At 49.7% G+C, this 69,087-nt stretch overlaps 4 protein-coding genes across 6 annotated transcripts; 1 reads left to right on the forward strand and 3 right to left on the reverse strand.

The window, feature by feature from the left end:
- Positions 1–4,593: 4,593 nt before the first annotated feature.
- Tbcb (tubulin folding cofactor B) lies at positions 4,594–10,544 on the reverse strand. Its single transcript, XM_038340409.2, has 6 exons — positions 9,878–10,544; positions 9,434–9,577; positions 6,263–6,359; positions 5,434–5,625; positions 4,971–5,043; positions 4,594–4,858 (listed from the first exon to the last, which is right to left on the reverse strand). Exons 1-6 carry the CDS (start codon positions 9,989–9,991, stop codon positions 4,744–4,746), a joined length of 735 nt encoding a protein of 244 aa, XP_038196337.1. The 5' UTR covers positions 9,992–10,544; the 3' UTR covers positions 4,594–4,743.
- Positions 10,253–11,667, forward strand: Polr2i (RNA polymerase II subunit I). Its single transcript, XM_038340412.2, has 6 exons — positions 10,253–10,686; positions 10,765–10,819; positions 11,017–11,090; positions 11,179–11,253; positions 11,340–11,391; positions 11,570–11,667. Exons 1-6 carry the CDS (start codon positions 10,628–10,630, stop codon positions 11,630–11,632), a joined length of 378 nt encoding a protein of 125 aa, XP_038196340.1. The 5' UTR covers positions 10,253–10,627; the 3' UTR covers positions 11,633–11,667.
- Positions 11,668–11,676: 9 nt separating this feature from the next.
- Positions 11,677–14,181, reverse strand: Ovol3 (ovo like zinc finger 3). Its single transcript, XM_038340411.1, has 4 exons — positions 14,088–14,181; positions 13,949–14,013; positions 13,057–13,258; positions 11,677–11,924 (listed from the first exon to the last, which is right to left on the reverse strand). The coding sequence occupies exons 1-4, from the start codon at positions 14,179–14,181 to the stop codon at positions 11,716–11,718; spliced, it is 570 nt and encodes a 189-aa protein (XP_038196339.1). The 3' UTR covers positions 11,677–11,715.
- Positions 14,182–18,265: 4,084 nt separating this feature from the next.
- Wdr62 (WD repeat domain 62) lies at positions 18,266–58,069 on the reverse strand. 3 transcript variants are annotated; one of them, XM_038340419.1, is made up of 32 exons: positions 57,839–58,069; positions 53,142–53,233; positions 51,924–51,986; positions 50,039–50,096; positions 49,644–49,814; positions 49,428–49,565; positions 48,896–49,078; positions 45,248–45,408; positions 42,486–42,675; positions 39,808–39,945; positions 38,582–38,760; positions 35,958–36,049; positions 34,131–34,256; positions 32,445–32,512; positions 32,243–32,364; positions 30,708–30,783; positions 29,959–30,070; positions 29,797–29,860; positions 29,227–29,349; positions 28,148–28,281; positions 25,616–25,668; positions 23,045–23,269; positions 21,957–22,084; positions 21,558–21,661; positions 21,170–21,265; positions 20,824–20,955; positions 20,444–20,558; positions 20,216–20,345; positions 20,080–20,131; positions 19,530–19,967; positions 18,679–18,836; positions 18,266–18,586 (listed from the first exon to the last, which is right to left on the reverse strand). In XM_038340419.1, the coding sequence occupies exons 1-32, from the start codon at positions 58,016–58,018 to the stop codon at positions 18,323–18,325; spliced, it is 4,365 nt and encodes a 1,454-aa protein (XP_038196347.1). In that variant the 5' UTR covers positions 58,019–58,069; the 3' UTR covers positions 18,266–18,322. The 3 variants fall into 3 exon arrangements, 2 of the variants coding, with proteins under 2 accessions (XP_038196347.1, XP_038196346.1); XM_038340418.1 differs by having other exon boundaries at positions 19,329–19,967; XR_005286618.1 differs by having other exon boundaries at positions 18,446–18,586; positions 19,784–19,967.
- Between the last annotated feature and the right edge of the window lie 11,018 nt (positions 58,070–69,087).

Genomic DNA, 69,087 nt, shown 5'->3' on the forward strand with positions numbered 1-69,087 from the left:
TAAGTGTCCCCCAAAGACCCTTAGGCTGAAGACTGGTCACCAGCCAGTGTCACTATTGATAGTGGAACCTTTAAGTGGGGACTAGTTGAAGGAAGGGAAGACATGGTGGTGCACACTTGCAAGGGCTGGTGTGATCCTGGCCCCTCTGGCTCTCCTTCCCCTGCTACTGAGAGGTGAGCAGCGTTGCCATGGGTTCCTTGCTGTGCCACTGTCTTACCACAGGCTGAGATAATAACGAGGGTCAAGTAGTCAGTCACAGATGGAAATCTCTCCAACCACGAGCCTTTCCTCATTTTCCCTGTTTGGAAAGCTAGGGGTCGGATTCAGGACCTTGTGCATGCTTCGCCAGTTCTGGATCACTGAGCTATGACCAGGCTCCTTTCCTGTGTACATTATCTCAGGTAGGACCGGAGGTTACAGTGTTTGCAAGTCTGAGGACTGGAGTTTGCATGCCCATGTAAATGTTAGGTGGGCATGGTAGGCCTGCTTGTCATTCTAGCCTTGGGGTTCCCAACATTAACCTCGGACCTCCATATGCATACCCATATACACAGATGCACACATACCCACATGTATACTTACACACGTGAGCAGCACACACATGCGTGCACACATACACACGCACGTACACACAGAAAAAACTCTTGTCCATATTTGTCACAGTCACAGCAAGCTGCCCAACAAGCTGGCCGGGAAGTTGGGCATACCTCTTGCTTGCTGACTTGGGGTGCAGGGTGGGGGGAGACGCCAGCACATTCTATGGATCTATTTCTTGTGATGTCTGATGGCACTCGGTATGTGTAGTCGGTATGTGTGGTCAGTATGTGTGGTCGGTATGTGGCTTGTGCATATCTGAAGGCAGTTGTGCAAACCATGTCTTGTGTCTGTTTGGGGTTGACTCTCTGGGATGAGTCTATCAGAGTGAGCCCACATGCTCTGTGGTGGGGGTAGGTGACACCGGCTGTGTGCCCACATGCTCTGTGGTGTGGGTAGGTGACACCTGCTGTGTGCCCAAGAACACCACAGCCCATGGGTACATTTGTTTCCTTCTTACTGTATCCGCCCCCACCCACCCATTCCGGCTATCTCCTCCTCCAAGAGTTATAATTAAGCAATTAAACAATTAAACCATCTTCCAAAAAGTTGTTCTACCCAGAATCCCTTGAAAGAGCTAATGAAGGTTATTATTTTACATGCAGGCTCAAGCCTAGTGACTCACTCTCCAGAATACAGGGCTGCACACACACCATAAGCCAGAGGGCAGCGTTCTCTGCCAGGCTGCGCAAAGAATGGCCTTGTGCTACTTGCCTACTTCCAGTGCCTGCCTGCCTGCCTCCCTCCCTCCCTCCCTCCCTCCCTCCCTCCCTCCCTCCCTCCCTTCTTTCCTGCCTCTCTCTTTCTTTTCTCTGCTTGAGATGGGAATATATGCCAGGCAAATATTGTGCCCCTGAGCAATATTCCCAGCCCTCTTTTTAATTTTTAAAAAATTTTATGTGTATGAGTTTGGTGGGGGGGGGGGATGTATGTATATGTGCCACATGTCTGCAGTGCCGTCTGAGGCCAGAAGATGGCGTCGGATCCCCTGGAACTGAAGTTGTAGATGGTTGTGAATTGAAGCCGAAGCTTGCTAATGTTCCTTTTCTCTTGTAACCCTGGCTGTCCTGAAACTCACTCTGTAGACCAGGCTGGCCTTGAAATCACAGAGATCCACCTGCTTCTGCCTCCTGGGTTCTGGGATTAAAGGCAGGTGTGCACCACAACCACCCAGTTTTCTTTGTGGGTTTTGAGGCCAGGTCTCACCATTCCTTCAGGCAGGCCTTCAGCTCAGAGTAGCCCAGACCTGTCTGAGGAGGGAGGATGGCAGGCCTGTACCACAAACCTGGTCTGACTTACTTCCTTAAAATACCAAGCGGGGGCTGGAGAAATGGCTAGGCAGTTCAGGGCACCAGCTGCTCTTCCAGAGGACCTGGATTCAATTCCCAGCACCTGCCTGGTGGCCCCCAATAGTAACTCCACTTCTAGGGAACCTGATGCCCTTTTCTGCCTTCATTGGCAAAACATAAGAACAAGTCTTAGAACACAAAGGTCCCTTGGGTGCGGGTCTGCAGCGGATCTCACCAGCACCCTCCCTCCTCCACGGCTCTAGCACAGCTCCTTTGACAGCTGGCTGAGCTAACAGCTGTTAGAGGTAAGGACTGATTCCCAGGTTCTCCTAGTTTTACCATGGAGCCACATGACAACATCCTGGCCAATGAGTTAGGAGTAAGTTTTGTGCCTCTTTAGGTTTGTACTCCAGCCCAGGCAGGTTTGGAATTCCTTATAACTCGGGCTGTCCTCCAAATCACCAAGGCTAACCTCCTGCCTCTGCCTCCTGAATGCTAGGACTTCAGTGACCTACCATGCCCGGCTCTGGTGCTCTTCCTTAAAGGCTGCTCCTGGATGTGAGACGGGAGAGGATGGGCATACACCAAGGTGTACAGAGACGGCTGCTGACACAGAGATCATTATACTGGGGAATATGTGAGCCCCTAAACAAAATGAATCAAGCTGCAGGGAGGGCGTGGTTATGCATGCCTTTATTCCTAGCACCTAGGAGAAAGCGGTTAAGAAGGATCTCTGAGTTTGAGGCCAGCCTGGCTTACACAGTAAGTCCAGGCCAAACTACATCTCAAAAACAACAAAGCTGGACCTGAGCTTTCCTCTTCATAAGCCTCACTATGGTGGCTGTTACAACAGTGGAATATTTAAGAGGAAGCTGTATGTAGACCGTGTTTGCAGGACGTTGACGGGAGCCTTCATGAGCTGTGTGCTGGGATGGACGCTGACCCTCTGCTACAGCAGCAAGCCCTTTTTTTTTAATTGATATTTATTGAGCTCTGCATTTTGCTCTGCTCTCCTCCCTGCCTCTCCCCTCCCCTTTCAATCCTCCCCCAAGGTTCCCATGCTCCCAATTTACTCAGGAGATCTTGTCTTTTTCTACTTTCTACTTCCCATGTAGATTAGATCTATATCAGTCTCTCTTAGTGTCCTCATTGTTGTCTAAGTTCTCTGGGATTGTGGTTTGTAAGCTGGCTTTCTTTGCTTTATGTTTAAAAACACCTATGAGTAAGTACACCTATGAGTAAGTCTTTGTGTCTGGGTTACCTCACTCAAAATAATGTTTTCTAGCTCCATTCATTTTCCTGCATAATTCAAGATGTTTTTTTTCTGCTGTGTAGTACTCCATTGTGTAAATGTACCACATTTTCTTATCCATTCTTCGGTTGAGAGGCATTTAGGTTGTTTCTAGGTTCTGGCTATGACAAACGAAGCTGCTATGAACATAGTTGAGCACATCCTTGTGGCACAATTGGGCATCCTTTGGATATATACCCAAAAGTGGTATTACTGGGTCTTGAGGAAGGTTGTTTCCTAATTTTCTGAGAAATCACCACACTGACATCCAGAGGGGTTGTACCAGCTTTCATTCCCACCAGCAATGCAGAAGTGTTCCCTTTTCCCTACAACCTCTCCAGCATAAGTTGTCATCAGTGTTTTTGATCTTAGCCATTCTCACAGGTGTAAGATGGAATCTCAGAGTTGTTTTGATTTGCATTTCTCTGATGACTAAGGATGTTTAACATTTCCTTAAGTGTCTTTCAGCCATTTTAGATTCCTCTGTTGAGAGTTCTCTGTTTAGGTTTGTACTCCATTGTTTTTTTTTTTTTTTTTTTTTGGATTATGTGTTCCTTTGGTGTCCAATTTCCTGAGTTCTTTGTATATTTTGGAGATCAGACCTCTGTCTGATGTGGGGTTAGTGAAGATCTTTTCCCATTCTGTAGACTGTCGTTTTGTCTTGTTGACCGTGTCCTTTGCTTTACAGAAGCTTTTCAGTTTCAGGAGGTTCCATTTATTAGTTGTTTCTCTCAGTGTCTGTGCTGCTAGGGTTATATATTTAGGAAGTGGTTCCCTGTGCCAACGCGTTCAAGTGTACTTCCCACTTTCTCATCTATAAGTTTATTTGCATGCATTGGTGTTTTGCCTGCATGGATGTCTGTGTGAGGGGGGTCAGATTTTGGAATTATAGATAGTTGAGAGCTGCCATGTGGGTGCTGGGAATCGAACCCAGGTCCTCCAGAAGAGCAACCAGTGCTCTTAACCATTGAGCGCTGAGCCGTTTCCCCAGTCCCACAGGAAGCACTCTTAGCCAGGAGCCGCCTCTTCGGCGCTCAGAATATTATCGTTAGTAAAAAGGTGTAAATCCACTGGGTGGTGGTGATGCACACCTTTAATCCTAGCACTTGGGAGGCAGAGGCAGGCAGATCTCTGTGAGTTCGAGGCCAGCCTGGTCTACAAGAGCTAGTTCCAGGATAGGCTCTAAACCTACAGAGAGACCCTGTCTCGAAAAACAAGCAAAACAAAACAAAACAAAAGGTGTAAAGCCATCTCTTGGAGGAATCTAGGTGCCAACCCTTCATCTAGATTTTTTTTTTTTTTGGAAGGGTCTTTTTATGTACTTCTCACTATTCTTGGAACTCACTCTGTAAAGGTAAAGGTGTGCCCACCACCACCACCCACCATGTTCTTCCCGAATCAAGAGACTCCCACATCCTCCTGGGTTCTGATTAATTTAATGCACAAATCTCAAAAGTCAACGGCAGACAGAAGTGAATAATATTAAACAGGGGGAGGAAAGGGCCAGAGGCAGACAGACAGAGGGGCCCTGTCGGGGCCACAGCAGGGGACCACGTCCTTCCTTCAGTGTCACATCTCGTCCAACCCATAGTCCTCCTCGGGGAAGTCTCCCACGGTGACAAGAGATGGCTTGACAAAGGCACCGTACTTGGGCTGGCATTCAAAGTAGCGTTTCCCATTCACACTGTAGGGCAGGACAGGAAGGCAGCAGTGAGGGGCGGCTACCGGTCCACCAGCCAGCGTGCGCGGGCTCCCACATACACGGACAAGCACACACAGCAGCGGCCACATGTTACCTGCCATCGTTTTTCCCTAAGGGCTCGTCATACCGGACGCCAACCCAGTAGCCTGGCTTGAAATCTGTGAGTCCTGCCCAGGAGAGAAATCTCAGTGAAACCTCTAGATGGAGCTCACTCCTGGCTCAAGTTTCCTGGTGGAGTAGAAAGGCTGCCGTGGAGACAGACTCCTACCTCCACTGCTTAATTGGCAATGTAGCGTGGATAAGCCAAGCTTCAGGTTAGTGACTGACTGCATAGATCCCATAGGAACTGGGCGTGGTGGTGCACACCTTTAATACCAGCACTTGGGAGGCCAAGGCAGCTCAGCCTTGAGTTTGAGGCCAGCCTGGTCTTCCATGATGCTATGGCCAAGTGCATGGAGCCAAATGGCCATGAGCTGAACCCTCTGAAACTACGAGCCAAATACATCTTTCTGAAAGTTCTGTCAAGTCTCCAGTCACAGTGACAGAAAGACACCTACCTACATACATGACAGTGCCTCGGCGAAGGGACTGGCCAGGTGCCTGCACCTCACAACGGCTACCCACAGAGATGGCACTGGCTTGGGCCTTCTCCTCGCTGAGGCGCTGGGCAGCTTCAGCCTCTCGCTGTGCCCGAAGTTCTTCATTGTACGGGCCTACCTTGCTGCGCTTCATGAAGGACCGAACTGTGTCTGTGGGCAGGGTGGGAACGGGAATGGGGGACAGGGTCAAACCTGACCTTCAGAGCATGTTCCTCCCACAAGGGGGTGACATTCATGCAGAAATTCTATTCTGAGTGTTTAAGAGCTGCCACCACCAGATACCCTCAAGTCTCTCCCCACCTCTCATCTGCCTCCCATCCCTCACCTGACCCTATTTCTCCACACAGCCCTCTGGTTCATCTTCATCTGGCTCCTGAGATGCTCCCCTGTCTACCCACCCTGACCTTTTCTCAGACGCCTGCTCCACATGCCACACCACCCTGAACACACCCCATGCCATCTCTACCACTACTCCCTAACCTAATCCCCCACTCCACCTCGAGTCCCCGCCTTTCAAAGGCCCCTTTGCCTACCTAACCCCATCTCCCGGCCTGCCGGGCCACTCCACCCCAGCTGCCTTGACTCATCTCCCAGGATCTGTCCCTGAGTCCCACCTCCCCACCGCAAGGCCCACTCCCGCTGCCTACCCTGTGATGGCCCCACTGCCTCTCCCAGCCTTCTGAACGCCACACGCCCCTTCCAGCCTAGCCTGTGATGGCCCCACTGTCTCTCCCAGCTTTCTGAACCCCACATTCTGAACTTCCAGCCCGGCCCAAGCATTCTGTACTTTGCCTCCGGTCATAAGCTTCCGATGAGATCTCGAATTTCTCCACCTTGGACACGTCCTCATATTCTCCAAGCCGGACGCCACTGTGGTCAATGACCTTTGGTAAGAGGAGGGAGGTCAGTGGAGATCGGGGTCGGTACAGAAGACCTGGGATGCTGGCATCAAGTCACACACTGGTACAGTCTGGAGACTTTAGCAGAAGCCACACTCCTCCCTTGCCCGCCACCAGCACAGAGAACAGACACCGGCCACTCCCCTTCCTCACCCCCAGCTCAGCCTCTGGATACTGCATCTGCCCCCACACGGTGGCGTCAACATCCTTCCTCTCAGGGTCCTGGCAATGCTCTGAGGGTGGCCCCCACCTCCAGAACCAGGATCATCTGGGTCTCTGGTTTCCCTGTTCTGCCTGTCCTCCATCTGGCTTCCGCCTACAACCTGAGGAGCCCATGAACACCTGAGGCACAGCAGACCCCTCATGCTCAGCGCCCTCCTAACATCCACTGTCCTCACCAATAGTTCCCAGAAGCCGCACAGCACCTGCTCCCAGAAATCCTCAGATCTCACTGAAGGCCAGCCTCCCCAGCACCCGAGATGCCAAGCTCTCCTGCACAGCCCTCATTCCAACAGATTTTCCTGTCTGGTCCTGTGATCATTCAGCTGATGCCACCACACCCCATGGGCAGGGCTAACACAGGCCTTCTGGGTTACGTCTCACAACTATGCCCAACTCAACACAGATGTTTGAAGAACCAGTAACAGGATACATGAACAGAAAAAAATGACCAGTTCTCCAGGCTTAGTGGCTTCTGGAGTCAGGGCAGACCCAGGTCAAAATTCCAGCAGGAGTTCACCCTTAAGAAGGTAAATTCCAGGGCTGGAGAGATGGCTCAGCAATTGAGAGCACTGGCTGCTCTTCCAGAGGACCCAGGTTCAATTTCCAGCACCCACATGACAGCTCACAACTGGCTGTAACTCCACAATCTTTTTTAAAAAGTCAGAATCACTGAAAGTTATTTTATAAAAAAAAAAAAAAAAAAAAAAAAAAGAGTAAATTCCAGTGTTGGGAGGGCAGCCCAGGCCTAAAATCTCAGCACTCTGGAGGTAGAGGTGAGAGGATTATGAGTTCAAGGACAAGTGCAGTCTGGAGAACACACACACACACACACACACACAAACTTCATAAGAACAACCAACCAGCCAACAGAACAGAACAGCAACAATTCCTTCTTGCACAAATGGAGATAAGGGAACCACAGTCCTGGCGTTATTCTGGGGGTCGACGAATCAGCAGTGACTCGGTGATTCATGGAGGACCCTGTTTGTGCTGGGCCCTATTCCCATAGCTGGTGACACAGCACTGACCTACAGCGAGAGCGACTTCTGCCCTCCCAGAAGTCTAATCAGGGAGAAAGACAAAAAGCCAGACCAGTGAGAAAGCCCCATGATATGCTAGAGCGTGGGAACAGCTAAGCGCAAAGAGAAAACCCAAAATATGCTTTAAAAAAATAGAAAGAGAGGTCAAATTTTAATACTAAGTTATAATTCCACCTGGCATGTGGAGACAAGCTCAGGAATAGAGGGCTAGACATGGTTACACAGGGAGTTTGAGGCCAATCAGGGAAGCACAAAACTATCTCATAAAAACAAGAGGTGCTGGAGAGGCGGCTCAGCAGTTGAAAGCACTGGCTGCTCTTGCAGAGGACCCAGGTTTGGTTCTCAGCTCCCACACAGCAGCCCACAACACCTGCAACTCCAGTTCCAGGGGGACCAATGTCCTCTTCTGGCTCTACACATAGACACATATACAGGCAAAAGACTCACATAAAATAAAATGAGTAAATCTAAAAACAAACCAAAACAGCGACAAGGGGAAAGAACAGGACAGCTGCAGTGGGCAAAGGTGCCTGCTGCCAAACCTGGTCCTCGGAGGGCAACTCACAAGACACGCAGAGGAGAAAACCATACCCGTGTGCACCGTGGCACAAGATAAAAACAAAACACATGAAACTGCTGACTCGTAAAGGTGCTATCTGGAAGGCCATTTTCTTGGCTGTGCTGAGCTTAGGCCTTTTGGTTCCACCACACCTGGCCTGGCCCTTCCATTGTGTGTATGTGTGTGTATAGGCCAGAGGACAACTTTGTGGAACTGATTCTCTCCTTAATGAGGGTCCAGGAACTGCTCTCAGGCTGACTGGCTCCTGCGACCAGCTCCTATCTTTTTTTTTTTTTTTTTTTTTTTTGAGACAGGGTTTCACTGTGTAGTCCAGGTTATCCTGGAACTATGTAGATCAGGTTGGCCTTGAATTTACAGATATCAACCTGCCACTGTCTCCCAAGTGCTGGGATTAGAGGTGTGTGCCGTCACTGCCCGGCTTGTTTATTTTTTGGTTTTTCTAGACAGGGTTTCTCTGTAGCTTTGGAGCCTGTCCCGGAACTAGCTCTTGCAGACCAGGCTGGCCTCGAACTCACAGAGATCCGCCTGCCTCTGGCTCCCGAGTGCTAGGATTAAAGGCATGTGCCACCACCGCCTGGTGTTTATTTTGTTTTTTAGCCAAGTCCCACTGTTTATTTTAGGCTTGCCTCCTACTCCTCCTGAACGCTGAGATTACAGGTGTGCCCCACTGTCTCCAGCACTGGAGGAACATTAAGATCAGAAGGCTCAGCCATGTGGGTATATGTGGATAGAGAATACAACACAAGACAGGAAAGGGAATGGAGGCAGAGCTTAGAATCGGAGGTCTAGGCACTGAGTGGGGAGAGGTTGAGGGCAGACTGGTGAGAGCTGACGCACACAGAGGGCTTTTGTGTTCTTGCTTCTCCCAGTCTGGCTAGCCTGACTGCTCACGGTTGTTCACAATTCTTTAGCACTCTGTACTTTCTCTCCCTCCGCCACGTAAATAGCCTCAGAATATAGCTCAAAGATCCATTCCTCCAGGAAGCCTTTTCTAATGCCCCCAAGTGAAGTCAAGTGCCTCCGGTGTTTGACCACTCCCCCCGGGTCCAGACAACTCTGGTCTTTCACTGTCTACTGAACACTGCTTTTCACCAGTCTTGGGGGTTCCATGAGGGCAGGGCCTATACTAGTTATCACACCGGGCAAAGCACAGCAAGTATTTGCTCAATAAATAAACGAATGAATGTGGTGTGGGGTCCCAGGAAGGGGGGCCTCACATGGATGCGGCAGCCATCATCTACAGGATAGGAGCCCAGCAATGCATCCTCTTGATCCAACTTGCTGTAGAACTTGTCGTCGGCGCCATACAGCTCCAGTTCCATGCAGGAAGCAGGACTGCCCACCACCAGTTCTAGTTTACACTGCGGCAAGGCGGCAGGAGAGGAGAAAGGCTGTCAGAGGCCTCACTTTCGGGCTCGTGTCAACAACTACGATGGCAATCCTGCTGTTCCCAAAGGCCTGGACCCAGCACAGTCCCCTCTGGGTCCCGCCCCCTTGGCTCTCGGGAGCACCTCATTTTTCCGGCTCCCGCCTCTACCCGGTGGACTGTTTCTCTGGGGCTCCCATGCCCCGGAGGCTGGTTTCCAGTCTCAGCAGCCTCGCCTCAAGCCCCGCCCACTAGCCCTCAGGCCCCGCCCCGGACCTCGCCCCCAAGGCCACACCTTGAGCTCTGCGATGGTCAGGCTACGACTGTACCGCTTCTCCGAGCGGAAGGTGTTGAGAGAGCTGCTGATGAAAACCGTCACCGTGGGCGCCGAGATCCCCGTCACCTCCATCTCGCCGCGCTCTGTAGTGGCCCGCGATCCGGTTCAGCAGCCTCACACCGGCTCCGCAGAGGCCGCCGCTGCTTCTGGGATATCAGTCCCGCCCCTAGTCCCGAAGCTGACCAATACAAGCGCTCCAACAAACACGACCGGCCAATCGCTATCGTCCTTTCTCCCACCTCCGGCTGAGTCTCGGGCAGGTCCAGCCAATCCCGAGAGGGCGTCCGTGCCTCTCGGTTCTTCCAATAGCTGCACGGGAAGCCGCCCAGGAGGGCGGGAGGAGGCGGACGCCAAGAAGAAAGACTGGCTGGAGTTACCCTGGTTCGCCAAGAGTAAGCCCGGCGCCTGTGCCTGACGCCAAGAAGAGAGCGACGGCTTCTTCCGTTTACACTCAGCGCCTTGCTGGTGGCGTTGCGCATCGTAGTCTCACCCCTTGTCCTAGAACCGTGCTACTCTGTAAGTCGAGAAGCAAGGTTCCGAAATCGGGAGTGATTACCAGAGGGTACCAAAGGATTGCGGCAAGCCGTCAGCCAGACCCCCGCAAGAGCGAGAGCACGCGTGCGCACGCAGCCCCGGCCCGCGGTCTGACCCTTCCCGCGGTCCGTAGAGCGGCCGCGCAAGCGCGGAGGATTCGACAAGCTCGTCGCTATGGAACCGGACGGGACCTACGAGCCGGGCTTCGTGGGTATTCGATTCTGCCAGGAATGGTGAGTCCCGGGCAGTTGGTGTGGCAAAGCAGTGAGGATTGGCTTCGGGCTTGACCTGTGACCTCCCTCTCCCCACAGTAATAACATGCTGTACCCCAAGGAGGACAAGGAGAACCGCATTCTGCTGTACGCGGTGAGTGCCGGCCGCCCTCTCCAGCCGGTTCGCGCGCCCTCCTCTCCGCTCCCTGCTGGGTCCCACACTTTTGCCTCTTGACTTCCCCTCAATACACCCTCTCTCCCATCTTGTCCTTCCCCTCCTGGGATCATCCTGCCCTCCCATCCTCTGATATGTTTGTGACACCCCTCCCGCCACTCTTCCCCCTCTTGTAGTGCCGGAATTGCGATTACCAGCAGGAGGCTGACAACAGCTGTATCTACGTCAACAAAATCACTCACGAAGTGGAGTGAGTGGCGGGACCCCGGCTTGGGGCACGGGTATGCTCTTGGGACACCCAGTCTAACCGTAATTAACTCGCTTCCCCATCCCTGCAGCGAGCTGACCCAGATCATCGCAGACGTGTCTCAGGACCCCACGCTACCTCGGACGGAGGACCACCCTTGCCAGAAGTGAGTAGCCTAGGGGAAAGAGAGTGGCTGTCCCCCGGGGATGACGAGGGTCCTTTCACACTTTAGTAACTGAACCGTCCCCGTAGGTGTGGCCACAAGGAGGCAGTATTCTTCCAGTCACACAGTGCCCGAGCTGAGGTGAGTGGGCCACCTCTTCTGGGTGTCTGGGTGGTTCCCCAGGGGGTGGGAACGCTAGTTTGGGGTGATCTTATGCTTCCTCGAATCATGATTGGAAAGTTCCTTTGACTATTCTCTGGAGTATCCCACACTACTGTCACCTGGGTTCAGACCCTTTCTAATTGAACGTTCTTGCCAGGACGCCATGCGCCTGTACTACGTATGCACCGCCCCACACTGCGGCCACCGCTGGACTGAATGACCCTTCCCCACCTATAATAAATGCCAGTTTTTATACTAGCGTTTCCTGTTTATTCATCTCGTGGATAGAAAGCGGCCGGTATATCAGGTTGTGCGGTGGAGTGTGCGATGCTGTGCGTAAGCATCTGGCCGAGAGCTGGTGAAGCCACAGTCTTCACACACGTGCAGCTTCTCCCTGCGCTCCCGGTAAGCATAGCTGGCCGGCTGCCCGTGTACCTTGGCAAGATGAGCTTCAAGGGAGCAGCGCTGAGTGAAAGCTTTCCCACAAGCTCCACAGCGGAACGGCCTTATTCCTGTAAAGATGTGGGGGTGAGAGAGGGGGCCAATGGCTGCGGACTCTAGGCTTGGACTTCCCACCTTGCATTTCCTGTCCTTATTCCACGCTGGGCAGACACATTCATAGCCCACCAGCCATCTGCTATCCCTTCCCTAAGGCAACAGGAGCCAGACCCTGGGTGTCTTCCACTCCTCACTGGGAAGCTCTCCTGAGAAAGGTAGGGGCCCTTAGCAACTTGAGAAGTTCCCTTGACTGCTCTGAATCTGGATTCCGAAAGTTTACTGTTCTGTTGTGAGACAGGGTTTCTCTGTATGGCCCTGGTGGTTCTGGAACTCGCTCTGTAGACCAGGCTAGCCTCAAATTCACATAAATCTGCCTGCCTCTGCCTCCCAAGTGCTAGGATTAAAGGTGTGTGCCACCACCGCCCGTCTTTATTGATTGATTTATTTTTTAATGATTTACTTATTTTTATTTTATGTGCATTAGGTATTTGCTTACATGTTTGTCTGTGTAAAGACATAGTGTCCTCCAGAACTGAAATAAGAGACCCCTGGGAGCTGCCATTTGGTGCTGGGAGCGGAACCGAGCTACTCTGGAAGAGCAGCCAATGCTCTTAACCACTGAGCCACATCTGCAGCCCCTGTTGATTTATTTTGGAGACAAGGTCTCACTCACTGTGTAGCTCTAGTTGGTCTGGAACTCAGAGATCTTCTGGGATTAAAAGCAAGGACTCCCAAGCCTGGCATAGGTTTTTAACTATGTTTTGTTTAGTGTGCGTGTGTTTGTGCGTGCTTGTAAGTGAACCTGTGCACAAATGCCATGGCACAAGTCAGAAGGTAATTGAAGGAGTCTGTTCCTACATCACCTGCGTCTGGGGATTGAACTCAGGTTGTCAGGCTTGCCAGCAATTGCCTTTACTCACTGAGAAATCTTGCTGGCCCCAGAACCTGAATTCTGTAGCCAGCACCCATCTGCCCGACCCCTTTCTTGTTGCCATTTTATATCATGTCTCCGCCTCTCATGACGTGTCCGTGCTACTCATCCCTACCCCCTGGGGACCCCATACCCCATGCATCTCCCTCTGGTTCATTCTCTCGCCATCCCCATCTGGTGTCCGGAAGACCCTCGTTGTCCCTGCTGTCGCTCACCCGTGTGAGTCCTCATGTGGCGCTTGAGATCGAAGGCGTCGTGGAAGCCCTTGCCGCAGCAGTGGCACACGTGGCGCCGTGCTGGGCTATGGCACTTGAGGTGCCGAGTCAGCATGCGCTGCAGCGGGAAGGCCTTGGGGCAAAGCGGGCAGCCAAGTGTCCCCGGGGCCCTGGGAGCAGAGGTCAGGGTTCCCTGTGAGGACTGCCAGAGGGGTGCAGGCATTAGCTGGGCCAGCTGGATCCTGCCCGGGCCTCGATACTCTACAAACAAGAGTTTTCAGCGTGCCCACAGCTAAGGACCACGAGAAGAGGGTCTGTGGGTAGTGGGGCCCCTCTCCTTAAGATCTTCCTTAACCAATCCCATCACTGACCCTTCGTGTCTCTCCATTGCCAGGAACACACTTTGCTGATATAAGCTTTCCTAGTTTTATTGTCTGTGCTCCGTGAGGAAGTGGGCGTCCATCCCTTCTGCTGGATCCTCAGCACCTTACTCAGTGCCGGTGTCTCAGATACCGAGCTGACCCCAAGCTCTCTCAGTGTTGACTAGTACTTTCCTGCCTCTCAAAGTCGGCGCAGCTGGCCTTCCTGGGAGGTTAAGGCAGCAGAGCCCCCGCCCCCATCTCTTTTACCTTACCCAATGTTGATGTAAATCACGTTCCACCTAGTTTGTACCCACTGGACACAGATCCCTGGAGCAGGGCCCTACAGCTGCCCACCTTCCCTAGGAGTGTGGGTCTTAGCCGAGACTGGACTGAGCTGGCTGCTGGGAAAAAAGCGGCATGCCAAGTGAAGAAGGTCCTTGGCCCGAAAGTATGCAACGGGACCAGAATAAGGGTCAGCCAGCTTCCCGAATGCGGGTGGAAATTCGTCCCTGTGCCAGCTGCAGACTCACCGCTGCCCAAGTGTCTCTCAGACCAGGAGATCTGTGTGCTGGTGGCACTGCCAGGCTGCAGCAGTCTGGGGAGAGAAGCCAGAGGGTGACCCCTTGTGTCCCCCTGGCCTTTCACCGCCAGGCCCAGGGAGGTGCATACCTGGGATATAGGCATCTCCCCGGAGCTGGTCAGGCAGACGGCTCCAGTTAGGTGGTTGTGGACGCCGACTCCTCACAAGGAAGACCCGGGGCATTGCTTTCAGGATGGTGCAGTGGCTTCCCACAGGACTGCCTCCTCTGTCTGCTGCCGGTCAGACCTCAGCCCAGAACTATGCAGCTAGGTGAGGTCAGGAGACCCGTGGAGGAGCCTCATTCTCTTCATGCAAATTTTGGGACAAGCCTGGGGAGCAGCCTTAACTAGCTTTCATTACCTCTGCTCCAGGGCCTGCCATTATGGCTCCTTCCCTAGGCCAGGCTCCCAAGGAACATTGCAATCTCCAGGGGCTGAGACACTTGGAGGACCTCCAGAGAGGCTTGAGTGAGGGAAGAGCCTAGGCTGCGCCTGAGGCTGGAGAAAAGAAAGATACATGGCCCCAGTCCTGGCTCCTGGCACGGTGAAGGACTCCAGGGGCTGTTTACCAGGCAAATCAGGCCGTGTCCGTTCCCCGCCACACACATCATCAGTCTGCCTGGTTATTCAAATCGCACAGCTGTCCAAGGATGCGGGTGGGCACAGCTGTGATTGTTCTGTGCCCCGGGTGTAGGGTGACAGCTGAATGGGTTGTTAACAAATAAAGGTCCAGGCTGAACCTCCTCAGGCAGGAAGATACCTCTGATCTTCAGACTTCTGAAGATGACAAGGCATCCATCTTTCTAGCTTAGGGCATTACAATGCTAGCTTGTCAACAGTCCAGCTCCTAGTGAGTTCACAGGACTCCTCCAATCCCTGGAGCTGCCAGGAACTTACTACACTACGGTAGGCTGTTCTAGATTTATCCTCATCTGATGTCTGAACTAGGAGTCAAGAATACTGGACACTTTCCCCACAGTTATCTTCACTGCTTTATTTACTTGTTTCTTTGTTTGAGACAGGGTTTCTCTGTGTAGCCTTGGGTGTCCTGGAATTTGCTCTGTAGACCAGGCTGGCCTCAAACACAGAGATCTGCCTGCCTCTGCCTCCCAAGTGCTGGGATTAAAGGTGTGTGCCACCCAGTCCAGTTGGTCTTGGTGTTTGTTTTACTCACACCAATAGAAGCCCTAAAACCTGGGTTCAAGGGATTGAACTCAGGTCACCAGGCTTGCATGGCAAACGCCTTTACCTGCTGAGCCCTCTCACCGCCACCACCCCTTGTAAAACAAAATAGAACAAATACAGGGTCTTAACGCATCCCAAGCTGGCTTCCAACTTACTATGTAGCCAAAGATGATCTTTTTTTTTTTTTTTTTTTGAGACAAGGTTTCTCTGTAGCTTTGGAGCCTGTCCTGGAACTAGCTCTTGTAGATCAGGCTGGCCTCGAACTCACAGAGATCTGCCTGCCTCTGCCTCCTGAGTGCTGGGATTAAAGGCGTGCGCCACCACTGTCGGGCGCCAGGATGGTCTTGAATTTGTGATCCTCCTACCTCTACCTCTCAAGCACTGGGACTGTAGGCATATGCTACCATACTCGTTCTCTGTGGTGCTGGGGATGGAGCCCAGGGCTTGGTGGGTGCCAGGGCAGCTCTCTATTAAATTACATCCCACTCCAGGAAAGATTCCTTTGCATTCCTTGTGTTAAGATTTGAGTAAGAAGTTCTCCGAAGGCTCATGTGCCGGTGAATCCAATCGAGAACTGATCAGGTCATGAGCCTTCCAAGCTCACCCATGAATTAATCCACTGATGGACTCAGAGTTTGATGGCATTCTTGAATTGGGAAAACTAAGTGGTGCAGCCTGGTTGGAGGAAGTGGGGCACTGAATTATGTACCTGTGAAGAGCACATCCTGTCCCCAGACCTCTCTCTGGCTCTCTGCTGCTGGCCTTCTCTGCCACAGCCAGGAAGTTCTGCTCCGCCTGAGGCCCACAGCAACGTGGCAGCCAAGCACAGCTGGAAACCACAGCCTAAACAAACCTTTCCTGTTCCTTAGGTACTTTCATAAGGATGGGAAGGTGACTGGCACAGGAGTTGGTCTTGTGGATTCATCATGGGCTACAAGGGTAAAAGCTTGCTCCTTGCCTGCATGCTGAGCTTTGCCATGTTGTCTCTGCACGTCCTACAGTGTAGGACCTGAACAAGTCGCCTCCCAAGGAGCCTTTAGAAAACATGAGTTTTGTGTGCATGTGTCTGTGTGAAGGTGCATGAGAGTGCAGGTGCCTGCAGTGGCCAGAGGCATTGGGTCCCATGGAGCTGGAATTACAGGTAGACGTGAACAGGTGTGGGTGTCGAGAACGAGAGTTGTGCTCATTGGAAAAGCCATTTGTGCTCTTAACTATGGAGCCAACTCTTCAACTCGTTTTTATTGTTGCTGTTATTTTTTTTAAATGCTGAGATTGATGCAATCCAGGCTGGTCTCAAACTTATATAGCTGAGGCTAGCCTTGAACTCCTCATCCTCCAGTCTCTACCTCCCATGTGCTAGAATTACAGGTGTGTGCTGTCCACACTCAGCTTCTCCATTCGGCAGTTAGGTGTAAAGTGTCTTCCTGCTCCGGTGCGTGTTAGTCTCCACAGAGCGCATGCTCAGTGTGACGTCAGCCAAGGGTGGACATACCCAGTCCTGAAGTGTCTGGGCAGGCTCTGAGTTTCGCTGATCTGGCTGAGAAATGGGGCTGAAGCGGCTCCAAGTTTCACCTGCTGGCCTCCATACTGTGATCGGTGCCCTTGTGCAGGTTGGTGTCTCAAGCCAAGTGTGGGTACAGGGCACAGGTGGTGGTGGCAAAGGAGGGGCTGACACACCAGTGGAGAGAGCTATTTTCTTCTCAGGTGCCCTATGTCCACTACCATGTCTCTCCTCTTGAGGGAGCCTGCTTGTAAAGGTCCAGACCTCAGGTCTAACGAGCTGGGTTTTGCTTTTTTTTTTTGAGACAAGGTTTCTCTGTATATTCTTGACTGTCCTGGAACTGACTCTGGAGACCAGGCTGGCCTCAAACTCACAGAGAACAACTACCTGCGTCTGCCACAGTGCTGGGAGTAAATGTGCATGCCACCACCGCCTGGCTGTTATTCTTTTTTTAAATAATTAATATTTTTGGTTTTTCTTTTTTTTTTGTTAAAGATTTATTTATTATGTATACAATGTTCTGCCTGCATGTATGCCTACAGGCCAGGAGAGAGCACCAGTTCTCATTACGGATGGTTGTGAGCCACCATGTAATTGCTGGTAATTGAACTCAGGACCTCTGGAAGAGCAGCCAATGCTCTTAACCTGAGCCACCTCTCCAGTCCCTGTGGCTATTATCCCCTTAATCAGAGCTCCTGTGGCTACCCACAAAGGGACCTTCAACAAGATCAGGCCCATGGACCTTCCTTCCTAAGAGTGGATGGGATGAAGCTGGGTGATGGCCCTGTGCTTCAGGAGACCTCTCTGCTGGGTTCCTTTATATGGGAACTTGGAACAGTTATGTGTGTGGTCACGAGACAGGGTTTCTCTGTGTAGCTTTGGAGCCTATCCTGGAATTTGCTCTGTAGACCAGACTGGTCTTGAACTTACAGAGATCTGTCTGCCTCTGCCTCCCAAGTGCTGGGACTAAAGGCGTGTGTTATCACTGTCGGGCTGACATTCTTAGGGACATACTACGTGTCTGCATGCCTACTGCCTGAGGGAGCTGGCGGCTCATGGAATGAAGCTGGATCCAGTCCCATCCCTGAGCACTGGGTGGCTTGGGGTTACTGCTGATTGTTCAGTGGTGTTTGTCTCTTCCCCTGCTGCTGAAGTGACGGCAGCAACCTAGACCATGCAGGCTCTGGTGTGGATTTAGCCCAGGACTGTCAGCCAGGAGTGTATGTATGTACTGAGGAAAGGGTCAGACCCGTGATGACCAGTGGCTCCAGCAGGTTTGTAAGTACCTATAGGGTTAAGGCGGCTAGCTCCTCCTAGCCCCAGCTGGGCTCCAATGGGCAAAGAACACACATGACCCCTGCAGTAGCTCAGTATGCTGGAGAAAGCGACAAGGGAAAGCAGGCCAGGCATTCATTGTTACTGTTGGTCCCATTTCCCTGTCAGCGCCCACAGAACAGGCCTAGAGCTGAAGCCAAGCTGAGTGTCCAGGCTGCTTCGTTCATGCAGGGGACTCTGCATCCAACGAGGGCTTTGAGATAGGACAGGTTCCAGGAAACAACTTTATTTAGTGTAGTCAGTTTATTTGCATAAAAATCTATTTCTCCAGTGCAGCAGGGATTTGGTAGAGGGGCTGCGGTTCTCAGTCACCCCTTGCCTTCCTCCTCACAGCCTGCACCAGCAGCTCAGAGTAGTGCTCCAGCAGGGCCTGCAGGTTTGGGCTGGCCAGGGGACATAGTGTAGGTGGGGACGGCAGAGCTGGGCTAGGCAGTGTTTGGGGTGGAGCCGAGTTAGCTGCAGCCATCCAGTTGTTGGCTTCCAGCTGGCTGTGGATCCAGTGGAAGGTGGAGGCCAGCTCACTCTGTGCCTGCTGTTGCTCAGCACCCAGCTGGTTGCTGGAGACCAACTGTAAGGAATGGCAAGTTTGTCAGGAGACATCCAGGTACTGCCAGGGAGCCCTTGCCATCCTCCTACCCTGCCCTGGGTTCCTTAGCTTACCATTCGGTGAAGGTCAAGGGCTTCTTGAAAGGCAGTCTGCAGCCTGTGCAAGACGGATCCTACAGTGCCCAGCTCAGGGAGTGGTGGGGGCAGAACCTCAGCAGGTAGCCCAGGCTCCCCGCAGTGTCCAGGGCTGCCTGGGATCCCACTTGGTGTACCTGGGGTAGAGAAGAGTGAATGACCAAGACAGCCTGAGAGGCCAGGTGGCTGGGCTAACAACTTGGCCCTGGACCACTTTCTTCAGTCCCGAGGCTCCTCTTCCTCACAGGGTTCTGCGGGTTATAAACTTCTCCCTGAACCCCTTTGTTGACATCCTAAAGTTGAAGCTACACTGCTAACCCTTCTCATTTCTTTCAGTAGCTCCTATCACCTTGTCATATGTTTGACACTTAATTTTGGCCTGGGTATCTTCCCTAGCATAGGAGTTGACGCCCTGCCCTTTTGTTTGCCACCGTCCCATGGCCCAGGACCGCCCCTGACTGTGTAAATGAGTGCATGACCAGATGAACAGCAGTCCCCACGGCTAGGGAGAGGAGTCCAGCAGCGCAGGCTGGGCTAGGGATCTGCCATATCCCATGGCAGTGCTCACCGGGGGTAGGCTCCAGCACAGGCTGGGCTAGGGATCTGCCATATCCCACGGCAGTGCTCACCGGGGGTGGGCTCCAGAAGAGAAGCGTTGCTGCCAGGCAGCCTAGACCTGGTCTCTAGAAGTTGGAGGTTGTTGGGATGGCCAGGAGGGGTGAGGGGCCCGGAGGCAGAGGTCTTTGGGAGAAACACAGAGCTGTGGAGTCTCAGGGTGCTCACATCTACAGGGCTGGGTGCTTGCAAGCTGGCTACAGTGACTGTCATACCAGGCTGGACATCCACAGGTTCCTGAGACCTTACACATGTGGTGGGTGGCTCCAGTGGGGGTGAGGTGAGGAGCTGGCCACAGACGCTGGATAAGGACAGTTTCAGGCTGGCTCGGGCCTCATGGTTGCCCCAGGAAGGCACAGGAGGCTCTTGACCTCCGAGGCTAGAAGTGAGCGTCACTGTGGTGGGGACGGCCTGGGGTTCCTGGTCCAAGGAAGCCAGTTCTCCCAAGGATAAGGGTTTGTGAAGTGACCTGGATAGCTCAGCTGCCACAGGGTCCTCACTGTCCCCAAGAGAGATGCGACGTGGTATCTTGGCATGTGAGCTAGTTGTCGTCTCCAGGTAAGAACATGCAGAGGGGGCACAGACACTCTGATCCAGGACTGGGGTAGGTACAGATGTGGGTGTTGGAGGCTTAGGGACACAGGATGCCAGGCCTGTGAGGGAAGCAGATGGTTCATTTGCACACTAGTCTTCACAGTCTGAATGGACACTTCCCATGGCTCAGCTGGGCACCCAGGGCTGTTCATCTGGGAAGGGGACACTTACTTGGTAAACATGAGGCCTCTGGGGGCTCCTCAGCCTTCGACCCAGAGAGGACCTGCAAGCGCAGTTCTGTGGTAAGAACAAAGCCTCCTGGCCTGCAGCCCTGTGTCCCAAGAGAGTGAGTGACCCCAATACTCACACTGGTCCCATCTGCAGACATGTAGCCAGTACCTGCTCTCAGGGACCCTGCTCTGGGCTGGCTGCCCCCCTGGCCTGTAGGCTTGACTTCTGGAGACTTCATAAGGTGCAGGGGCAGCCGAGGAGGAAGCCTGGGGAAGAAGCCAGGTGGGAAAGAGAAGCTCATGGAGCCTTACCCTGGGGTCACCATGGGGTGAGAGAAAGGAGTATGGGGGTCGCTAGCTTCTACCTGGAGGTCTTCTGGAGGCGTGAGAGAAACTTGGTGGAGATACTCAGCCGGGGATTGAAGAAATGGTCATCACTCTCTGAGATCTTTATGTCTGCCACTGATCCATGAAAGAGCTCTAGAAGACACCCATGGAGCCTCAGGCCTGGCCACATCTCTCATGCCTCAAGTGTGAAGTGAGAGGTCAAACTGTCTGCCTTCCACCTCTCCTGGCCTTCCCCACCCTACCAAGGGCCATCACAACAAAGATACCTGCTTGCTCCCCACTCACCCTCAGGTGGGCTCTGTCCTCTGAACTGATGGAGGAGACCCTGAGAGGAGTCGCCACACCAAGCCCGGCACTGGATAGACACACACAACCTGGGTGCAGGGTCAGGTCCTACCTTCTGTAAGGCTGTCAGTAAGTGTCTCGAAGTGGTGGCGGAGGAACTTCTCCTGCTCAGGGGTCTGGGGTAAGGAGCCACTGGCCAGGCCCGGCACTTCAGGTTGGGAAAGCTCTTCTATACTTGGGTGCTCTGCATGGGAGGCAGGGTGCAGAGAGGCGCTGTCAGCACTATGAGTCATGGCAGACGCCACTGTTTAACAATGGAGAAATCCAGACTCACTTGCCACACACCTAGTTGCCACCAGGCTGAGAAGGAAATGCCAGTTTTCCATTGATGAAACTGAGGCTCAGGCTGCAGGGCGTTTACACCTGACTTACCTGGTTCATGGGGCACGAAGACTTACCTGTCATGGTGAGGCGAAGACCAGAGTCAGTCCGAAAAGCTGAAAAATGGGCATCGGCGAAGCTGCACTCCAATTCAGCCTCTGACTCCCCGGAGTCTAAAGGAAGAGTGGGGGTGGTGGTTAGGAGCGGAGCCTGTCCTGGGTGAGGAGGGCACATGACCCAGCTGCTCTGGGCTTTGTTTCTCCATCTGGAGGATGGCGGAGACATGTACTGCTCCACACTTGCACGGCCTGAGTAGCAGAGCTGGGTGCTCAGCATCCTCAGGGGACAGCAGGAGACATTTACCTTCTGTGGCATCATGAATGTTGGAGAACTGGGTCAAGGCTACTACCGGTGCCCAGAAGGCGCCATCGCAGACCACAAGGGTACCTGTGGCTCCCCACTCACCCTCAGGTGGGCTCTGATCCTTCGGGCTGACGGAGGAGACCCTGAGATAGGAGTCGCCTTGGGGCTCTGCAGGTCCTGCTTTGGCCTCCTTCTCGTAGTACTCACTGCACCATCAGGGGTGGGGTTAGACTGGCGTTAGCAGCTGGCCCGTGCCCAGGGCCCTGGCGCTCACGCCCTGCTCCTAGAGCACACCTCAGTTTCTCCTGCCCCCTACAAGAACCCCTCATCTATCCTGGGACCAAGGAAACTGAGGCTGCAGCTGAGTCCATCTGACTCATGTGCACCCATGCCCACTCCCACAGGCCACTGGAAGAGCAAAGGGTTTTTTTCCAGGCTGGGTCCATCACAAGGGGCTCCTTCTCTCCAGCTATGGCTTCCCTTGGTGCATAGGACATTCACCTGTGCATCCCTGTGACTGTCACTTCTGCCTCTGGGGAGCAGACGATGAGTTCTCTTGTCTCAGTGGATTCCCTCTGTAGAGGCAGGAAGGAGGGATGTCCTCGGCGGTCCTCCTGGGGACTCTCTGACTGGGAGTGAAGAGCAGAGCCATTCTGAGGGGGCCAGGACACCCATGCCCTCAAAGGCTGCCACTGTTATGTTACAACTAGCACAGGAATGATCCCACAGGCCCCACTGCCAGACACCAAGTCAGGAAGAGTGTAAAGTGTGCCACTCAAACAGATCTCCAGCCAGGCATCAACAGTCCCTTTACAGATAAGGAGTAGGTACAGCCTGGGACCAGAAGAGGCCTGCTCTGTTCACAGAGCAGCAGTCAAGAATAAGCAAAGCATTATTGGTGGATGCAGTGGCACACACATTCAGTCCCAGCACTTGGGATGCAGAAGTAGATGGTCTCTGAGTTCCAGGCCAGCCAGAGATACATGATGAGACCCTGCCTCAAAACAACAACGAACACTGGCAAACCAGTTCATGGGGAGAGGTCAGAACATGGGCTCCCTCAGACTTGGGGGTCATAAGAGATTTTCTAGGAGGTACAAACTGCTGTGTGTGGTGAGGGTGGCAAGCACCCTGGTGATGCAGGTAGCTGAGGACATGTATGTATTAGGACAGGGAAGGCCTGCCCTCTAGAAAAGAAGATAAGAGCTGAGCCCTGGATCTGTGAGTCTTCTGAGGGGGGAGCACAGTTTTCTTAGTTTTCTAAAAAAAGAGGCAAGCCTGTTACCTCAGGTCAGAGGCAGGGAGAGGCTAATCCAGGCTCTACCCACTTGGAACACTCCCCACTTAGAAGAAGGGCCTGTTCTGGGGACCCAAGCTCTTAACCTCTAAGTGATCCTCTACCAAAGACTGCTTGTTTGTCTTAAAAATCACACTGTATACTGGGCCTGGGCTCAGCCTCCTACCTTCACCATCTCCTGGAACCCTCTCCTCAGCCCTGGAGTGGGATAGTCTTCCCTGAGTGGGCAGCCACAGTGCAGGGAAGGCTGGTGGGCTTGGGGCAGGGGCCGGGGTGGGGGGGCAGGCTATACCTCACTCAGCAGGCCTGACAGGTTCTGTGGCTCCAATGAATCCAGAACCGAGTCCTCTGAATTCTCAGACTTCATGGGTGTAAAGTAGGGATCTAGGGCCCAAGTGTCCAGGATGGTCTTGAGGGGCTCCTGCTCAGCCCGCTCTGCCCAGCGGCCATGTGGCTGGTAGCTGCGCTTGGCACTGGCACGGAAGGCTGAGTTGTCGGCCACATCATCATCCCCTAGCTTGAGGGACAGAGACAGTAGTCAGGCAGCGAGCTGCGTGTTCAGAATGCTCAACAAGGGCTACACAGATCTCTCATCCAGCTTCCTGGCTTCACACCTCCAACAAACAGCTTCCAGAATCTGTGTACCTCCATCCTGAACCTATCTACCATATCCCCGACCCTTCTCTTTTTCTCTTCCTCTCTCCTCCCTCTTTTCTTCCAGATAAAGATTTCCCTGTATCTGAGGGTGGCTGGAACTTGCTCTGTAGTCAATCTTCCCGACTCTGCCCCTCAAGAGTTGGGGTTATATCTAAACCACCGGGCTGGGCTCTAACCCTCCTACTGAGGCTGCGCTACCTCTCCACATGAATGTCTCAAAGTTACCACGTTGAGGACTCTGCTCTGGATTCCCCTTAACTTGACCCCCTCCCCCCCCGCCCCAAAGCCTTGCCAACCGCAACGATTCTCTGCAGTTTCTTAGGCCTCACACGGTGGTGTCATTCTCCCCTTGTCTGTCACTCACACTCCACTTTTAGTTCACCAACAAATTCTTCAGCTCCGCCACTCAAACACACCCGAACACGGCCCCATCCTACTCTGCCAACTGCGCCTCCTACCAAAGCTGTTGCTGGAGAGGGTGCATTAGGTCACGTTTCTAACACCCAGCTGTGAGACAGCTGACCGAGCACTTAGCTTCTCGGAGCCTCAAGTTTCCTGTCTGTGAAACAGGGATGGGCAAAGCCCCTACTTTAGTGAAGATTTTTTTAAATACAAATATTACTTTATTATGGTTTCATAATATAAAATTATTTTCCAGAAAAATTAAAATATAAGACAGCCCAATAACAGAACATAATAGCTAATTATTTCCAGACAAGCGAAAATAAAAGGAGATTGTAGAAGGGCTCAGAATGGAGTAAGCATGCTCTCAAAGTTTGTTGAATAACCATAATGTGTGGGCAAGGAGAAGTCTGGGGCTTGCATAAGCAGAGCCAAGGGCTGGCATTAAGGCCTTGACCTTAGGTGTTGCCTTGGGGATGAAGCAGACTAATAGGCTTTCTATAGTACTGGGGATTAACCCAAGGCCTCCCCAAGTTGTAACAGCAGCTTCCTGGCTTTCTTTTTGTTATCACTTATAACTTTAATTTTGAGACAGGGTCTCATGTTCTCATGTGTCCCTGGCTTGCCTGGAACTTGCTGGGTAGCAGAGAATGACCTAATCCTGCCTCTATCCTCGGTACTGGGACTATAGATATGCACCATATACTTGGCTTAGATTAGATGGTGCCGAGGACCAGACCTGGGGCTGCATCAGTGCTACCAAGCACTGTCCTAACTGAACTACATCCCCACCCCTATTCTTTTGTAAGAGACAGAGCCTCATATAGCCCAGGTTGGCCTTAGAATCAGCTTTTTTTTTTTTTTTTTTTTTTTTTTTTGGTTTCTTGAGACAGGGTTTCTCCGTAGCTTTGGAGCCTGTCCTGGAACTAGTTCTGTAGACCAGGCTGGCCTCAAACTCACAGAGATCCGCCTGCCTCTGCCTCTCGAGTGCTGGGATTAAAGGTGTGCACCACCACCTCTTGGCTCAGATCAGCTCTTAAACTTAAGATCAGATCCTGATCCCTCCTGCTTCCCAGACACTTTTTTCTTAGTGTCTTACTAAGTTGCCCGGGATAGTCTTTACCTCACTCTATAGCCCAAGCAGGCTTTGACCTTGTGATCCTCCTGCCTCAATTTCCTGAGTAGCTGGGATCACAGGTCTATACCAGGTTAGGGTCCTGCTTCCAGCCTCTGCTCACCAGTCCCTAGCCTGCCCTCATCCACGTCAACGGCTCCTTTCACTTTAGCACTGTCCTGGGAGTTTTCTGTCCCTCATAGCCAACTGAACGGTCCACCTTGAAACCCTCAAGCTCACCGTTTCCTTCCGACCCGCCCTCAGCCTCTCTTCTAGGCCTCTTACCCGAGTTCCTGCCACTATACCTTCTTAGGCTCCGAGAGACGTCACGAGATGCCACTTGGCACTAAACTGACGCCCCGAACAGTCTTTTATTTCGCTCTCTAGCATATATCTGCTCCCACATGTAACATGGTGTATCTGTTTAATGTGGCTACTGTTCTCCCACTTCCCCTCACAGGTGAACAGGCCTGGAAGGCCTAGACTATCTGCTGTGCTCCCTGCCCCGCTTCCAATGGCCAGGACAGCAGCAGGCATGGGGCAGATGGCTGTCTCAGCTGAGCCTGAAAGGATGATGGGGTTCTCCGAGGAAAGGAGACATGGGAAGAAAAAAGAACTTCCGGAAGTGGGAGGAGTTGGTGGCTCCTCCTCTGCCAGTCACTAAGTCTCCCATTCTTCCAGTAGACTCACCAGCCGCTTTGCCCAGAGTGGCAGCTTGCCATTGGTCAGCAGGCACTGAGGATCTGCAGACACACACAGACACATGAAGAGAGGTCAAGCAACCCCAGAGAGGAATGGACCACACTGACAACTGGGCGTTCTCCAAAAGGGGTAGCACAGGAACCCATGGATCAAAAGATGCTCAACCTCACTAACTGTCAGAGACATGCACATTTAGATAATATACTGTTTAACTCATAAGACTGACCAAGTCTAACTATTGGGGGCGGGGATGCTGGGTGTAGTGGTTGGTGTGTGCTTATACTCTCAGGAGGCTGAGGCAGAAGTGAGAGCTCCGGGCCAGTCCAGACTACAGAAGATCCAGACCAATACTGATGGGGCTCAGCTGTGGGGTGTTAGGGTGCCATGTGCAGAGCCCTGAGTTCAACCCCTAGCACAGTGGTGGGGAAAGTAAGCGTAGGTTCATACACCATTTTAGATAGGGCAGTCAACTGAATTTGGAGTGCTTTTGGGGTTCCCTTTTAAAATTAAAAAAAAAAAAAAAAAACTGAAGTCAGGACCCAGTGTGTCTGGTCAGGAAAAATACTCAACTGCCTGAGTAGGTGGCCCAGGAGAGGGAGGCACAGCCTCCACAACAGTGTGGCAAGAGTTGAGAAAGAAATCTAAGAGCCCACGTGCACAGGGAGTAACTACAGTAGAGTGCTGTAAAAGATGGGGCTTCTGCTTTCTCACAGTCAGCTTGCCTGTGATAAGAACGGCAGCTACGGGATACTGAGCCCTACAGACATGCTAGGCTGTGCTGCAATGCACCAGAATATCAGCGCTCAAGGAAAGGCCGACGATGTACACCAACCTAGTGAAAGTGCTCAGCGTGGAACAGTAGACTGGGAGTGTGGGAGATAACAAGAAAAATTAGTTTACTCTCAAACACCTGCAGCTGGGTGATGGTGGTGCAGGCCTTTAGTCCCAGCACTCGGGAGGTAGAAGCGGGTGAAACTCTGTGAGTTCGAGGCCAGCCTGGTCTACAAAGAGAATTCTAGGGATGGCCGGGGCTACACATAGAAGCCCTGTTTTGAAACAAACAAACAAACAAACAAACAAAAATCTGCTTTTCCAGCTGAACTCTCAGACTGCTGTTGTGTATCAAGAAGCCCCTTCTTGTCCCTTAGGGAGAGAGAGCCCCACAGGCACCCAGTTCTATTCTGTCACTATTTTAGCCCCTCTCACACTTGGAGACAGAGCTCTCTCAGCTGCCAGTGACATCTATGGGAAGCCTGCAAGTGACTTCTGAGAAAAGGCTTCCTCTTTATTTGTGTGTGGTACTGAGGGCTGAACCCAGGGTTTCACATATACCAGGCAAGTGCTTGACCACTGAGCTATTTCCTCAGCTTTTTTAAAGACAGGGCCCCACTAAGTCCCCAGGCTGGTCTTGACTTATAATCCTCCTACCTCAACGTCCCGAGCATCTATCTGTGGTTACAGATCTGCACCATAGGCCCTGTGGGAGCATCTTTTAGGGAGAATCTTAGGCACGACTCTCCTCTTCAGCCAGCTGTGATGCCTGGGCCTTGAGCGGCCACTTTGCAACCATGAGGGCAGATGCAGAGACAGGCATACAGCTAGCCTTTTGTCAGATGGAACTAGTGCTCGCTCTTCCTTTCCCTGAAAATGCTCTGGGAGAAACTCCCTTAGCCCTCCACTACTTCCCACCTTGGCCAGGTACTAAGTGGAGTTGACTAAGCCTCAGTCCGCAGGAACTGGCCAATCACAGTGACTGATTCTGAACTGGGCAATATTTATGTCAGAACATGAGTCACAGCTCCAGAGTTCTGCTTGAGCATTCGGAAGGAGTGCTCTTGTCTCTGCAGCTTTGTCTGCCACAGCTGACAGAGGCCTCTTCTCCCCCTAAAAAGGGAGAGTCTGCCTGAGCCCAAAGTCAACGTGAAGAAAAGCAGAGCCAGAGTATGGAGAAAAAGGTCTTCCCTTTTTTTTCTGGTTTTGAGATAAGCTCTTCCTAAGTAGTTCAGGTTGGTCTGGAACTTGCATCCTCCTTCATCCTCCAAAATGCTGGGGTTATAGGTGTGAGCAACCACACTCAGAAAAGTCTCTTTTTTCCTTTTTCTTTTATTTCTTTTCTTTTCTTTTTTCCCCCAAGACATGGTTTCTCTATGTAGTGCAAACTGTCATGGAACTTGCTATGTATAGAACTTGCTATGTAGACCACACTAGCCTTGAACTTACAGAGATCCTCAGGCTTTGGGGATTAAAAGAATACACTACCACACTGCACCGGTATCTTTGTTTAAAGTCTCCTGTTGAGCAGGCTAGCCTCACCTTGCTATGGAGCGGAATGATGGGGTGACAAGCGAGTGCACAACACTCAGTGGGAAGTACCTTCCCCTTGATATCACCTGACCCTGGGCCCAGCAAGCTCGAAATTAGTATTCTTGATTTTTCAGTTACATCAACAAAATCATTTCTGGTTGGCTCAGTTGTTACACTCCCAGTGTTGATCCCAGGCCAATAGGCCCTTTCCCTAACCTGGGTCCAGGCTCTCTTTGGACGGTGTTTTCAGCAACTCTTCTGGGTCACACTCCTCCTCCGTCTCATCTTCTGTCTGCTCTCCAGGGCTCAGGGAGCAGATCTCGCTCGGTGTAGATACATATGTCTCCTGGCTTCGGGAAGGAAAACAGAAAGGAGAGAAGCATGGGTGAATGAGGTGAGGTGGGAGCCTGTCCACGGCTCCAGCCATGACTCTGTTGAGAGCCACATGGCGGAGTATTAGCCTCAAAACTAAGTATGAGCTGAGGTACATTCCTTTGATGCCTCAGCCCACGACACCACCATTTCAGGACCAGTGGTTATGGTCAGGGCCCAGTCCTCACAGGCACCTTGGAGCCTACATGGAGGCCATAGCAAAGACTCAGAGTGAGGGGCAGAGAGGGACAGACCAGAGCAGAGAAGAAACTTCCCAACACCTTCTATCTCAAGCCAGAACCTGAGCCAGGCATTGTGGTTCATTCTGATATCTGAATACTTGGAGACTGAGGCAGGAGGACTGGCCAGCCTGGGCCAGACAGCAATACTATCTAAAAAATCGTGCAAGTTCACTCCAAATAGTGGGAGAGAAGTATAAAGATTAAAGAAATGTTCTTAGGGGACTCAAGTAAGCAGAGGACCAGCTCTGTGCTGAAGGGTAAGAGGACATTCAGCGCCACGGGAGTCCCTACTGGTTCCCCTTCTGAGCACCCTTCCCCGCCGCTAGGTGGGTAGGTCCTTCTGGTTCCCCGGACCCCAGGGCTTCCCCATCACTGGGTTCACTAAGTACAAAGATTCAGCACTTTAAAACATTTCTTAGACAGGGTTTCTCTGTAGCTTTGGAGTCTGTCCTGGAACTCACAGAGATCTGCCTGCCTTTGCTTCCCAAGTGCTGAGATTAAAGGCGTGGGCCACCAGCACCTACCACTTTCTACCACTTCCTCTGGTTAAAACGTTTCTTAAATTGTGGTTTGGAACTTTGTTTCCAAAGCCTGACATTCCCCCAGGCTAAGACTACTGGAGGGCTCAGCTCAGGGCTTTCTTGGCCTAGGCAACTTCGCTGGTCTTGGGGTTGGCAGGACCTGGGTGGAATGCTCCACTTCTGGAGCTTGGGCTGCCGCTGCTGCTCCTGGTGATTGATCTCCAGCAAGTGCTGCTTCATGCAGTTGGTGATCTCCGGGCCCAGGTGCCAGATGAACACGCAGCTGCAAAGAGCGGGGTGTAAAGCAGAGTAAAGTGCACCTGAGAGCCACTGCCATGTCTGAGCCTGGAGCCCCTACAACCTCACGGCCAAGATCCCACTCCCCAGATGCCCTGTCAGCTGAGCTCGTGGGCTTTGAACCTGGGCTCGAGGTCCAGATATCCCAGAGAACTAGGGGCCTCCAGACTCAAGACAAATAGCTCCGGGGCAGGACTGTGATAATCAAAGGGACAATCAATCCCACAGGACAGGTCATGTGCTGTCTTCTCAGTTGTACAAAGTGATAAACTTAGGGCTGGCTACGCGGTCCTAAATGAGAGTAAGCTGTGAGCTCTGAAGCACTCCCCTCAGGCTGAAGCACAGCATGCTGGGCTGAGTCTCTCTGCCACGCTGTGCGCCCACCTACCCTTAGAGGGAGTCCCACCAGGGACAGCCTCCACACTTGTCCCACCTGTCTCCAGACACTGTGATCAAGTGACGGCAGTCATAGGTGAACTTCATGCCTGTGACGATTTCTGCAAGCAAGGAGAGAGGCCATCCTTACTCTGAGTCAGGCTGTGGGAGCCGGGAAGGTGGCTCAGGCAGGTACCTTCCTGAATGGCCGAACACCTACCTGAATGGCCGAACATCTTGGCAACACACTCGCCCGAATAAAAGTCAATCACCGAGATGCTTTTATCAGAGCAGCTTGTAGCCAGGAAGGTGCCTGAGGGGTCCACATGGACCTGAGGGAAGAGACATGTCAACTCAGGCTGCCTGCTTTATTCCTATTGGGAGGCCTGGGCCAAACATCTCAATACCACCCCCTGAATGATCACCTTTTGTGCTGGACACTTGGTCCAGGGAATCTACTCAGGGCACTCTCATGACACCCGGTAGGGCAGGAATTCCTGCTGCCATTTTGCAGGTGAAGAATTCGCAGCCACCAGTGTAGAATGATGGTGGCCAGGCCCTGGGCTAAATGCTCACTCAGTGCCTGCAAGCTTAGCTTCCTACACAACAACCCGAGGGTGGAAGCTGCTTCCACTGGCGTTGACAGAGACGCTCAGCCTGAGGCACAGCTGGGGTCTGTCAGGGAGCCTGAACTCAGAACAACTCCCCTGACCCAGAGTCTCTGGAAAGTGTCCGCCTGAGCTGTGTCCCATGGGAGGACAAGCCGAGACAGGAGTGAAGTCTGCCTGCTTCCTCCAACCCCGCTGCCTTCTAACTGGAGCCCACTCAGCAAGTGAAGGACCCTCCCTCACTCCAGCTCAAGCACCGTGGCTAGCCAGGTCTGAGTGGGTACTGTTCAGTTTGACCAAGGAACAGATCTGAGGAGGCAAGTGGGGTTCTGTGCTGGGGTATGTGGTGTCTCACACTCACCTTCAGCAGGGACCCCTCATCTCCCTGGGAGCCCTTGTAGCACTTCTTCTGTTTCCCACTCACTGTGTTGTAGACCCTGGGGAGGTGGGGATGCCATGTGGGAGCAGAAGACACCTCCCTGCTGCCCTCTGCTCCTGGGTGGGAGCCCGCACCGCAAGCTGAGGTTATGCTATGGGTACCGATAAGCTGGCATCTCTTCTCCTTCACTCAGCAAGTGTAGGGCTTAGTCCCAGGTAGAAGTAGAGAACACAATCCTCAGGTCAACCCTGCTAGCTCCTGACCCTCCTACAGGTCACGCTGGCTCCCAGGCTCCCTTCACACCAGCCTGGACCACCATGCACTGTCCTTTTGTGGGCTTCCTGAAGGACTGGGCTACCTTGGCCACTACTGTGATAGCCGAGTTCTTCAGCCCAGACAGGCACCCAAGCAAGACAGGTGAATGAGCTATGAGTCCCAGGAGCCACAAGTCTTTCTGTAGGGCTGGTGGCTAAACCTGGTGGAGCAGCTCCTCTTTCCCCTTTTTGAAACAGGGTCTCATGTAGGCCATGGTGACTTCCAATTTGCTATGGCTAGGGCTGGCTGTGAGCTGCTGATGCTCCTCCCGAATGCTGGGATTGTAGGCATGCACTGCTGTGATGAGGACCACAGACCCTAAGTGACCCTCTCTTCCCCTGAAATCAGGCCACATCCGTTTGCAGTCTCTGTCCTAGCCAGAGAGAGTTGCTGTGACCTTGCAACTATCACACAGCCGAGTTCTCTCCCTCCTCTACACAGCTGGGAAACAACCTTGAATTATTACTGTTATCAGTGCCTGTGACTTCTAGGTCACATGAAACCTCCCACCCCGAGCCCCTGTGGAAATCTCTCAGAGGCAGAAACTTAGTCTTACAGAACTGAAAGGCCTGCTTCTCCCTTTGGGGCCCCTCAATGCTGCCTATGATGCTGTCCCTCTCCTAATAGTCTGGGAACTGAAGGTCTGTCTCTATCTTCAGGACCCATGTCATGTTACACATGGTGGCTCTTTTGTAGGGCCTCATCATGGCTGCCTATGGCCAAGAACTTCTGGCTCTCCTTTTATTTATATTCTTTATGTATATGGGTGCTTTGTCTGCATGTACATTTGCATACCAGAAGAGGGCATTGGATCCCATGGGACTACAGTTACAGATGGTTGTGAGCCACCATGTGGGTGTTGGGAATAGAATTCAGATTCTCTGGAAGAGCAGCCAGAGCTCTTAACCAGAGCTGCCTGCCTATGGCTCTCCTAGTAAAGCTCTTGAAAGGTGAGCTCATCTCAGCTTCCTTTCTATGAATCTGCTACTATGGCAGTAATAACATAATGCCCTGCTGGAAGCCAGACTTCTAAGAAACACATGCTGGGTCCATCAGTCTCACCAGCTTTTCGGGGACCAGATGAACAGGGAGAAGAAGCAGGTAGCCAGGGAGAAGACAGTCCAGCAAGTAAGTACGTCCTTACTCAGCCAGGCTGGAGACAAGCTGGGGCCAGGCCAACAGAGGCACAAGGAACTCCTCACCTCACATTGCGGTCCTGGCAGGCCACAGCCACATACTTCTGTGTGATGTCAATATCCATGTCATACAAGGTGGTCTTCTCTGCTACGTGGTGGGTACGGACAAAGTGCAGTCCATCCGAGGTCTGGCAGGGCAGGCAAGACCTTCAGAGGATACCCCTGACAAGTTCCTGACCTTAGCCCCCAAGGAGGCCAGCCCCCTTACCTGCTGGGCACTGCGAAAGTAGATGCTCTTATCGGCCCCACAGCTGATCATCTGGACATCCCTGGTGCCTGGAGGAGAAGGAGGCAGGGGTTGTTGGACAGTGCCACCCTATGCTACACAGGAGGGAAAATGGGGAGCAAGGAAATCCCACCTCAGGGCAAACAACCAACTCTGCTAGGATCAGAAATGTCCCTAGGAGTGGGGAGGCCTTTTAAGACACAAACTGTACGTAAGGCAGGTCTGGGCAGAGCAGGGGTACTCAGGAAAACAAAGAGAAGGGGCACAGAGAGGACAGCATTTTAAGAGCTGGGGGTGGTGATACATCAGTATGTGGGAATCTGAGGCACAAAGAACTCAAATTCTAGGCCAGTTTGGCTATAGGAGATCTTGTTTCAAAAAGCAAAGACAAAAACCAAGGGCTAAAGATGGAGTGTGTGTGTGTGTGTGTGTGTCTTGTTTAGTATGCTTAAGGAAGGCCTCAGCACCACAAGATGAAACAACAACAAATGAAGGCCATGTGCGTGACGCGTCTGTAACCCTGGCACTTGGGAGATGACGGTGGGAAGATCAGCTCAAGGTCATCCTTAGCTCCACAGGAAGTTTGAGGTCAGAGTAAGGAACTCGAGAGCCTTGCTGAGGACAGTCTTAAATGATACACCTAGTCCCGCTCCCCAGTCACCAGATTACAGGCTCATGCTACCACACCTGACTGGATATTTCTCAGAAGGTTGAAAGACTGCAACAGGTATCATTCTTGGTCACTTTCTACCTTAATTTTTTAAACCTTTACTAATTTATTGTGTTCGCAGTGTGTGGTGTGCATGTGGAGGCCTGAGAACCGCTTGCAGGAACTGGTTCTCTACTCCCACTGTGTGGGTCCCAGAGATTAAACTCAGGTCATCGGGCGTGGTGGCAAGGACTTTCCAGCTAAGCCATCTTGCTACCTCTGCCACCTTAATTTCTGAGACTGGTCTTTCATCTTTCACTAAAGCTGGAAACTCACTGATCAGCTAGAGAGTCCTGTGTCCACCTCTCAACCCTAGGATTATAGATGGCTTTCTACGTGGGTGCCAGAGATCAGAACTCAGGTCACCAGCTTACATGAAAGCATTTGCCCACTGAGCCATGTCCCTAGCCTCTGTAATGGTGCATCTGAGCCCTGGACACATCTGTGAGGAGATCTGCAGAGGTGTGACTGAGGGATGACCCACCCTGAATGTGGGCAGCACCATTTAGACTCGGGCCCTGGACAAGCCCCAGCATGCACCTTCCTCTGCCCCTGACTTTGGATGCTGTCTCCTGCTGCAGTCTTGTCTTCCTGCTATGAACTGTATCTTCTCCTAAACTGGAAGCCAAAACAAATCCTTCATAAGTTGCTTCTGCCAGGTATTTTGTCAAAGCAACAAGGAAAGTAAGCTGCTAGGTTGGTAGGTCGTGGGTTCCTGAACCCAACAATCCTCTTGCCTCTGGAGCAGCTGAGACTACAGGTATATGACACTGCCTTGGCCTACCCACTTTTCATTCATTCATTCATTCATTCATTCATTTTTATAAACTAAAAAAACAAAAAGCCCACTCTTCAGGTCCATGGTTGCCACTCCTGTCTCTGCATGCCACAGGACATGCTGTGGTTACTTACAAAGAGATGTCTGTTGAGGTCCAGCAAGCGGGAGGGAAGGCACTCACCAGCAAACTTAATGGCTGTGATGGAGGAGGAGTGGTCATCCAGGGTCTGCTCCAGGTTGTAGTTCTTCTCCACATTTAACACATGGATAAGCCGGTCCCGACTGGCTGAAGCCAGCAAAGTTACTCCTGTGAGTGGAGAGGACAGCTGGGTTCAAAGGCCGCCTAGATGCTCTGCCTCTCATGTGAGCAGGTAGACTGAGATGGCCAATCCTTGAAGGGGGTCTTTGGGTTCAGAGCCGTAGCTAGGGTGCCCCAAACCAAGAAAGGGCAAGTCCTTGGCTCTGGGTGGCCTTTTCCCTGAGCCCCTACGCCCTTACCACTAGTTGAGTAAAGGCAAATCTTGGCATGTGTATGTGCCATGCTTATCTGTAGTAGACCCTTGGCACACCACGGCACTCCTTCCTGATAAGTCCTATTCTGTGTGATGAATGGGAGGCCTAGGAGTTTGCTGAGCCCCACTTACAACCATGCCCAGCTCTAAGTCTTGGCTCCCTAGGCCTCGGTCAGGCCTTGCTGCCTGCTCTCTGCCACCATCCTTCTCTCGCTGGGCCTTTCCCGCACTGGCCCTCAGACTAGGCCTGCTCTGTCACTACAGAGCTGAGTTTTTCACACAGCCTGAGGCCAGAACAGTTCAGAGAAGTTGTAAGGGTGGAGAACACAGAAACTCTGATGGGCAGAAGGTATGGAGAATGGAAGGAAAAATGGCATGGCAAACCATCATTTACACCTCAGCGGGGATAAGTCCACCCAGACTGAACAGTGTGCTGGTTTGAATAAGAAATGCTCCACACAGGCTCAGGCATTTGAACACTTGGTCCCTAGGATTTCATTATAGCAGCACAAAAGCAACTAATACAGAGAGGGTATTCTAAACATATACTGTCTGAACCAAATGACAGGGATCAGACAAGCCCAAAACCGAGGGAAATTGTACATGACTGGCTGTACTCTGCAGAAGGCCGAAGTCCAAAGGCCAAGTGAAGACTGTGGGGGTGCTCCAGAGTAAAAATGATAACACAGCCGAGACGCTGGGAAATGTGAGCCTAGGTTAGGAACAAAGGTTCTAGGAAAGACAATACTGGGGAACTAACCAAATTTCAGTAAGGAACTGGATAAATGACATCATGGTATCAAAATGGAATACACAGACTTGGTAAGTGCAGTAGTGTTTTATATGTGTGCATACACACACACACACACACACACACACATATGAATGAATGAATGAATGAATGAATATGACCAAGATGGGACAGGGCATCTACAATGTACAATGCTAGGTGATGCTTCACCCCTGAGCTCCACCCTAGCATGCTACAGTCATGTAAATGGAGATGCTCTTAGGGTACTGGAGGGTCAGAGGACACCATGCCTGAACTCTCACATCACCCAGCAAAAAAGCAAAATGTGAATATTCTTATTCTATCCCGTATGTGACATACATACACACAGAGCAATGGAAAGAGGAAAACAGAGCAATTCATGTATGTAGTCAAAGGGTTAGACTGGATTTAAAAGAAAATCTGGATCTAGAAAGATTGCAAGTACTTGCTATCACATTCTTGCAATTTTTCTGTAGACATTTAACTTTTTAAGAGGCACACCCATCAGCCCGTCCAGCAGATGAGCTTTTATTCACATCCTCACTCACACGCCTGCAGCTTGGGTCTTGATGAGGCACTGGGACCAGCATGAGCCTGCAGCTGTCTTGCTTTGTGGAATCCATACAACCTGGCCCAGTCTAACCACAGGGCCCTTATTGAAGACTCCCATTAGTTGCTGCTTTCTGTAGCTCTGCCCACCTGACCTTGGCTGCTGTCGGCTCACCTGTCTCAGGCTTGGAGTACTCCAGGCACAGCACCTCAGCATCATGGGCCTCCACCTTGATCAGCTCATCCATGAAGTGCAGCTCGTGGATCCTGGGAGACACACACTGCCAACTGTACCCTGCCCACCACCCCAAGCCTGGCTCCAGGCCAGCACTGCAGCCTTATTGTGTCAATTAGTCTGAGATGCCCAACACACCTTCCCATCCAGACATGGCTGTGGTAAAGGCAGCAGTGCAGAAACAAGGAGACCACAGGTATGAACCTCCTGTAGTTCACAAGCCAAAACAACCCCAGGGACTGAAGACAGTACTCTGTAGCAAAGGCAGTTTTGCAGAGCTAAATATCACAGGCAGTCTCTGATGGAAAGGGTCAGAGACAATATTCATGGATTTACCTCTCCTTTGTTTTCTTTCTTTTTTAAAAAAAGATTATTTATCCCCCTTTTTTTTATCATGGGGGGCATCCTCAGTATTTATCCCTAGCTGGCCTGGTACTGGCTATGTAGACCAGGCTGCCCTCAGGCTCACAGAGACCTACCTGTCCCTGACTCCAAGTGATGTAATTAAAGGCATGTGCCTATTTTTTAAAAAAATGTTTTCATTGTGTGTGTGTTTGTGTGTGTGCCTGCAGAGGCCAGAAGAAGGCATTAAATCCTGTAGAGCTACAGTTAAAGCCCTGTAGTTCTGAGTGGTCTGACATTGCTACCGGGGACCAAACTCTGGTCCTCTGTGAGAACAGTAAACACCTTAACTCGTGGGCCGTCCCTCCAGCTCTTTGTCTTCTGTTGATAGAGTGTGCACCGTCATGCTTTATTCATTATTCATTATGTTTTCCTTCTTTTTAGAGACAGGGTCTCTCTGTAGCCCTGGCTGTCCTTGAACTCATTCTGTACAGCAGGCCGGCCTTAAACTCAGAGATCTTCTTGCCACTGTCTCCTGAGTGGTGGGATTAAAGGCATGCACCACCACATCCGCTCATGCCTCATTCTTAAACACTCTCAAATGTAGACTTTCCTTATTTCTTTTTTTTTTTTTTTTTTTTGGTAAAATATTTATTTATTTATTATGTATACAATATTCTGTCTGTATGCCTGCAGGCCAGAAGAGGGCATCAGACCTCATTACAGATGGTTGTGAGCCACCATGTGGTTGCTGGGATTTGAACTCAGGACCTTTGGAAGAGCAGGCAATGCTCTTAACCTCTGAGCCATCTCTCCAGCCCAACTTTCCTTATTTCTTCCACCACAACTCCTCTACTGTCTATTGTGTGAGTTTTAGCCCAGCCTTTTCTGGTTTTACTCATCTCAAAGTATATAAAAGATAGATAAAACAGGATTTATATACAACAGGCTCTGCAAGGGGATTAAACCACTAGATAAAAGCCAGGCAGTGGTGGCGCACGCCTTTAATCCCAGCACTCGGGAGGCAGAGGCAGGCGGATCTCTGAGTTCGAGGCCAGCCTGGTCTACAAAAAGAGTTCCGGGACACATAGGGCTGCTTCACAGAGAAACCCTGTCTCAAAAAACAAAAACAAACAAACAAACAAACAAACAAAAAGAAAAGAAAAAAAACGCGCTGGAGGATGATTCAGTGAGTGAAGCACCTGCTGTGTAAGTGCGAGGATCTATGTTTGGTGCAGAGTGTGCCTCTAACCCCAGTACTTGTGGCCCCTAACAAGGATCCCTGCAGCTTGCTAGCCAGCCAGTCTAGCCAAGCTGGTGAGCTTCTACGTAAGTGAGAGACTGTCTCAGAAAATAAGTGTAATGGGGTGACTGAAGCAGACATCCAGTCTTGACATACAGGAATGCACACCCACATACACATACATACTACAGGCACACACACACACACACACACACACACACACACACAGACAAACAAATAAATAAATGAAAATAAAAACAAATCTGGACATGGTGGTGCATACCTGTGACCCCAGAACTTAGGAGGTGGAAACAAGAGAATTGCTATTTAAGATGTGTCTGAAAATCACACCAGAACCGGAGAGACGGCTCAGCAATTAGCACTGGCTGCTCTCCAGAGGACCTGAGTTTGGTTCCTAACACCCACGTTGGATGGCTCACAACTACTTGTAACTTCAGCTCCAGGGGACCTGACATCTTTTTAGTCTCTTCTGAGGGGACACACATACACAACACACACACACACACACACACACACACACACACACACACACAAAACTAAAACCAAAACCAACAAAATAAAAGTAATGAACAACTTTGGTGGGTGGGTAGCCCACCTGGGCCTTCTGTGCTCTACCCCACTGAACCCGCTCAGTGCACCCAACCCCCTGCAGCTGGCTCCTCCCACTGACATTTCAGCTACAGTGCCCATGGCTGTGAGAGTGTTTCATAAATCTCCCTGGCTAGGAAGGAGGCCATTCCATGTGGCTGCTGAGGTCCTGGCAGTTACTGTGACCTCAAGCCTTCAGGAAGCCCTTCCCAGCTGAAGTCTTGGGGTGCTGCTGGTAACTGAGTTACTACTCATGGTCCCCTATTCCCAACGAGCAGCTGAGGTGCCAAGACCAGGATTCCTCCCCAGTGCCCTGAGACCCCCAGCTGGGGCCAGGAGGTGAACACTAGTCACCACCAGGGCCACTTGCCTCAGATTTCCACTGCGGTCGCCTGAAGCCAAGTGCTGGCCATCAGGACTGACCTGCATGACTCGGACCCCAGCTTTCACATCCATGGGTGTCCCGTTCTCATTGCCCCGGTCTGGGAAGTGAGACATGTCCTGCAGGTGCTGAATGTCATTCTCCACATATACCACCTTCAGCAGGGTCTGTGGAAGAGAGGCTAAGGTCAGCATTGCAAGGAGCTCACAGCACCTCTGAGTTCAGTGCATCCCATGGCATGGACCTAACTGAGGAACAACCCAAGCACTGGGATTACAGGCGTGTGTGCCTGGCAAGCTTTATTTTTCAATCATGCAAAAGACAGCGCTATTGGCTCGCGAGGGAAAGTAACAAAGGAGCGGTTTCCATGCTCCTCCTGCACTACAGGCCTGCATTACTGCTGCCATACTGACCTTTGACGGTTTTCCCAGTCACCAAGTTTGGTGTTACCCTGGGGTCTTTGCACAGGTTATTCCAGGTATGGAATCTGTCCCCTCCTTTGTTTACCCCGTCCCTCCATACTGGGGCTGACGTGCTCCTTCCAGATTGGAAGCTGCTGCTGCCGGCCAGGCTCTTGGGACAGTATGGGCAGGGTCATGTGCTAATTGGCATCCTGTTGTTTTCTTTCATAGTGCTTCTTGCACTTGTGCTTGCACACAACTGGCAGTTACTGAACCCGTATGCCTCCCACTGGACTTGGAAGTGCCACAGAGGCAGAAGGGGGTTTTACATGAAGTACAATAGAGCGATTCAGCTCTCAGCTACCCAGAAAAGCTCCCTTGCTGGCCTAGCAGCACTGACTAAAATGTCTTCAGCAAACTGTTTCTCCTGAGCCTCCAGCAGGCCTCTCCCTGGGCTCCTGCTAGCATACCAGCCAAGGTTCCCCATGTGACAGCTACTGAGGTGAGGCATGCCACTGCCTGGCTCTGCCTACTGTACTCTCCCTGAGTTGTGACTCAAGGCCTGAAGACAGGTCATCTCCAGTGAAGGTGCTGGACTGCCTGAGGTGGACATGCACGCACACAGAGGAGTTAAGGGAAAAGAGAGAAGACAGCTCAAGCCACCCACCACAGAAAGGGAGGGAGGAACAGAGAGAAACAAATAAGAGTGCCCCATCTCAGTTCCTAGTTCCTGCCCCTGGGGAAACCTAACATTTTGTTCCACGAGGAAGGCTTCACTGCTCCTAGAAACCGGATTACAATGGAACAACTCACATCGCTGAAGATGTTTTTCTGCCACTGAGCATCAGAGCTGCTGCCCATATTCCAGAAGCGGATGGTGTTGTCTGAGGAACAAGTCAGAAAAGACCCGGACGGCAGACAAGCCCTCTGATCTTCAAACTCAGGATACACCTACGGCCCAGAGAACAAGGCGACCCTGAACACGGATGGTGGTGATGTACAGCTGCGTGTGGGCGAGAAAACGAAGCTAACGCTCGAAGTGGTGGTGGACTATGCCTCCAATCCCAGCAGTTGGGAGTTGAGGCAGGAGGATCAGAAATTCATTTCAGACTTAGCTACATACTGGGTTCAAAACTAGCCTGGGCTACATGAGACTTTGTCTCAAAAGAAAGAAAGAAAAACTGGTCAGGCATAATGGCACACACCTCTAATCCTAGCACTTGGGAGGCAGAGGCAGGCAAATCTGAGTTTAGGGCCAGCCTGGTCTACAGAGTGAAGTGCAGAACAGCCAGGGCTACACAGAGAAACCCTGTTTTTTGGGGGAAAATACTAATAAAAAAAGAGAAAAAAAAACATTTTGAGGACTACTTAACAAGACCTTGCTTCAAAAGAACAAGCCAGGAGCAATGGTGAAAGGCAGCACATGGGAGGCAGAAGCAGGTGTCTCTCCCTCAGTTCAAGACCAGCTAATGCTACACAGTGGACCCTGTCCAAAAAAAAAAATGTGTGTGTTTTTCCCAGACAGAAACAAAAAGTAGAAAAAAAAAAAAACAAAAAATGTGACCATTTTCAGAATTGAATAATTGCTGCCCTTCAACTCTTGTATATATGATGTGGAAGAAACATAACTAGTAGGACACTCTCATTCTATAACTTCCTGTGCCTCTGACAACTAGGAGCCACCTTAGTGCCCTGAATGAGTTATCAATTAGCAGGATGGGGATACAACAGTGGTAGGGTACTTGAGTAGTGTTGATAAAGCTCGGGGTTCAGTCCTCAGTAGCAAAAATGAAAGCAAAATCTAAACAACAACAACAACAATACCCATGCCAATTCCCACTGGAAAAATGAACAAGGGTTTCAAAAAAATGGCTGGGTCCAGGTCTGGACAATAAATGTACAAGATGAAGCTGAAGCATCTTGGCATCCACCAGCAAGGTGCTACCAAAGACTACCAGGGTTGTTTCCAACCCCAGAAGCCAACTTGAAGAAACTCCTATTGGCCCGGAATGAACAAGTTAACAGCAACAATGTTGATGGTGGTGGACAAAAGCATATCTGATATATTAAAACATATGAGGTTATGTAAGGCTATGAACCAAAACTACCAGGTATGTTCAGCAGGCAGAGAGCCAATTGGTTGTCTAGGAAAAGGGCAAGCAGAGGGAAAGATCAAGCATCATTTAGCCATCACTGGATGAAGTGTACCCAGTGCCCAAATGGTACAGAAAGACAAGGGACTCATTAATGTGAGTGGGCCAGCTAATAAGGAGAACTGACAGCATGATATTATCCCATAGTGAAACCCTCAAACACAAATGGATTTGGGGGCTGGAGAGATGGCTCAGAGGCTAAGAGCACTGGCTGCTCTTCCAGAGGTCTTGAGTTCAATTCCCAGCAACCACATGGTGGCTCACAACCATCTATAATGAGATCTGGCACCCTCTTCTGGTGTGTGAGCATACATGGAGGCAGAACGCTGTATAAATAATCTTAAAAAAAAGAGGCAGTGTTGACACATGTCTTTAATACCAGCACTCAGGAGGCAGAGGCAGGCAGATCTTGTTGAGTTTGAGGCCATCTTGGTCTACAGAGTGAGTTCTAGGACAGGTTTCAAAGCTACACAGAGGAACCCTATCTCAAAAAAATAAAATAAACAAACAAAAAACCCTTTTTTTTTTATTTCATGCTTATCAGTGCTTTCTCTGCATGTATGTATGCCATGTGCATGCAATACCCACAGAAGTCGGGAGAGGGCGATGATCTGGAACTGGAGTTACAGCTGTTGTGAGCCACCAACTCACACCCAGGTTCTCTTCAAGAGCAGCAAGAGCTCTTAACCACTGAGCCACCTGTTCAGTCTCTGAACAGAGCTTTTGAACATTTTTTCCTTCCTTTTGTTCTCATTATCACAGGGTCTCACTTTCCTACAGCCTTGGCTGGTCTGGAACTTGCTATGTACACCAGGCTGGCCTTGAACTCACAGAGATCTAGCAGCCTCAGCCTTAAGAACACCGGGATTAAAAGTATGCTTGGAGGCTGGAGAGATGGCTCAAAGGTTAAAAGCACTGGCTCCTCTTTCAGAGGATCCAGGTTCAATTCCCAGACCCACATGGCAGCTCACAACTGTCTGTAACTCCAGTCCCATGGAATCTGACACCTTCACACCAACACACATGAAATAAAGTTAAATAAATTATATATATTAAAAAAGTATGCTTGGGTCATCAATCCTGTCCAAATTTTTCTTTTCTTTCTTTGAGACAGGTTCTCATGTACCCCAGGTAGGTCGTGAATATTCTGTGCGGCAAAGGATGACCTTGAACTCCTAATCTCAAGTGCTGGGGTTACAGGTGTACACTAAACCCAGCTCCATTTGTGTCTTTTCACACAATGGTCAAATGGGTTCTCTAGGCTCTATGGGGGATACATGAGCTGAGCCCCAGTGGAGCCACAGCTGGACAAAGGGAAGGAGGGAAAGAGGGTCTCACCTCCACATTCCAGACGAAGGAACTATGGAAGAGCTCTGACCACATTTTGCTGACTTCATTGATGTCCTTGACATCCCAAATATAGATGCTGTGGTCCTTATAGACACATGAGAGCCACTCGTGGACAGGGTCAAAGGTCAGTGCCACGGTATCTGGGTAGACTGCTTCTGCTTTTCTGTGGAAGAGGAAGCTACCAAAGCCATATGGGTCAGTCACCATCAATGCCAGAGAGCCATTCCTGTGTCTCTGGGTCTGGCCATGAGAGCACATTCTTTTTCATGATAGTGACTGCATTTATTACTTATCGCTAGATCAGGAAGGAATAAGGCTGTGAGAAGTTACAGAGGCTGCAGCTCCATGAGGTCATGAAACAGCGGTGGTGCCCGCTGTAGTTTAGTCAAAACTGGCTTGCCCTGTAGGTGGTGCAAGGACCACACACTTGATGCTCATCAGTGGTGAGATCATCAACAGATCTTTCATCTGGAATTTACACACCAATAAGCACACTGAAAATAAATCCAAAGTCAAGTATAGTGGTGAACACCTTTAATCCTAGCACTGGAAGGTGGAGGATTTCAGATCTCTGAGTTTGAGGCTAACCTGGTCTACAGTGTAAGTTCAAGAACAGCCAGGGCTACACAGAGAAGCCCTAGGGTGGGTGCAGAGAAAATAAATTCAAGGGAAAATTGGCTACTACGATATAGCCAGAAGTAGAAGCCATGACTAGTGTCCCAAGTCACTATAGACACAGGTTTACAAAACGAAATCTAAAAAGGAAGAGTCCTGTGAAAGCAACCCGAGGTGCTCTTTTTTAAATTCTGGGGGAGGTGGGATTGTTGTTTATTTTTGTGCAGGGATGCTTTGGCTTAGTGCATGTCTGTATCATGTTTGTGCCTGGTATCCCTAGAGGTCAGAAGAGGATACCAGACCCTCTGCAAGTTAGACTATTATGAGTCTCCATGTGGGTGCTGGGAATAGAACCAGGTCTTCTGGAAGAGCAGCCAGGGCCCTTAATCACTGAGTCATCTCACCAGTTCCTTGCTGTTGTTTGTTTTTTTTTAATTTATTTATTATGTATACAGAATTCTGTCTGCATGCCAGAAGAGCAGTCAGTGCTCTTAACCTCTGAACCATGAACCATCTCTCCAGCCCCTTGTTTCTGTTTTGAGATAGGATCTCACTACATAGCTGGTCTGGAACTTGCTGTGTAGACCAGGATGGCCTTGAACTTACAAAGATCTGCTATAGGTGTGTGCCACAATGACCGGTTGAGTTCCTGACTGATAATCATGTCTATTCCTATTCCATTCAACTCAAGATTCTGTCCATTTCTGTACACAGGGAAAATAAACATATACCTCAGGCCTCCTCTCTTTTGTCTGGCCTCACTGATCCAAAACTGCTGTGCAAGGGGCAGAGGTGTAGTCCCTAGGCCTCACGTTTCCTATGAAGACTGTAGCTCACTAAGTACTGGCTGTGGGCTGTTCAATTCTTCACCACTACCAGGAAAAGCAATTTTGTTTTTCAGATGAGGAAGCAAACTCAGAGGGGCACACTTACGACCTGAGACCACACGGCACACTACAGTAGGTAGAGGAGCTAGGCAGTCTGGCTAGTGCAATATGCCATGATCTGTAGCTTGTTCAACTTTCTCTTTCCTTTACACACCCAGTCACCCCATCCAGCTTCCTCTTGGAGAGTTGCTGGCCCAGGATTTAACAATCTAGGGATTTAACGATCTACAAAGAGGGAGCCCGCCATGGTTAGACACCTATGCCATGTTCCACAAGTGACTTACAACAAGGGAACAGGCACAACTTGGCTCTTTCGTCCACTCTGGATACGGCAAATGATTCTGCATTCAAGGGCTTATCATGCAACCCCCTATGGCCAGCCCACAAACCTCAGAAGAGACACGGGCTCAGCCACCTGGTCTCCATCAGCGTTCCAGCCACCCAGTCTCACAGCCCTTTGCTAGTTCTGCAGCACCCAGTATGCTGTCCTTTTATGGCATTTAACTTGCTATCCGCACAGCGGCCTCTCCTACGGGACACTCAGTGGTCACAGCCCACCCAGCAAGCTCCTGAGCCACTGCTCTCTTTCAGCACCGCCTCAGCTGCACTTTCGCGGAGCTCCCTCCCTCCCTGAGGTTTCTTGGCACAAAAGTTTGGTTGGCAGAGATTCTTTTTTGTTTTCCTTTTTCTTTCTTTCTTTCTTTCTTTCTTTCTTTCTTTCTTTCTTTCTTTCTTTCCTTCCTTCCTTCCTTCCTTCCTTCCTTCCTTCTTTCTTTCTTTCTTTCTTTCTTTCTTTTTTTGAGACAGGCTTTCTCTGTGTAGTCTTGGCTGTCCTGGGACTCACTCTGTAGACCAGGCTGACCTCAACTCAGAGATCCACTTGCCTCTGCCTCCCGAGTGCTGGGATTAAAGGTGTGTGGCTCAACACCTGGATGCCAGCAGAGATTTTGCTGGCTCGGATTCCTGCTTTCTGCCTTGGGCTGCCACCGAATAGCTGCTTAGTAAATGTTACAACACAGGGGAGCACATTCTGCTGTCCTCACTCCTGCTCTGAGCATGTCTTCCCTGATGCTGGAGTGCCCCTTACCCTGAAGCTTGTCTCTGGAGCAGGACTTTCATGCTTCATTCGCTGCATTAATGCCCAGTGCTAAGAGCAATCATTAGTGTTTACAGTATGGACACTCAAGTAGATGGACGCCAGTGAGACTCTGAACACCCTTCCTCTCCCAGGGCAGGGTAGGGCAGTACCTGGAGTCCAGGCCCTGTGCCACGTCGACTCCCAGGTAGTGTGGCTTGGGCAGGTTGGCGAGGTACTGCAGGCTGTGGGCCTGGAAGATGCGGACTATTCCATCTGTGCATCCACAGAAGATCAGCTCCTCACTGACACACAGGCAGGAGGACAAGGAGACCTGCGGGAACATACTCAAGTGGACTTGACGTTTTATATTATTTTGAAATTAAAATATAGGATAGTCACGACTAAAGATGTGCCAATATGCAGGCACATGACTTGGGGCAGAGTTGTCACCGCTACTCACAGGGACTTAACAATGGGTAAAAAAATTGGTGGGGCTGGAGAGATGACTCAGCAGTGAAGAACACTTGTTCTTGCAGAGGACCCAAGTTCAACACACACCCACACGGTGCCTCACAACTATCCATAACTCCAGTTTCAGGGGATCCAATGCCTTCATCTGACCACCACGGGCAGCAAGCCACAGTGGTGCACAGACAGACATGCAGACAGAACACTCATACACATAAAAATAAATAAATCTGAAAAGAGTACATTTACAGCAGTGACTTTGACAAAAGGGATCATAAGTGCCAGATTCTTGACAGATTTCAGTTTTCTATGGGACTTAATTTGTGAGTCATTTAGTGCTCTGTCAAAAGCTCTCTCAGCCGGGCAGTGGTGCACTCTTTTAATCCCAGCACTTGGGAGGCAGAGGCAAGCGGATTTGTGAGTTCAAGGCCAGCCTGGTCTACAAAGCAGGTTCTAGGACAGGCTACAAAACTAAAAAGAAACGTCTCAAAAAATCAAGAAAAAAAACAAACAACAAACAAAAACAAAAACAAGGGCTGGAGAGATGGCTCAGTGGGTAAGAGCATTGCCTGCTCTTCCAAAGGTTCTGAGTTCAATTCCCGGCAACCACATGGTGGCTCACAACCATCTGTAACAAGGTCTGGTGCCCTCTTCTGGTCTTCAGACATACTACACACAGACAGAATATTGTATACTAAATAAATAAATAAATATTAAAAAAAACCCTCTCTTTCTGTATTGTTTTGGTTTTTGTTTGTTTTTTGAGAGAGGATCTCACTATGGGGCCTCAACTATACTGGAATTTTTGGCAATCTTCTGGCTTCAGTTTTCCAAGTGCTAGGACCATGTGCAACACCACACTTTACCAAACAAAAGGGGTTTCCTTACACCATTAGTGATGGTGTATAATTGTAATCCAGCACTAGAGAAACTGAAGTTAAAAGATTATAAGTTTGAGGCAGGACTGGGCTCTATAATGAATTCTTGTCTAAATTAAAACAAACAAACTAGTTTTAGCTTGCTTTAAAGTTGCTTAAGTTCTAAAAAGATTAAAAGGAAAATTGAAAAACAAAAGATATTTAGGGCTGAAGTGAAGGCTCATCAGTTCCACGTCTTTATTGCTCTGGAAGAGGGCTCCGAGCTTCCCAGAACTCGCATCAGGCGGCTCACACCCCCTGGAACTCCAGGGCCAGTGCATCCTACACCATCTCCTGACCTCCATGACACAGACACACACAGACATGCCACACTCACATTCAGCATTATAACCTGTAACAAAAACAAAATGCAAAAAAAACAAAATGCATATTTTATTTTCAACAATGTTTAGGAGCTAGAGAGACAGCTCGGTGGTTGAGCGCCTACTGCTCTTTTAGGGACCGTCAGAACACGGTCCAAGATTGGAGTTGTGTGAGGAGATTTCTGAGCACTTGTGAGGACACTCCAAGAAACCAAGACAAGAGTCTTGTCATTTTTTCTTCAAAAACATGGATTTGAGTAGGCCTGTGGTGGCGCACACCTTTAATCCCAGCACTTGGGAGGAGGCAGAGGCAGGTGGATTTCTGTGAGTTTGAGGCCAGCCTGATCTACAGAGTGAGTTCCAGGACAGTCAAGACTACAGAGAGAAACCCTGTCTCGAAAAAAATCAAAAACCAAAACCAACTAACCAAACAAAAACACAGAACTGTTCATAGATTATGCTTTTGTGCCCCTCCCAGGTGTAGCAGACAGGAGTGAGCTTACTTCAGATCATTCATTACAACTGGCTAGTGTTAGTAGTTTTCTATGCCTCTGGAAAAACTTGAGGCTTGCCCTTGTACTCAGGTGGCCTTGTGAGCCCTCAGAGTATACACTGTCTGACGTTCTGGATAAAGCTGGCTATTGCACAGGGCTTAGTCTGCCTCATCCATCGGCTCCATTCTCCAGACCCACTGCCTCTAGAGTGGTGACAGAGGTCCGAGTCTGGGTTCCAGCACCCGCACTGGTCAGTCCACCGCTGTCTGTAACTCGAGCTCCAGGGAATGACGTCCTTTTCTGGCTTCTGTGGGCACCTGCACTCTTTTACACAAACACACTACACACAAGTAAAAATAAAATAATCTTTTCCTTTTTCCTCTTTTTTTTTTAAAAACTGATGCTTAAGTTCCTAGAAAATAGATAAGCATATCTCTCTCACCCACGTCAATGGGTAACTGAGCTTGGAGCAGGTTGACAGTGTGGACTCAAGCTCAGGTACTGGGAGAAAAAAACAACTCTGTAACTTTTATTACATTTTATTATGTATACTGTGTTCAGCCTGCATGTATGCCTGCAGGCCAGAAGAGGGCACCAGATCTCATTACAGATGGTTGTGAGCCACCACGTAGTTGCTAGGAATTGAACTCAGAACTTTTGCAAGAGCAGCCAGTGCTCTTAACCTCTGAGCCATCTTTACAGCCCCAGCTTTTCTTTTTTGACAGAAAAAATAGTAGGCTCGAGAAACTATAAGAAAAAAAAATCTGTATCTCACGTGACTTCCTTGTCAACTTTGAGGAAGATGGTAAGGTTTCTCTGTGTAGCCCTGGCTGTCCTGGAACTCACTCTGTAGACCAAGCTGGACTTGAACTCAGAGATCCACCTGCCTCTGCCTCCCAAGTGCTGGGATTAAAGGCTTGCGTCATTACCGCCTGGCTCCATTTAAAATTTTTACTGATTTATTTGTGCAGGGAGAAGGGACGTTCTGGTGCCACAGCCACAGGTGACAGTGAGAGGACAAGCTGTGGCGTCAGTTCTTTCCCCAGTGAGGACCTCAGGTCCAGGCGCACACTGGCGCTTTCCTTGCTCAGCTATCTCACTGGCCTAGTATTTGTTTAATGGATAAGGAAATGAGGAAACTCAGAAAGGGAGACTCTCACATGGAGCCTGTGTGGTTTTTTCTTTTGGGGGGGGGTGGGGTTCGATTTTTTTGAGACGGAGTTTCTCTGTGTAGCCCTGGCTGTCCTGAAACTCACTCTGTAGATCAGGCTGGCCCGAACCAACAGAGATCCACCTGCCTCTGCCTCCCAAGTGCTGGGATTAAAGGTGTGCTCCACTACCACCCGAATGGCTCACACAGAACCTGGCAGTCAGACACTAATGATGCCAGGCACGGGGTGTGCACCTGCAATTCCATTCCAGCACTCAAGAGGCTAAGCAGATCATGAGTCTGAGGACAGACTCAACCTCACAATGAAGGGGAGACCCTGTCTGTGACAAACCACAAATGCCTCAGTCCCTCCCAAAGCACCAGCAGGTCAGTGCACAGTAGAGCACCTGGATGTACTAAAGAAAGAGCAGTTCCCCCGCTGACTGGAAGAGAGGGAGCAGGGTACCTTCAGGTTGATCCACTTCTCCAGCATCCTCTTCTCATTGAACTGGCAGAGGAGGCCAGAGTAGGACACACAGAAGGTATTGCCTGCCATCCGGCCTCGGCCGCAGGCCACACCACAGAAGATGTTGTTGTGCAGCTCGCCCAGGATGCCTGAGCGCCCCACTAGGGGCACTGTGCCAGTCACCTGGAAGCACAGAAGGACATGTTAGTGACTACCCCCTTGCCTAGTGTTCGGCCGTGCTCACTGGGCCCCTTCCTGACACAGTTAAACAGGAGGACTTTAAAGAAGTCCTCCATGTGGAGAAGGGAAAAAAGCAGAGCCTGCACTGGGGCAGAGAGGCCAAGAGACAGTGGTCCTCTAGTGAGTTCTGGCCTGGGGCAGAGTCCAGCAGAGCTTACTAGTGAGCACCTGGATGCCTGAGAACCCGATGACCTGCGTGACGAGTCCTCCAGGTCCTAGGCGGTCACAGGAGCCTGCGCTGCTGCTGCGAGTGACTCTCCAAGACCTGGCTGGAGTGGGGACACAAGCTCACCTTTGCCTCAGTGGAGACTTCCAAGAACCAAAACCGCACGTGCCGATTCCCAACGGTGACAAAATAGCTGCTGTCCTCGGAGAAGGACAGGGCGATGACTCTACATGACACCTTGTTGGAAGCCACCACAATGTCTTTCTGAAAGAGTGGGTGCAGGCTTAGGATGCTGGCGACTCCCTGCTGGCCCATATGCCCACAGGACCTCTGGGTTCTCACCTTCCAGTCCCAAACGTTGAGGACCATGTCATGCTGGTAGCCCATGGACACGATGTGCTTCATATTGGGTGAGAAAGCCACGCAGGCCACACCATACTTGTGGCCCAGCATCTCCGCCACCTGAGTTTTTTCCTCCACATCCCAGATGCGCACGGCTGGCCTGTGCCCGTTCTGGGGGTGGGATGGCAGGGTAAGGTCGTTCTTACTGCTAAACGGTGTGCCAGACAGGGTTTGAGGGATTGTTTAGGCTGAAGTTGACATTGCCATGACTTGATCACCTCCCCTATTGGCCACAGGCCTTTTCTGAAACTAGGAGTCAATTGGGGATCCCCAGGCCTGCTGGCAGCAGAAGGAATGGCTCCAAGGCCTGTCCCAGATGCTCAGGCCAGACTCACCTCTCCTGTCACTATGTACTTCCCATCTGGGGAGAAGGCCAGAGCACTCAGGGACTTCCTGGGGACGAGAAAAGAGCCGTCACTGGTCCCACCAAGGGTGACTGTGCTCTCAGCGTTCTGCCCACTCTTGATTCCCAAGGCTGGGGTTAGGCTTGAAGGAACAAGTGCCAGTAGCTCTTACACAGCCAGTATAGCCTGTGTGCCCAGCATGACACTCGGGGAAATGGAACAGAAGCAAAGGGCTTTTCCTCCCTCAACACCAAACACTGCAGACCCAGGATGGAGATTCCACTTTCTTCCCCAGTGAGCTTCCCAAGACCCTCCCCCCTGTAACAGAGCCCTCAAACTCAGACATAGGAGCTGGTACAGCCTTGGCCTAACTAGAGAAGTGGTGCCCACGGGAGGACACCGGCACACATGCAGATGTGCTTATTGAGTGCTCTAGAAACTCCAACACCAAAATGCTTATAGTACTGTGTGCACATGTGCATGTGAAGGCCAGAGGTCAGCTTTCAGCACTGTGGCTCCTCAGGCACTACCTACCTCATTTTCTTGAGACAGGATTTCTTGATGGTGCCTAGCTCACCAGTTAAGCTAGGCTAGCTGGCCAGTGAGCCCACAGGGATCCCCATTTCTACATTCCCAACGTGTCGCCACACCTAAATTCTGTGTGTGTGGGGTTGATACAGGGTTTTTCTGAGTAGCCCTAGCTGTTCTCAGACTTGCTCTGTAGACCAGGCTGGTCTCAAACTCAGAGATCCGCTTGCCTCTGCCTCATGAGTGCCTCTTTTTTTTTTAAATATTTATTTATTATGTAGACAGCATTCCTTCCATGTACGTCCGCAAACCAGAAGAGGGCACCAGATCTCATTACAGATGGCTGTGAGCCACCATGTGGTTGCTGGGAATTGAACTCGGGTCCTCTGGAAGAGCAGTCAGTGCTCTTAACCACTGAGCCATCTCTCTAACTTTTTATGTGGATCCCGGGGACTGGATTAGGTCCTCACGCTTGCACAGCAAACACTGTATAGACTGAACTGTCTCCAGCTCCTGTCTCTTTACTCTTAACTAGCCTGAACGTGGACTGAAGGGCAGACTAGCTGCCATGCTTTTAGAAGCAAGGCCATGCCCGGACTCTACAGCTCTAGCCCCTCCTTTGTCTCAACCCCGGTTTTCTGTACTTTGTTTTCCTTTTCTTAGACAAGATCTCATGATGTAGCCTAGGCTCTACTTCACAATCCTCTTGCCTCAGCACCCTAAGTGCTGAGATTATAGGCTCATGTGCCACCCACCTGGCTTCTATGTGACTCTGCCACCTCCACAGATGATTTACCATCCTCCCTGGCCTGTGTATGCCATCCAGTGGCATCTCTTGGCCCTCAGTATGACATGGAGCTCCTTCTCCAAGAAGCAAAGGAGTAATACAATTTCTGCTTCAGCTTTTTCTTCCCTCTCTTGCTCCAGTGCCCAGCACTTGGGCCCATGGCTATTCTGCTGGTCACCTGACTCTTCACCTTTGTAGCACGTCTTGCTAGTTTTCTGACATATGGGTATCATTGCTTCCTTTAAGTCTCAAACTCAGGGAGGCCATGGAGATAGCTTTCCCCATTCTCTTCCCAACGCCCCACCCCTGCAAGCATTTGCTCCATGACACTGATGGCAATCAGCTGGTAATCTGTTGGTGGGTTGACGTCTGTCTCCCGCACTGTCAGCTCTAGAGGGCAGATGGTTGTCCCTGCTCACAGCTAGGTTGCCAATACCTGGATAGTACCTAACACAAAGCAGTCCCTGGGACCACTGCCGAGTAACTCCGGGCTCTGTGGGGAAAGGGATGAGGACAGCAGCCTGGTCCCCCAACCTCACCACATGTCCAGGCCCCGCCTACCTGGTCGTGTTGAAGATATGCTGCTGCTTGTTCTCTTTGGGGTTCAAGATCACCACCACACAGCTGGGGAAAAGAGGAGAGCACGTCTGAACTGGGGGGCCAGGAGAAGCACCGGACCCAGGCATGACTCTCTCCCCAAAGAAAAAGTTATTTGTCAACATGGCTCCCTCTGATTTTGTTTGTCTCATTATGTAGCCTAGGCCAGCTTTGAACTCCTCCTGCCTCAGGCTTCTGTGCCAAAGAGCTTTTGTTTTTGGTGGTACTGGGGATGGAATCCAGGGTCTTAAATACTCTAAGTAAGCCTTCTACCCCTGAGATACCTCTCCAGCTTTTATAAGCTCCTTCCCTCTAGGCAGAAGATTCTCTTTCTGGTTCCCCTTTTCTCCAGATATTAACACTGAGAAATCTTGGGCACTTGCTGTTAATATATGTATGTATATATGCATGTATATGTATAGGTTTTTGAGACAGGGTTTCTCAGTTTTGGAACCTGTCCTGGAACTTGCTGTGTAGACCAGGCTGGCCTCGAACTCACAGCAATCTATAACAGCCTTAAACCCTCACAGCTGCCTGCTGAGGCCAAGGGCTCTTTAGATCTGACATAGAGGAATGAAGCCCAGAGGGGGAAAGTCCTTTACACAAGCCACCAGGTCAGAAATGCAGTGGGGATGTGACTATACCCCAGCTGGATTTAACAGCTCAGCCTGTCCTCGGTCCTGGACTGTTTCCCAAGGTCTCATTAATAGATACTGTTTGTTACTAAGTCTACTCGGCCCTATCTTGCTGCAGGGTGGAGGAGAAGGCTCTTTCATTGCCTAAGCAGGGCCAAGCTAGACCAGAATCTCTGGACTAAACACAATCTTCTCCAGTTCTCTCAACTACCGGAATGGAAGGCTACTAGCTAGGAGCAGAGGCTCTAAGAAAGGTCTGTGTAGAGGAGCTGGACGTGAGTTTGGGTTTTAGCCACTTGAGTTCCCTATAATTGCTACCACCTCACATTTGCAGTCATGAGTAAAGGGCTTTCCAAGCGCTATGCCAGGTTCTTGCTCTAGACACAGATGGCCTGTGGAGAGAACGAAGTCCTTGCCACAGCCCTCAGAGGGAGCAGCATTGTCTGTATCCTACAGACGGGAAGCCACGGCCCAGAGAGATGTTCCAATGACTTCAACTCCAAATTTCTCAACAGCAAGCAGCTGCTGAAGCCCATCATGTGCTTACCCTGCCAGGTAGGCTACATGGCCTGTGCCAGGGTCACAGGTTAGCCCACTGCTGTTCTGGGCTGTGATGCCAAGCACCTTCTCAAGCGTCACCTGCAAAGAGAAGGGCTGTCAGAAATACATGTTCTAGCAGGCCCCACATGGCATAGCTGCCTCGGTCATGAGTCTCAGGGCACTCCCCACACTCCTGAGCGTCTGAAGCCATGCTGCTTACCAGCAACTAGAACTTGACTCTTGACACCGTTCCCTCGCCTGCTGCAAGAGGAACAAGGGCTAGCAGGGAAGAAATGGGCCTGCAGGGGAGGAGGACGCCCGGTGACAAAGTGACCTCTGACTGCGGGTCAAAGGGTGTTCGTGGATAAATGACTTATTGCCTGACAGCTGGTAAGGAATAAGATCATAACCACCCTTGTTTACAGATAAGCCACAGATCCTGCAGCTTCAGAGGGGCACGGGTAGAGGGCAAACCAAGGTGCTCTGGTTCCAATGCCAGCACTTCAGGCCATACAGGGAAGACACAACACTAAGCAAAAAGCAGATAATATTCCCTCATCAAATTCAGTCTAGCGTTTTCAATAGGTAGAGAAACAAGTCACACTGAAACAGATTTTTTTTTTTTTTTTTTTTTTGAGACAGGGTTTCTCTGTAGCTTTGGAGCCAGTCCTGGAACTAGCACTTGTAGACCAGGCTGGCCTTGAACTCACAGAAATCCACCTGCCTCTGACTCCTGGGTGCTGGGATTAAAAGCATGCGCCACCACCGCCCAGCTAAAGCAGATTTTTTTTTTAGCAGGTTGAAGATAGAGCCCAATATCAGAATGTTTCCCTAGCATATATAAGGCCTTAGATTTGAGGCCCAGCACTGAAAAAAAAAAAAAAACTTTTATTTTTTGAGATGGGGTCTATTTGTGGAGCCCTGGCTGGCCAGGAAATCACTATGGGGACCAGGCTGGCCTGAAGCTCACAGAGATCCACTTGCCTCTGCCTCCTGAGTGCTGAGATGCAAAGGAACGTGTTATCATGCCTAGGAAAAAAGTATTTATTTAATCTCATACATGTGCCAGAATTTCATCATGGTTGCTAAAATGATAACAAAGAAACTCCAGACTAACGGAATTGTGGCTCCTTCCTATCTTAGATACACAGGCTTCTAAGGCAAAGCCCAGCCCCTGGCCTCCAAACTGAATAGCAAACACGGGGTGTAAGAGCTGCTGCTTCTAGTTCTCATCACAGTCAGGCACTGTTCTCCACCTCTGGGCATGACAGCCAGAGCCCTGGGCAGCACCCGCGCAGCAGGAGCGACTGCCGGGACCCTGGCGCAGCAGTCAAGCAGCGGCACTCAGGGACTACACGCTCATTAGCTTTATGGGGCTTTAGTGTAACTCGACATTTTTAGAGTATGGCTTTTGCAAGCCAGATGATCTCTGTGATGTGCTGTCAAATGAGAAAAAATAGATGACATCACCCCAAACACAGTAACAGCAGTATTGACTAACACAGACGGAGCACCTGCAGTGTGCCTGACCAGGGTTCTGAGGCTTAAGATGTGAGCCCTCAGAATTTCACAGGGACCCTATGAGGAGGCGCACATCTGGGATCCCGGTACTTGGAAAGCAGGAGGAGTATAAGTTTGAGGCCAGTCTGGGCTACATAATAAGATCCCGTATCAACAACAAAACAGAACAAATTAAAGCGTAAAAGCTAGTACGGTGTGAGAGATTCTACACCTTTATTCTTGTTTTACAGCTGGGGTAACTGAGGCATGGTGAAGTTCCTAACTTGCTACAAGGAACAAAATATTTAAGCTCAGGCAGTCGAGTCCAGAGGCTGAGCAGACCACCTTACATAGCCCTTTCTGTACTTGCTTCTGTCATTCTCTTACACGCAGTTTAAGAACACACAAGGCACTTTCAGGAGCATGTAAGGGCCCCGAGGGAGAGTTAAAGTGGGTGTCTCTAGGCTGGGATTCCAGAACACCTCTCCAGACAAGAATATTCAGGCTGAGACTTGAAGAATGGGAAGAAGCCAGAGAAAGAGACTACAGCAAAACACCCAGGCAAAGAACCAACCAATGCAAAGTCTAGGAGGCAGAAAAGAATCAGCAACTTCAGAAAAACAGAAAGCAGTCTGGTATGGCTGAACCTCAGTAAAAGGGAGGATGTAGCCGGTAGTGGTGGTAGTGATGGTGCACACTTTTAATCCCAACCTTCAGGAGGCAGAGGCAGGTGGATCTCTGAGTTCGAGGCCAGCCTGGTCAACAGTGTGAGTTCCAGGACTACACAGGAAAATTCTGACTTGAAATACAAAACAAAAAATAAAAAAGAAGGTACAGCCACTATGGTGAGCAAGGGTCAGATGTGGTGGTGCACGCCTTTAATCCCAGCACTTGAGAGATAGAGGCAAGTGTGCATTCGAGGCTAGCCTGGTCTATATAGTGAGTTCCAGGATAATCAGAGACACAACAGAAAGACCTTGTGGGCAGGGGCCACTCGCCTATAACCTGGCACTCTGCGGGGATTCTCTAAGAGATCGAAAGCCCACCAGAGAGGAAAAAGAGCCACCAGCAGCTGCCATGGATCCATCCTTTATCTGGACACTGTGTGTGCCAAGGAGACAGTCACCATTTCCTCTCCCTTCAATCCCATTGTGTGGCTGTCATCGCCATGTTATAAAAGGTCATGTGCCCAGCAATGACTAGAGAACCACTCGTAGTGTTGCTGGTGGGTGGAAAGGAGGCTCGGCAGTGAAGAGTGCACTGTTGCTCTCCCAAAGGACCCACTGCCATCTGTAACTCCAGGTCCAGAGGGTCCAACGCCCTCTTCTGGCCTCCTGACGCACCAGGCACCCACAGGGTACACATATATACATGTAGGCAGAACACCCACACACATAAGAATAAATAAACCCTAAAAAACAAACAAAAAAGCCCAACAAACAAAAACAAAACTATTGCTCTGGGGCCAGAGAGGTGGCTCAGTGTCAGAACATGACCCAAGAATGGAGTCATGTGAGGGGGAATTCTGGGTGTTGGTGAGGAAACTCCAAGAAACCAAGACAAGAGTCTTGCAACCTCAGTTTCTTCAAAAACACAGAACTGTTCTTGGATTATGCTTTTGTGCCCCTCCCAGGTGTAGCAGGAGTGAGTTTACTTCGAATTACTCATTACAACTGGCTATTGTTATTTGTTTATATGCCTCTACAGACAAACATGTTTCTACCTCATGGGGCGTGCCCTTGTGATGGACACTTTACTCATGTGACTCCTCTTAACCCTCGGAGTACAAACTGTCTATGCTCTGAATAAAGCTGGCTATTGCATGGGACTTTAGTCTGACTCATTCATTGGCTCCATGTTCCCAGGTCCCTCCACTTCTAGAGCAGAAAACAGCTTATCAGGGAAAGGTTCTTGAGACCAAAGCTGATAACTTGAGTTCAGATCCCCAAAACCCACTAGGAGAGTTTAATTTCAAAAACTGACCTCACACACTTATACCTACACCATGGTACAAAATCCATCTCCCCCAATAAATAAATGTAATATAAAAAATGTTTTGTGCCAGGCGATTGTGGTGCATGCCTTTAATTCCAGCACTCAGGAGGCAGAGGCCAACCTGGTCTACAAAGTAAGTTCCATGACAGCTTAGGCTGTTACACAGAGAAACAGAGAAAAAACCCTGTCTCAAAAAAACAAACAACAACAAAATGTTCTGCAGGGGCTGGAGACATGGCTCCTAGGGTAAGAGCACTGGCTGCTCTTCCCAAGGATCCAGGTTCAATTCCCAGCATCCACATGGCAGTTCATAACTATCTCTAACTCCAGTCCCAGGGGACCTGGCACCCTCACTACAGACATATACATTCAGGCAAAACACCAGTGCACATAAAAAGAAATAAAAATCTTTATTAAAAAATGTCTTGCTTATAGCATTCCTTCTGCCTAAAATCATTTCTGGGTCTCAAAATCTGTGGAACTGTTCTGTAACCCTCCTCTCCGGGCAGCACCACTAAGATTTTACAAATCATTCCTCCCATTCTCCACGATTGCGAGCCGTAAATACGGAGCACGAATCCCTTCTAGTGAAGGAAAGGAAGAAGGTTACGCAAATAAGGGAAGCGAGTAGAGGTCTTAAAGACCCAGGGGACTGATGTCAATAAAATAGGGGCCCGAAGGCCAGGCCTTATCCTGGGGTGTCAGAGAATAGGCAGGTCAAGAGCCGCCGCTCTCTTCCTCATACCCGGGGATGGCACTGTCTTGTTGCTGTTGTGGATAGCCAGAGCTATGTAATAGAGACATGGTGGCAAGGGCCACCCAGCCCTATTCCACAAAAACAAAAAAAGAAAGAAAATCAGTAACAAGAAAACATTGGAATGGAATAGATAAGTATCTTAGATTACTCAATGAGAAAGTGAGACTAGGGAAGATTTGTAAACGCAAAATATTTTCCCAAGAGTTGGAACTAAAACAACGCAATTTGCCAACGCTCTGGGTGGAGCCAGAAAAATGGGCGGCACCCAACGCCCAAGCCAGCAGAAAAGTGGGAGGAGCCTTTGCGAAGGGGGCGGGTCTTCCGGACCAGGCGAGCCTGGCAGGCAGCCTGCGGCAACACGTAAAGACTGGTGGGAGGGCCCAAGGGCCTCGGGTGGGACCAAGGTGGCACCGAGGAGCCCGGAGCTGGGTAATCGGAAGGAGCGGACTCACCCGGTTTTGCACAGTGTCCTCAGGAGCCGCCGCGAGTCGTGTCCGGCGCCGGAGGCAGAGCGGTGGGGCAGGAGGCGGGGAGGACTGGTTTCTCCGCGCCGGAACTCCCGCCATAACAGAGGGCAGCTTCTCTATCGTGTCACTCCGCGCGTAGCCTCCGGCCGCTAGGGCCGCCATCATCCTGGCAGAGACCAGCGTCCGTTAAGCCCTCAACAGCCGCCTGTCGCCAGCACCCACTCGAAGAGCGAATGGCCGCGGGAAAGCCGGCGCCGCCGCCCATTGGACGCAGCCGGCAGACCATCTGGCCAATCTCGGGGCGGCTGGGCGGACTCGTTGGCCAATGGGAGCTAAGGGGCGGAGCTGAGGGTGGAGCCACGGCCGGTCTAGTGCGCTGCTTGCGTGAGCCTCGCTGCTCCTCTCCAGCTAGCCTTTCCTTCGTTCACGGAGACCTGGGGCTTTTACTTCTACGAGGCTAAGCCCTCGGCTTGTCCTTTGCCACAGTCCAGGGCGACTACTCAAGCCGCAGCAGTCTCCCGGATGTAGATCTAGGGCGGGGCCGAGGAGCCGTGGACTTGGCGCAGGCTCAGGAACACCACCGCCCTACTCTTGCCTATACAAGTGGTGAGGGGCAGGCTTTGCGCGCGTGATAGGGGCGTAGTCGTGGTAGCGCGAGCAACATCGTGTACGTCTGCGTCCTCAGTTTCCCCGTCACGTGTGGCGACATCTTCCACCCCCTCCCCCCACTGCCCCTGGGATAACGTGAGGCCGGCTGATTGCACGCGGGCGAGGTTAGGCCGAAGGGGTACCGCTGACTGTGCAGGACTCGATGGGGTTGGACAGTTATTCCTAAGTATCGCAAGGCTCCAAACTGCTCTAACTCGGCGCAGACAACCAGCCTGTGAGCTTCTACAAGTGAGCGCAAGCGCGGGGCGTGGCTCCGGGAGGGGTGAAGCAGCTGGCTAGACACTTGGTCCAGCTTGCCTGAGTCCTGGGAGACGCTATTAGGAAGATTCAGGTGTAGATAATGTAGTTCCTTCACTGCTACAATGCGAGCGGAAAGGTGACAGGGATGTGTAGACACATAGTTAGTTCTCCCTGCCCATCTCCTGCTTTGTTTTCTATTTTTCCCTTTAACTCTTTATGTGGAGCGTCACATGTTTGAGGTATTCAGCATTGTTAGTCAGCTCTCTGAAACCAACGCCTTTTATTTTTAAAGGTTTATTTATTTATTGTGTAGTATACAGTGTTATTCCTGCATGTGTGCCTGCAGGCCAGAAGAGGGCACCAGATCGCATTACAGATGGTTGTGAGCCACGATGTAGTTGCTGGGGATTGAACTCAGGACCTTTGGAAGGTCAGCCAGTACTCTTAACCGCTGAGCCATCTCTGCAGCCCAAGCCAACGGATATTTGTCTCTTGTTTCCTCTTAGTCCTAGGTTTCTAGTGCCTGGCATGTAATAGTAATGAGGACAATGACAACAAGCTCTGTGCAGCAACCAGATAACTTCATAAAAACCAGGGTATTTTGTTTTGCTTGTATGTTTTCAGAGAAGATCTTACAAAGCTCAGGCTGACCTTGAACTCATTAAAAATAATTTAAAATAACTTTAAACTCTTTTTAAATATTTATTTATTTATTTATTGCCTGGCGGTGATGGTGCGTGCCTTGAATCCCAGCACTTGGGAGACAGAGGCAGGTGGATATCTGTGAGTTCAAGGCCTGCCTGGTCTACAAAGCGAGTTACAGGACAGCCAGGACAGCACAGAGAAACCCTGTCTCAAGAAAAAAGTATTTATTTATGAATGCATGGCAGGGGCTTGCATATAAGTATTGATGTTGGCAGAGGCCAGGAGGAACTGGGTGCACTAGAGCTACAGTTACAGGTAGTTTTGAGCTGCCCCAGTGAGTTCTGGGAACTGAACTCAGGTCCTCTGCAAGAGCAGTACATGCTTTTAACCACTGAGCCATCTCTCCAGCCCAACTTTGAACTCCTAATATTCCTGCTTCCACCTCCCAGGCATGAGGATTTCAAGCACACACTGCCATGCTTGGATTAAAAATTCCGTCTCATCTTTGTTGGTGTCTACCAATGACTGGCAGGCTACTTATCCATTTTCATCTTAGAGCTTTCATTGAGTTGATCTAGCAAAAGAAGCCACTTACTTGAAGGTTAAATGAAAACCAGCAAGAGGGTTCAGTAGATAAAAGTGTTTCCTATACAAGCCTAATGACCTGAGTTCAATCCTTGGGATTCACAGAGGAAGAAAAGAACTGACTCCTGAAAGTTGCCCTCTGACCTCTACACATATGGATATGTGTAACATGTGCCTTTCCACCTACATTCCTTTCCCCAGTATTAAATTTTTAAAAAGTGATCCAGGCTGTAGGGGCACACATCTTTAGTTACAGCACTTCAGAGGCAGGTGGATCTCTGAGTTCGAAGACAGCCTGTTTAACAGAGCAAGTTCCAGGACAGCCAGGGATACATGTAGGTGGAGACTGCTCCTTCATTTCCCGGCTGCCCTGACCCGAAATAATCACACAGAAACTAAATTAATTATAACACTGCTTGGCCTATTAGCTCAGGCTTCTTATTAACTAACTCTTACATCTTAACCCATTTCTTTCTTTCTTTCTTTCTTTCTTTCTTTCTTTTTGTTTTGTTTTGTTTGGTTTTTTGAGACAGGGTTTCTCTGTAGCTTTGGAGCCTGTCCTGGAACTAGCTCTTGTAGACCAGGCTGGCCTCAAACTCACAGAGATCCACCTGCCTTTGCCCCCTGAGTGCTGGGATAAAAGGCGTGCACCACCACCGCCTGGCAAGTTAACCCATTTCTATTCTTTTATATTTTACCACGAGGTTCATGGTTTAGCGGTAAGGTTCTGGGGTGGGCATCTGTCTCCTTCGGCAGCTACATGGCATCTCCCTGACTCTACCTTCTTTTCTTCTCTATCTCTGCTTGGAATTTCTGCCTTGCTCTATTCTGTGCTGCCACAGGCCCAAAGCAGATTCTTTATTAACAATAGTAATAAAACATATTCATAACATACAGAGGGCAATCCCACATCACCTCCCCTTTTCTGTCTAAATAAAGTTAAAAGGATTTAACTTTAACATACTAAGATTACATACAGCAAAACAGTTATCAAGCAAAAATTAAAGTTATAATATTTAGTCTATTTACATTTGACAAATTAAGGAAAATACTCTTATCTATCTTTGTGAGACTAAAGTTTTATACCTAATCTATTTTTTATAGTTATAAAACTGTCTTTCTTCAACTCCATCAAAGATTCCAGAAGGATACAATATTACCTAAGTAAACAGGAAGTGCGTTGTAAACAGCTTCCAAAACTCTATAATTGACAGAGACATCTCACAGTTTGGACAGTCACCCAAAGTTCTGTAACATTGGGGTATCCATCTTCAGCCTACCTACAGGTCCATAATATCCAGAAGACTTTTTCATGAACTAGGAAATTTCAAAGACAGTTGTGCCTATATTAGCTGTTTGTCAGTCACTTTCTTCTGTGTCCTGCAGAAAGTATGTCAGACTCTTTCACCTTCTTTAGACAATTTAGCAGTCATTTTTCTGTGGGTCCTGCATGTCTAGTTTATATAGCATAACATCAAGCAGTCCAGGCAAGAGCAATCTCTTGCCCAAATGGGTAACTAATGCCATAAGGAGCCTCTTCAGTGCCCATCATCCTCTTGAAGTAGATTGGTGCTGCCAGGAGCAGATGAATCTCATCATAAGAAGTCCTAAGTTCTTAAAACATTTTAAATGCCTTATTCTGTTAGTCTTTGAAAGGTTTGAAGAATACCTATCCATTTGAAATATATCTCTGTACATCTAGAAAACCTAACTTAAAAAGACTACAAGCTTGACTATTATAGATGACTATCTATTGACCTGTATTTCTTAATTATACATTACATTTTTAAATGAGTTGCACAAACACAATACCTTAATCAAGAGCAAAAATATGTATAACAAAATTGACTTTATTGTATTAATAGACCAAGATCCATACCAATGCAAAGTATTCATCTCTATAGCATATCCCCCTTTAAATGTAAAGAAACATTTATAAGCAATCATTTAGGGTATTTGGGTGTTGTACAAAGATCACTGTCCCATAGTACTTCCCCCTTTTTTTCTTTTGAAAACAAGAACTCTAAGTCTAATGTCCTTTGTTTAGCTTTTTCCCCTGACCATTATCCATACTTGTAACCAACGCTTTAAACAAAGACAAACATCCATAATCCATCTTATGAGAATATGGGCATAGTTTTCTAGGCTACTTTCTGCTGATTGGGGGTGCTGATAATCTTATGGGGACCTAAAGAAAATTTAGGATTATAGTTAAGTCCTGACTGGAATATTCTGTGAGGCTGGATCATCTCAGCCAATAATCTTGACAGGCTGTTCTGGATGTGGAACTCAGAGGAAAACTCTAACAGAGGTCCTCTGAAATGTTGACTCATCTGGGCCATTTGTTCCTATTGGAGAATTTTCAGGGGGTCTTCCTTGATCAAACCTGATTTTTCTTAACCCAGAATGAATCCACAGCATCTCATTTCCTGTGGAAACAAAAGCAAAAAATCTCTTCTCCAAAGAAATATATTTTTTGACTTAAATTTTGAAGTCACGGTATTTTCAAGATATATAGGTTGGAGTAATCCAGCAACATTTATAGTCAAATGTCTTTTAGCAGCTGTTGCTCCTTCCTCAGCTTTCAAACAATTCAAAGATAATACAAAAACATATAGTATTCAGATTCTCTTTGTATTTTCCATCTTTACATGGCTTTATTTTAAACTCCATTTCTTTTATTTTTATTTTAATTTTTGCCTTTTTGAGACAGGGTTTCTCTATGTATCTTTGGCTGTCCTGGAACTCACTCTGTAGACCAGGCTGTCCTTCTCCTTCAGTAGCTACATGGCGTCTCCCTGACTCCGCCTTCTTTTCTCCTCTATCCTTGCTTGGAATTCTTGCCTTGCTCTATTCTGCCCTGCTGTATGTCCAAAGCAGCTTCTTTATTAACAAATAGTAATAAAACCTATTCACATCAGCTACACAGAGAAACACTGTCTTGAAAAACAAACAGACAAACAAACAAACAGAGTAAAAAAAAAAAGAGACAGGTGGTGGCAAATGCCTTTAATCCCAGCACTTAGAAGGCAGAGGCAGGGGAATCTCTAAGTTCAAGGCCAGCCTGGTCTACAGAGCAAGTCCCAGGACTGCCAGGGCTACACAGAGAAACCCTGTCTTAAAAAAAAATTAAAAAGGGGAGAGAACCCAGGCATGGTGGTATACGCCTTTAATTTCTGAACAAAGGAGCTAGAAGCAGTCATATGAGGCCAGCCTGGTCTACACAGAGTTTCAGGACAGCCAGGGCTACATAGAGAGACTGCATCTCAACCACCACCCCACAAAAAAAGAAAGAAAAAGAATGTTTTCTAAAGAGATTCAAGAGCAGGCTTGGTGCCAAGAAGAAAATGAGGTAAAACACATGAGGAATGGCTCCTAGGATGCCAGTCGAGCGTTTGCCTGGGAGGCAGAGAGAACATTGATTAGTCCTTTGGGGGCTTTGTTATAGGGGCCTATTACTAAGGAGTTATATCTTCTTAACAGTCACAAAGTTCTGAACTAACAGTGGCTTGAGCAAGTTACAAAGTCTATGGAACCAGCATCATTAAGTTACACTATAGTCACAAAATCCCAATCTCAGAGGCTTACTACGGCCCAGGTATGGTCCTTGCTCACACTGCCCATTACAGGACATTGTTCTACAGCTGGGGACTCAGCCTGGAGGAGCTGTCCCTACTTGGAACCTTGGGTCTTTAAGAGGAAAAGTGAAAATGCAGAGATCTACCCAGTATCTCCTGGGAAATTTTGTGTTTAGGAGTATCCCATAAAACTGTCACATTCTTCAGGCATAGCAATTATATACAGTAAGCAGCTTGTCGATGGAGTAGAGCAAAGGTTTTGAATGGCACAGCTCCACACAGAGTTTTGTTTCTCTTTAAAGTTTGTTTTAATTCTTTGTGTGGGGCATAGGCATGTGTGATTGCCAGTATCTGGGGAGACAAGAAACACTGAATCCTCCTGGAACTGGAGTTGCTCCCAATGTGGGTGCTCGGAACCAAACTTGAAGTTGGATCCTCTGTAAGAACAATATGCACTCCAGGACAGGTTCCAAAGCTGCAGAGACACCTTGTCTCGAAAAAAAAAAAAAAAAAAAAAAGAACAATATGCGCTCTTGACCATTGAGCCACGTCTCCAGCACCCTTATGCTTCTCTTGTGTCAAACAAGTGCTGAGGTTGACATCTAACGTGAGGGTCCTTTCCTGCTCTGTTGTCCTTTGCCCGTGCCCCCCCCCACCATGCCCCTCCCAGCTGAAGGGAGGAAACACAGAAAGGTCTCAGTGCTCGACTGAGTCAGCTTCCTCTCCAAGGCCTTCCAGGAACCCCATTCAGTGGTAGCTTTGTCATTATTGGTCCCCCGCAACTGCAAAAGAAGGTGGGAGTGTGGTCTTAGCTACACACTTAACCACCCTGAATACATCACTAGCCATGTTAACAAGAAAGAAACAATCTTGAGAGCATGCCGTCCCATCCTCTAAATGCGACCAACCAGGCTCACAGGTGGCAAAGGTGAACCCTTGTCCAGTTAAAGTCCATGTTTAGAGGGAGGGCTCATCTTGAATGCTGCTGTCTAGAGGAAAGGGATGCCAAGCTGGGGATCGCTTTTATTATGCTAATCACTTTCCTTCTTTGTTCTTTGAAGCATTCGGATTCTGCTGGAGCTTCCTTCACACAGCCCACACTACCGGAAACCATGTACTGGCCAGAACACGGTCAGGTCACATGGCTTGCCTGAGATACTCTTTCCCCAGAAAATGCTAATGACCTCAGAGTTGTACTTTTGTTAGGAAGGAGTAGGAAGAGGGTGGATATTGGAGGAGTCAGCTGGCAGGCTGTGTGTGCAGGGAGGGAAAGGGTGCTGCGTCACTAGGTCTCGTGTCTGTGTCCAGGAAGAATGGGGCTAGTGAGGACACTTAGCTCCCAGGAGGAGGCTGAAGGGACTGCGACATTCAGACTCCCTGGCCGTGTGCCCTGAGTTCTGCTCTTGGTGTGTCAGTGTCTCTGAGCCAGCCCTTGTCCTCTTTTACCTGCAGTCCCCAGGTTACCTGGCTTTTGTCTGCGATGTCTCGTTCCTATCATCTCTCTACTCCACCTATTTCCCCACTATTAGTCCTTTTAATTTTTCACATTTCCTTCCCATAGTTCCTCCTGTTTGGGTTAATTCTTTAGACAGGGTCTCCCTATATAGCCTGTACTGGTCTATAACTTGCTATGTAGCCCAGGCTAGCTTTAACCTTGCAACCCTCCAGCTTTGGCCTCCCAAGTTCTACAATTACAATCGCGTGTCACCATGTCCCCCTCCCTATGGTTTATTTGTGTAGATAGACACAAACCTGAACGTATATTCTTACTTCCCTTTGATTACAGTACTACTTTAAAAAATGTGTATATGTGTGCCTGTGCATCCGCGTGTATACATGCCATGGGCAAAACTGGGCGTAGAATCTCCTAGAACTGGAGTTACAGGCAGATGTGAGCCACCTGATGCGGGTGCTGGGAACCGAACTTCAGTCCTCTGCAAGAGCAGCAAATGCTCTTAGCCACTGAAACATCTCCCCAAATGCTCCTCCAGTCAGCTATGTTTCTTGTTTGTATGTTTTTAGACAGGGTCTCACCATGTAGCCCTGTCTGGACTAGAACTTGTTGTGTAGAACAAGCTGAGCGTAAACTAATGAAGTCTGCCTGTGTCTGCTTCCTGTGTGCGGAGCTGAAAGGAGTGTGCCACCTTTAACACCAGCACAAGTTTTCCGCTTGTGATGTCATTTCTCTTTTATGTACCATTATTTAGTATTTGAAATTGAAGGAAATGGAGAGGTGGCTCAGTGGTTAAGAGCTCTGGCTGCTTATTTAAAGGACCCAGGTTCAATTCCCACATGGCAGCTCACAACTATCTGTAATTCCAGTTCCAGGGGATCTGACACCCTCACACAGACATACGTGCAGACAAACACCAAACACCAGTGCACAAAGAATAAAATTAAAATTAAATAAAACCATTAAAAATATTTAGAATCTATCAATTAAAAAAAGATTAAATTAGTGTGGAAAACCTTGTAAAGGTCTCTGTGCATGAGTGCCCGTGTAAGTGATCTAGTGTTATGTAGCAAACCAGTTCCACTTTTACTGACTTAGGAGAAACATTTAATGCCTCATAGTTTCTGGCAGCTGCCAGAGCATGAGCTAGCCAGAACTCAAGTCATGTGGAAAGCAGGACCTTGATCTCTCAGTGCTGCTGCCTCTGCCTCCTAAGTGCTGGGGTCATAGGTTTGTGCCACCGCACCCGCTCTAAGACTATTTGAAGAAACAGAAACTAATATAGTAACCATGCTTAGCAATATTGATTTCTGTGTGTGTGTGTGCATGTGTGCGTGCGCATGCGCCAGTGCACACATGCACATGTGCCGGTACAGGTGCTGGAGGTCAACATCAGGAGTCCCATTGCTTCCCACCTGATTTATTTATTTATTTACTTTTGAGACAAGGTCTCACACTGAGCCTAGAGCTCACCATTTTGGCTCCACTGGCTGGCCAGCAAACTCCACCTCCCAGTACCGGAGTTCTAGCTATGCGCTGCCTTTGCCTGGCTCTCATGTGGGTGCTGCAACCCGAACTCAGGTCCTCATGTTTGCACAGTGAGCACTTTGTCCACGGAGCCAACTCTCCAGTCCACAGAATCAATGTCTTATTGGTTTTTGTTTTGTTTTTCGAGACAAGGTTTCTCTGTGTAACCCTGACTATCTTGAAACTCACTATGTAGACCAGGCTGGCTTCGAACTCAGAGATCTGCCTGTCTCTGCCTCCGGAGTGCTGGGACTAAAGGCGTGTGCCACCACCACCCAGCTCAGAATTAATTTCTTATGACTATCCAATATAGTTTATTACTGCTTTCTCCTGTTGTCTTATATATATTTTTTTTACCAGATGGTTTATTGCACATGGGGGTCTATATCCTGCATTTGGGTTAACGTTTGATTTATTTTTTATTGCATTTATTTGTAATATGTATGTGGTATATATGAGGAGGTCAAAAGATAACTAGCAAGAGTGAGTTCTCTCTATCCACCATGTAGGTCCTGGGAATTGAACTCAGGTCATCGGACTTGGTAGGAAGCCCCTCTATCCACTGAGGTATGTGGATATGAATAAATAAAAAAAGCACCAGGCACAGCTGCAAGTTTTGGAACAGCTGGCATAGCAGCTGCACAGAGAGAGCCTGCTGGCCTGCACACACAATGATCCATTGTGCTGGTTGAGTGCCACTGGGACTGGTACCCAGGATGCTTTGCTCCCCTTGCAGGATTTCAGCTTTAAACCAGGGTCCGGTGTTTAAAGATCCTCTCATACCTTTGGGGTTGTAGGTGTGACCGCGTGCGGCAGAGTGCTTGCCTAGTAAGGGCCAGGATCTGCGTTCCTTTTCCAACACCAGCCAGATAAAACAGGCCTGGAGTGTTGGTGCTGGTCTGTTATCTCAGCAGGTTCAAAGCCAGCCTAGGCTATCTGCAACCCTGTCAGAAATAAGCAGACATTCAACATCTGTTGATACCAGCCAATCCTCAATCAAAGCTGAGCAACAGCTGCTCAACTAAGGCATAGTTAGAAACATGGTTAGGGAGCACGTTCTCCAAGCCAGACTGGAACTTAGCGAAAACTGCTCTGATCATGATGCTGCTCTTGTGCCGTTTTCCAGATACAAAAACAGAGTGGCCGTACAGTGGTGACGCACACCTTTAATCCCAGTACTCAGGAGGCAGATAGGCAGATCATTGTGAGTTCAAGGCCAGCCTGGTCTACAAGAGCTAGTTCTGGGACAGCTAGGACTGTAACACAGAGAAACCCTGTCTTGAAAACCCAAAATAAGAATCGCAATAATAAATAATAAATAAATAAATAGAGTAAAATAAAATAAAGCACAGAGTCCTGAGTTGCCCCAAAGCAGGTAGGTATAAAACTGTAGAACCAGGAACAGCCCAGAGCTCTTGTTTGTGCCTCTTTGAGGTGTCAGAGCTCTTAGGCAAACTCCAATACTGAACTACTGAGTTTGGTCTTTCAGGAGGTGTAAACTAAATCAAATCTTGACCATATCTTTCCTCTGCTTGACCGCCCATGGTATGGATGGACTCCAGCATGTGTGAGGCCCTAGTTCCTTTAGTACTCCAGCAGAAGTAGGGGTGGGATGGACGTACCCTCCAGGTGAGACTGTTTGATCACAACAGTGCTTTAGAATGGTTGGTTTGTAATTACTCAGTAGATAAGAGCACTGGGTTCATCTTCTCAGGCGGCAGTGGTCCGCTGAAGATGCAGTGTGGCTGTCCCTGATGCTCTGAGACTGGCCTGGGCACCAGTTGTACTGTGGGGCTGGGACAGAGCTCATCTGATGCCCGGAGCTCTCCATGAAGCTTGCTGGGGTCCCTGGGCTGACACTGTCTCTCTCTGCACCCCTGCCCCTGTTAAGTGTCTGCCTCTTACTAATTCATCTTTATTTTCTTTTTAATTTTATTTAAATAACATTTTTTTTCATTTGTTTTACAACCAACTGTTGTAGGGAGAGGGCCTGCTTTTCGTCCCAGCCACCCTGCTAGCTTACACCCGAAATAACCACACAGAGATTGTATTAATTTAAACACTGCCTGGCCCATTATATCTATCCTCTTCTCGGCTAACTCTTACATCTTGGTTTAACCCATTTCTATTAATCTGTGTGTCACCACAAGGTCGTGGCTTACCGGGAAGGATTCAGCATGTCTGACCTGGCGGCTCCATGGTGGCTCTCTGTCTGCCCTTCTTCCTAGCATCCAGCTCTGTCTACTCTGCCTACCTAATTGCTGCCTTATCAAAAGGCCAAGGCAGTTTATTTATTCAACCAATGAAAGCAACACAAATACAGAAGAACCTCCTGCACCAACCAACCAGTTTCCCCTCCCTCCTCCCATCGCCTCCCCTTTCCCACCTACCCCCTCCCCATCTGCTCCTCCTCCATCTCCATTCAGAAAAGGGCAGACCTCCCATCTACTGTTAGCAGATTGGTGACTTCCTGAATCGCCATCAGAGACACTCCATCATCTTCTTTCTTTATGTGTAGGAGTGCTCTATCTGCACGT

This window comes from Arvicola amphibius, chromosome 8 (assembly GCF_903992535.2).
Source record: "Arvicola amphibius chromosome 8, mArvAmp1.2, whole genome shotgun sequence".
In the NCBI taxonomy this organism is placed as follows: Eukaryota; Metazoa; Chordata; class Mammalia; order Rodentia; family Cricetidae; genus Arvicola; species Arvicola amphibius.

Coding starts and splice junctions, on each gene's coding strand:
- Tbcb (XM_038340409.2), bottom strand. CDS start 9,991: ATGGAGGTGACGGGGATCTCGGCGCCCACGGTGACGGTTTTCATCAGC. Junction 9,578..9,877: donor TGACCATCGCAGAGCTCAAG/GTGTGGCCTTGG, acceptor GCCTTGCCGCAG/TGTAAACTAGAACTGGTGGT. Junction 4,859..4,970: donor TTAGGGAAAAACGATGGCAG/GTAACATGTGGC, acceptor CCTGCCCTACAG/TGTGAATGGGAAACGCTACT.
- Polr2i (XM_038340412.2), top strand. CDS start 10,628: ATGGAACCGGACGGGACCTACGAGCCGGGCTTCGTGGGTATTCGATTC. Junction 11,091..11,178: donor AAAATCACTCACGAAGTGGA/GTGAGTGGCGGG, acceptor CCATCCCTGCAG/CGAGCTGACCCAGATCATCG. Junction 11,254..11,339: donor GAGGACCACCCTTGCCAGAA/GTGAGTAGCCTA, acceptor CCGTCCCCGTAG/GTGTGGCCACAAGGAGGCAG.
- Ovol3 (XM_038340411.1), bottom strand. CDS start 14,181: ATGCCCCGGGTCTTCCTTGTGAGGAGTCGGCGTCCACAACCACCTAAC. Junction 13,259..13,948: donor TGAGAGACACTTGGGCAGCG/GTGAGTCTGCAG, acceptor CCCCTCTGGCAG/TCCTCACAGGGAACCCTGAC. Junction 11,925..13,056: donor CCACATGAGGACTCACACGG/GTGAGCGACAGC, acceptor ACATCTTTACAG/GAATAAGGCCGTTCCGCTGT.
- Wdr62 (XM_038340418.1), bottom strand. CDS start 58,018: ATGATGGCGGCCCTAGCGGCCGGAGGCTACGCGCGGAGTGACACGATA. Junction 49,079..49,427: donor AAGTCTCCACTGAGGCAAAG/GTGAGCTTGTGT, acceptor CTGTGCTTCCAG/GTGACTGGCACAGTGCCCCT. Junction 30,071..30,707: donor ATGAGGGGTCCCTGCTGAAG/GTGAGTGTGAGA, acceptor CTCTTCCCTCAG/GTCCATGTGGACCCCTCAGG.